The 70046-nt window shown below is 52.1% G+C and overlaps 4 protein-coding genes across 7 annotated transcripts in view; 1 reads left to right on the top strand and 3 right to left on the bottom strand.

Annotated features, from left to right (window-relative positions):
* The window catches only part of KCNA10 (potassium voltage-gated channel subfamily A member 10), a 15246-nt gene extending 12424 nt beyond the window's left edge, over nucleotides 1-2822 (bottom strand). Inside the window, exons 1-2 of the mRNA XM_042884072.1 lie at nucleotides 2758-2822; nucleotides 771-893 (exon numbers count right to left, since the gene is read on the bottom strand). The gene's annotated coding sequence lies outside the window, so the exon portion shown is untranslated. The remainder of the gene's footprint in view (nucleotides 1-770; nucleotides 894-2757) is intronic.
* An 11310-nt stretch (nucleotides 2823-14132) lies between these two features.
* On the bottom strand, nucleotides 14133-23761 carry LOC122186982 (potassium voltage-gated channel subfamily A member 2). Of its 4 annotated transcripts, none has more exons than XM_042884078.1 (2): nucleotides 23678-23761; nucleotides 14133-21759 (listed from the first exon to the last, which is right to left on the bottom strand). In XM_042884078.1, exon 2 carries the CDS (start codon nucleotides 20542-20544, stop codon nucleotides 19045-19047), a length of 1500 nt encoding a protein of 499 aa, XP_042740012.1. In that variant the 5' UTR covers nucleotides 20545-21759; nucleotides 23678-23761; the 3' UTR covers nucleotides 14133-19044. The 4 variants fall into 4 exon arrangements, with proteins under 4 accessions (XP_042740012.1, XP_042740009.1, XP_042740010.1 ...); XM_042884075.1 differs by lacking the exon at nucleotides 23678-23761 and adding an exon at nucleotides 22508-22547; XM_042884076.1 differs by lacking the exon at nucleotides 23678-23761 and adding an exon at nucleotides 22264-22291.
* A 17263-nt stretch (nucleotides 23762-41024) lies between these two features.
* LOC122186979 (potassium voltage-gated channel subfamily A member 3-like) lies at nucleotides 41025-42971 on the bottom strand. Its single transcript, XM_042884065.1, has one exon. It carries the CDS (start codon nucleotides 42851-42853, stop codon nucleotides 41111-41113), a length of 1743 nt encoding a protein of 580 aa, XP_042739999.1. The 5' UTR covers nucleotides 42854-42971; the 3' UTR covers nucleotides 41025-41110.
* A 25898-nt stretch (nucleotides 42972-68869) lies between these two features.
* The window catches only part of LOC122186973 (omega-hydroxyceramide transacylase-like), a 1584-nt gene continuing 407 nt past the window's right edge, over nucleotides 68870-70046 (top strand). The window contains exons 1-3 of the mRNA XM_042884048.1: nucleotides 68870-68898; nucleotides 69351-69574; nucleotides 69691-69756. Of these exons, the coding sequence (XP_042739982.1) occupies nucleotides 69356-69574; nucleotides 69691-69756 (285 nt within the window). The 5' untranslated portion in view covers nucleotides 68870-68898; nucleotides 69351-69355. The remainder of the gene's footprint in view (nucleotides 68899-69350; nucleotides 69575-69690; nucleotides 69757-70046) is intronic.

The raw sequence follows: 70046 nt of genomic DNA, 5'->3' as shown, positions 1-70046 counted from the left end.
GAAGAACCTTTCACTAGAGGATCGAGCTCCCCCAACACATCACTGTGCATTGCAGCCTTCCTGGTGGCAATACAAAGCCACGTTCCCTGGGTAAGGCGAGGATCTGGGCCACATCCATAGCAAATTCCATCCCCAGTCTGGGGTGAGGAGCATTCAGAGCAGAGCTGGGAGCAGAGCGCAGTCCCTGTCCCAGCTCCTCACCCCCAGGATGGCACCATCCAGCACTGAGCCCAATGCTGTCCCTTCTCTAATATTTCCTGATCGCTTTCTCTGCCCGCTCTGATCTCAGAGGCCATGCTATGCTATCCCTCTGCCTGGGCAGCATTTGGCAATCTGATCACCGCCTCCTCCTCACTAATCACCCCGCATCCCGCTCTGACCCCGATGATGTTCCACCCTCTGGTTCTTCATTGCCCAATTTGACACTGCTCCATCCACAGCCAAGCTCCTGTTCGCCGCCTGTTACCTTCCCCTTGTGTTTGCATAACCCCAACTCACGTCACAGCAGCTCCCAGCCACCAAAATCCAGCTATTCTGTATCAGTAATGGGAAACTCTCAGCACTGCCTTTGACCTGAGCACACATCTCTTCCTCCCTGGGGAGAGAGCATCTTCTCACTGCCACCCACGAAGGAGGAGGACATGGCAGCATCCATCTCCAGCCCTCAGCAAACCCCCACATCTCCCTTCCCCATGGAGGCACTGTTGCTGGACTGTTTTGTGCCGACCAAAGGCCAAGGAATCAGCAGCAAAGGGAGAAGTTTCACTTACTTTGTTTCTACTGCTGGACCAGAGCAGGGATGTTGATGTGATCGTCTCATCCATGGGAAATTTTGGAACCTCGTAAGCAAAGGAGAAGGAAGTAGTTTCTTTTCAGAAAATCAGGAGACCCAGCTGGAAAAATCAAAGGCAAAGGTGGTGAAAAGGGAGGTGGTAAAGCAATCGGTGGCCCTGCAAACAGAGGAGAGATGGAGGAGCATGGGGAAAAGTCTGGACTGGAGTTGCCTTGTGTAGCCTCAAAACACCATCCAAGGAAAACTTATAAATGGGGAAACTGAGCCACAGAGCTGCAAAATCAGCACTTTGCAAAGAGCAAGAGAGGTGCAGGCCTGCTCCCTCCATCCCTCTGCCAACACACAGACAGCAAACTGGGGGAGCTGTTCCCCACTGGGGTCACTGCTGCTACCATCAGTCAGCTCCCAGAAGCAGAAAAGGCAACAAATACATCCTACCACCTCCCAGTGCTGGAGAAGTGACATAAAAATATGCATTCATATCTGTATCTGTTTTGCAAGGGGAAAAGCAAGGAACTGCAGCAAAGCCCACCTTCAGACCCCAAAAGCCAAAGCAGCACAGGGGCTTGGGCATCGATGGGTCATTCATTGGAGATCTATACCTGCCAGGCTTGCCCTCTTCAGTTTGGATAGTTATCAGCTTTGCACTCTTTTTAGGGAAGGACTCACGCAGTGCTGAGTGCTGCTGGCACTTTGCATGGCTTTATCCCCCCCTTAAAGGGGAATTCGCGCCCCTCCTGGAGGAGCTTTAGCAAAAAGCAAAGAGAAACGGATCAATCTCTCTTACATCCAGAACGAAATCCAACAGTGCCCCTCTCTGGGGGATGGAAATACAGCAGCTTAGCTCAAAACGGTTCATTTTCACAGCGTTGCTTCTCTAAGGGAAAAGAGAACACATTTTCTCTACCTGCACATACATAGAGAGGTGAAAGGAAATGCAAACGCATGCATCTCCTATAGGTGAAAGCACAGAAGGACAGGTATTGAAGCTGTTTGCTATAGCTCACCACACAGCCTGAGAACTCCCTTATGTGCCAGGCTTGTTTCTTGCTTGTGAATGAGATGCTGAGGATGTGGGCTAAATGCAGAGCTCAGAACACAGCAGGCCATGCCATACACCTGGATCCTTGCCGTGGGGAGGAAGAGAAGGGTGGAAATACAGGAAAGGAGCCCTCCTCTACCAAACCTGTTGGATTCAAACCATCCAGGGAATCGAGCACCAGCTCTCATGAGAGCAGTTTCGTGTTCTGGACACCAAATCTGTATAATTCTACTGAAAATCATTCATCCTAATGGAGGGCAGCCAGGTGGTACCATACCTGTGGTGCTGCTGACACTGGGAAGCCCCATTCCCCTCTCCCAGCCCATCCCTCTCACCTGATGCAGAAGCACTCACGGAACTGCTGCCTTCAGAATGGAACAGGCTCAGCAGAGGGCTCCCACAGCCCAAAACCTGCTTACAAGACATCCACAAGATATCCTCCCCACAGCAGATGGACAGATGACCTGCCACACCATGCATCAGCTTCCTTCAGAGCCTCATGCAGCCAAGAAGTGATGGGAGAAGACCCATCAGGCAAAGCAACAGCATCTTTGCTCTCATTCATCTGATTCTCTGCCTCTTATCCTCTAAACTCGAATTTGAAAAGCTGCAGTGGATCAGCAGCAAGGATAAACCTCAGAGCAGGGGTGCTCCTGGAAGTTGAGAGGTGCAAGCGCCTTCTGCAAAACTCACTTTCCCTAGGGCTTAAAAGAAACTGCTACAAAACAACTCTGCAAAACTGGCTGCTGGGAAGCAGAACAAGCCCCAAACCCCCCACCTCCAACCCAGATAATTCAGCCCCTCTCTGCTGCCCTCACCACAGAGCACCTGGAGCTGTAACCACCAGCCCCAGAGCTGACCCCAAGCTGCTTTCCTTCTTCCCAAGTCTCTTTTCAAACCTCAGGCAGGTGGAGCTGCTCACCAGATTATTGGCCTCGTTTCTCGTGTGCCTGAATAACCCACAGCCTTCAAACCACGTGAAGCCCCTGTTTTCCTGCCGACTGGGATCAGATGCGCTGGCTAGGCTGAAAATCTGGGTGCAAATCTAGGAAATGGGCAGGGGATGGGGAGGAAAAAGTGTTAATGTGGAGCACCTGTGGTGCTGGGTGTTCTGTTAGAGCTCAGCTCTGATGCTGGTTGCAGCATCTTCCCTCCCCTTCCTCTACTAAGGGTGAAAGTGAGCAGTGATGGTAGCAGAGCATCACTGCTTTGTTCCCATCCCTGTGTTCTTCTATGGGCAGCCAAGGTTGGCAATGGGACCTGGGGCAGCTGAGCCCCATCAGGATGCAAGATGTGCTTCCCCTGTACACATCCCAGCTGGCAGTTGGCACCTGGCACACTGAGAGCCTAAGCAGGGGCTGATGTGGGGTTTCCAGAGCCTGGTCTGGGGGTGTTGGAGCCCATTGAAATCCCACGTTGGTTTGCAGCTGCCTCCAGTTTGGACACACGGGCAGGGATTGGCCTCAGTGCAGTGAGAAAGGCAAAGTAACAACTGCTGTTCTGGGCCCAGCAATGACTAATTCTCCTCAGGGAGCAAGGAGATAATTATGGGTCTTTCCCAAGGAAAGGATAGCCCTTAATTACGAGGCTGGGTAAGCCCTCAGTGTAACCTGAATTTCTCTCCTGCTCCCATCATCTCCTCATATCCCCAGCTGTTAAATAGGAACGGTCTCTCACTCACACCCCATGATCCTGCCCTCGCTGGGATAACTCTGTGAGATTCATTACATAAAATCACTTTAGCACTTTTCTGATTATGGCTGAATAACAGCATAGAGGATCCCTGGTGCTGGTATGTGGCCACTCATCCACAAGCAAGGAAGCACAGCCTTTCTCACCTGCAAAACCCTGAAGCTTCCTCTGTTTGCAGACTGATAACACAGAGCATCAGGCTGGGTGTGCAACTGCTGCTGCTCCAACACGGGGCACCCAAGGGTTCACTGCTCATTTCCCCCTGGGGAAAATGCAAGGAAACCCCCTCCCAGGAAAGGCTGAAAGCTACTGATGGCGATGAAGAGCAAGGCTGATCCCTAGAACACTGCAGAGTGGCTGTGGCAGACTTGGGGAAACTGAGGCACAGAGGCACTGCTGCTGAGCCCAGTGCCAAAAGGATGGGAACGCAGCAGATAGGAAGAATCCCATACTCTGCATCTCCTTGGCTGCCTGTTCCCCTCGTGCTGCTCTGCCAAAGGGCCTGGGGAGATGGAAGCTGTGGAACCCAAGTTTAATTTTGCTCTCACTGGGGATGCAGAAGGCAGCAGAGCCACAAATCAAACGGCCCAGAGGCAGCTGTGGAGCACTGCACTGCGAGCAGATAAAATGCAACAGCCTGGAAAGCCAGAGAGGGCTGCATCCTCCTGCAGTGCAAATCGGCATTGCCAAGAGCCAGGGATGTCCTGCCCTTTGCAAGCTGCTGCAGCCTGCATGGCTCACTGGCCAAGCATGCTCCTGCCTTGCTTGGTTATCAGCTTTGCAAATTATGATGTTTTGCAAATACAACTCCTTTCAGAGCAGACAAGGAGATTGGCATCGTCTGCCCCATTGCCATCTGTAGCCCTGAGCGGGTTATTCCCTTCTGGGAGGCATCCAGATCAAGTAGCTCTGGGTGTTGGGGGAAATCCTGCCAGGGACAGGCGGGCCAAAGGGGATTTTCCAACTGCATTTCACAATTGAGATTTTTCAGCTCTCTTATTTTTGCCTCAAATTAATCCTTTGAGCCCTCGGGAAAAGTGTCTTGCAGGAGGTTGAGTTTTGCTTTCTGTGAGTATCTTTGGGGCTGCACCACCCCAATAAATTACTCACGACAAACAACAAGAATACGGAGGGATTCTCAGTGTATCCCCCATTTGCTGGAAACCATGGATGTGTGGAAAAACACTGCCTTGCAAGCCATGCAGGCTGGGCTACACGATGGCCCAGTGCTAGGCATGCCCAAAGCAGTGGCAGCTCAGGTGAATCCCAAAGCAGTGACAGCTAATGGGGATGCAGAGCCTCCTAAATGTTCCTCCTTCCCCTAGGAAGAGGCTCAGTGCTGAGCCTGGAGCTGTGCCTTAAACCATACTTGGTGTCCTGCAGCACCAGTGCACCTGGAAAACTCCAACATGCCCACAGGAGCACCCAAATCCAGGGGCATTTGCTGCTGGCCAGCTGTGCCAAGCAAGACCTGTAAGAGGAAAGAAGCATCTTGCACCAATGCTGGCTCCCTCTCACCATGCCCCACGCATGGGCTCAACCCCAAGACCCCCTTTTCCCTCCCCACATCCTCCAGCACTTTGCTCAGCACATCCTCTTCCAACCGGAGGAATCCTCTCTGCAAAACCCGAAATGCGCCGGCCAAGATAAAAGCGAGGCTGTGAATAATTCATGCCTCAATCTTTTTTACCACCGTCTGCTGTAAATATTTAAATAGCACCAAGATGTCTAGAGCTGAACTTCGGGAGGGTGAAGGGGAGCCTGCAGAGCGCTGCTGCGTGGTTTGCCAGGAGGAGGTGGGAAGGGGACAGAGGGGACGTTTCCTTGGCTTGGTGTGCAGCAGGGACAAGGGAGCCCCAGGGGGAAAAGATGGATTTACATCAGATAGCAAATATCCAAGCCTTTCTGTGCAACAACAAAAGGGCAGTTTGGAAAAGATGATAGGAAATAGGGGATTTTTTTGGATAAACGTTCAGCTTTCAGCGCTTTCCCCCCTTCTTCTCCTCTGCTGCCCCCTGGCTCAAAACCTCCGAATTTTACATGAATTTATAATGGCCACAAAATCAACAAGCAAATCTCCTCTTGCAGCTTGCAGCTCCCTGCACTGCACCTGGAAAAACAAGAAAACAACCTCTGGCATTGAAATAACACACAGCCCTGTGCCATCTGCAGGCTTCCCATGCAGTGCTCAGCCTGGAAGTGAAGCAAAGCCTTCAGGGGGTATTTAGGGTGAGGGTCCACATGTCCACCTGGGAGCACTGCACGAAGTGGGGATGCTCTCAACAACCCAAACCCCACTCAGTTTATTTCATTTGCAGGGCAGTGGTTCCCTGGGAAGCCTCCATGTGCCCAAACACTTCTTCTTGCTTTGGTAATTTGCAGCTTTGCAAGGGTGGTTTTAAATGTCCTGGGTACCTTTCGTTCTTGCATGTCTCCCTGCACGTATGAGGATGTGCACTGCAAAGCTCTGATCTGGCCACAGATCCCCATCATCCTTCTTCTAAGACAACTTCAGGGCTGGAAACAGCTCTCCTCTCTTTGGGTGCAATTTGGGGGCTGTTTTAGAATCAGAGTTTGGGACAGCAGAAAAAATGCAATTTGGAGGTTGGAACAAGTGTTGCTCTGAGCCGAGTGGTTCCCTTCATTGCAGCCTTTTGTGAGACTTATCCTGACCAATTTAACATCTGGAGACTTTTTTTTTTTTTCCCTAGAAAAAGTGACATTTCATTTTACAAATTCCCGATGGGATGCTTAGAAAACTTCACGTCTTTTTCCTCATCCCCATTCCCAAGCCAAGATATTAATCAAAACGTCGTGTTTTCCACAACAACAAAAACAGAAAAGGAAAAAAGAAGAGGCATTCGGTAAATGAGTCATTGTTTTTCAGTGAGAGAAAAAAAAAAGCAAAGCCATTTCCCCAGGCTCCACGCTCAGGAATGGCTCTGATCTCTACACCATCCTCTGTGGCCACAGCAGCTGCCTGGTCCTGGCCTGATGCTGGGGCTGTCTGGGTGTAGGAGCACACGGATGTTATTAAGGTATGGTTTCCTCTTTCCTCTGAGGTTGGGATTCAGATCTGCAGTTTCTTGGCATCGCTGGCTTCATGTGTTTGGTTTATTCCAGCCATACCCACTGATTTTGGAGCCTGCGGAGGGCAAGGAGAACATGCAGATGAACTGACGGCCAGCCTTCAGGTCAGCTCTTGGTCATTTCCCCCTCCTCTGGAACTCAGGTGAGAGGTAGGTATCCCAAAACCTCAGGGCTGATGGGGGACACCACCAGGCTTGGGATAAGGGCATGAGATGGAGCAGGATGGGGCCCACAGGGTGCTGAGTGCTGCCAATGGGACGGTCCCAGGTGGCTTCAGAAAAAAGAGAAAAGGGGGCAAAAAGAAGGGCAGGATCCGGCCCTGATCAATTCGCTGCAGAAGGCCGCGGGAAGGCTGGCAGGTTCTCTCTGTACTGAGTGGTTTATAGATTTTCTCTAAATAGGAATCTGCAGCTGCACGGCAGCAAGGAGGGTGCAAACGTGGCCTGGGGGGGATGGGGGCAGCGGTGGGGGCTGCAGGCTGGGAGCTCTCCCTGCTTGTGAGCAGGTAGGGATTGATGGGAGCACAGCCCAGCACATCCCCTCTTACCACCTGCAATAGAATCCGATGGTGCATGGCCACAAAGCAGGGATCCACTGCAGGGTGATCCCCAGTGGGTCGTCCGCCCCACCACTGCCTCCTCTTCATCCCTCCCCAGGGATCTGCGTACACTATAAGAGACCCCATGGGGAAGCAAGATAAAACCCAGCCCTCTACCCAAGCTAGGAGGGGCAAAAGTTGAAGAGGAGGTTTTTCTGATGCTTAAACACTCGTCTTCATCCCATGGGGAGCTGCACGCTGGTCCTATCTTGAAGGCATGGGCAAGGATTCCATTTAAGCCAATAAATGGTTGAGGGTGAGAGGCCTGGAGTCGGAGGGAAGTGACTAATCAATCTGCTCATCATTTATTTATACACATGGCAGTTGCAAGCGTGAGCTGAAGCGCTGAAGGCAGCAGGCAGCTGCAGGCTTTGCAGGAAGGCTTTGGAGGAAAGATGGGCAACCGAGGCAACAGCCTTCAGAAGAAAGTCTTATTTGGAAGGTCTGATCAATAGGGAGAAGGACCGTGCGAGACTTCTTGTCTCTCCTGAGGCCACTGAAAATCTCCCCATCCTTCCCAATGCATTTATGAAATAAGCAGGAAGTCACTAAAAAGGAGTGGCTTTGCTCCAGGGTGGAAACATCCCCAGGACATGCTGAGAAGGACATTTCTTGCTCTGAGATGCTTGGCTTCAGCCTGATCTCCCTGCAGATGCCTCATCAACACCTAGGCAGTCTCTTTTGATCCACTGTTGGGCATGGAAATCCTCTTGCAGGCAGAAATGGTGGAGAGGACAAAGTATCTTGGCTTGGGTGTGTGTAGCCGTGAGGCCATGCCTATAAGAACAGCCTTCACCCAAAATTAGGGGAACTTCTATGAGACTCGAGCACCTTCAGCCACACCATCAGCAGCAAAACCTCACCTTCCACAAAGCCAGGAAAGCAGGACCAGGATGAGGGCCAGGATCTCCAGGCATTTTAAGGTCCATTAACTGGCAACGTAAGGTTTGAGCCTCATCAGGCATAAAATTGGAGTAAATCCAGGGACATGAGCTTGGTCAGGGCACTGGAACGGTGGCAGATGGGTGCCGTGGGCTGCAGGTACAGCTGGAGCAGCTGAGCAGCACAGGGAGCAACACAGCTCTGTTGGCCCCTGTGTGGCCATGGGACCCCAGGGATCCTCTCACATTGCCAGAAACCAGTGCTGCGAGGGAGAGGATGGCTCCTATCTGGTGGGGAGAGGTGGCACCTATGGGATCCTGCACCCCACCACCTTGTCTCCCGAGGGGATTTACGGGGTCATGTCCAGGAGGATCTCATGGGGTCTGGTTTCCAAGGGCACCACCATGTTCAGCAGAGAGGGCCTCCTCTCCAGCATTCCTTCAGGCCAGAAGAGGCATGCCTTACCTGAGCACGTTTCTCTGCATAAGTTAAAGCCATTCCATCCCATGCAACTCCTCACTGTCAGGTTTTACTGAGGGGAATTCAGGCACTGGTGCCCTGTAAATCCAAGCCCCGTCCCTTATATCAACAGCAGCTATCTGCATCCACCTCAGCTTGTTTCCCTGGCTCCTTTCATCACCAATGCAGAAAAATGGCTTCTTCTAAGGCATGCCTTTTCTGGCCCCGAGGCACATGGCTAAATTAAGCCGAATGAATCACGAGGAGTTGTTTCTTTTTCTCTCCGATGACCGTAACGGGGCTCCTGACACTGAGAGCAAACAGAGATGCCCTCCTGGGGATGCCTGCATAGGATGAGAGTGCTGGCAGGGAGCAGCACAGCGGGGCAGGGGCCGATGCCGGGATTCGTGGCTCCTGAGCCCCAACACGGTGACAAATCCCAGCTCCTGGTCATAGGATCACAGCCTCTGGTTGTCACAGAGTGAGGGTCATCCAAGCTGGTGGGAGGGAGGGAGCAGGATGAGGACAGGGATCGATAGGGCGGTCATGTTCCCGCGCATCAGCAGCCGCTCTCTATACATTTAATGCGCTAAAACACATTCCCCCAATTTTCTATTTATGGCAAATGAATGTCTAATCCTTGAGCTGCGATGCCGCAGCTTTGTGCTGAGCCGGCGGTTCTGCTGCTGCTGCTGCTGGGGAGGAGAGGACGGAGCAGTGGGAGCTGTGCCCACACAGCAGAGCCCCTCAGACCCACAGAAATCCAGGGAGGAGCCGGGCAGAAAACCCTCTTCCTCCAGCAGAGCATCCCAGTGCCACCCTGTTCATCCCACACGGCACCAAAGCAGTCAAAGATGCCTTTGCTTCTCTTCCTGGAGCTGCTGGGGGCCTCTTTTCTTCCAGGGACGGCTCCCACCATGGCCAGCATGGCAAAATCCCACCTGGGAGCCACTGGAACCTTTGGGTTGTTTTCTGCTGCAGCATCATCACTGAGGCTGAACCAAGGCAAGGAGGATGGGACGTGTTGGACGTGGTTTGCGCGTGGTTTTCCCATAGAGAGCATCCTTGCGTATGTCCAGTGATGGAGGAGCCCACAATAGAGGTCCACGCTTGCCAACAATCGTGGATGTTTCCCAGTGCTAAAGGAACCAAATGGCAAAAGGCAGCCTCCCATGGCCTGACCCCCCCACGCTGCAGGAGGCAGAAGAACGAGCTCCAAGTGCAGACAGCAGCACTGGCACTGAAGGAAATGCACAAATGGACAAAAAGCTTTGGGTTTCCCATCAGCCTGTTGCATTTATTGCAGGTGGAATGAGACTGCTGGGGGGTTCCCAGAGGAGTTATTTATGGAAAAGGATTCCAGCTCGGGGCTGTGCCGTGCAGGAAGGCTCCCAGAGGCTGAGCAATAAATAAATGCCATGAGGGTGGTTGGGAGCTGAGCAGAGATCCCTGCCCTGCAACCAGAACTGAGCTAAGAGCTTCTGCACGAGCCCAGGCTCCTCCACTGAAATCACTGCAGACAGTTTGAGACATCTGAATCTCTTCTTTCGCAAAGCACTTTAGAGCTACTAATGAAAAGCACTCTGTAAGAGCCACATAATGTCATCATCAGAATAAGAATAGTTGCTATCAATGCCTGCCTCTTGCCAGCCTTACTGGATGCCACGAAATGATGCTCTGCTGTACCAAACACCCGATGCTGCATTTCATCTCTGAGGTTGTCAGGGCATTTCAGTAACTGAAAACACACAAAAACATTTGTGAATAAAGTTCTTCGGGCTGCCTGGGGGTGAGCAGCCATTCCCTGCAGCATCCATGCGGGATAAGGAGACTTTGGGGACCTCAGCATCACCCCAAGGTCCTGCCCAGGGATGACTTAGGAATTAAGTCTGTCCATTTGGCTGATCCTTTTGTAAACTCAAGCCATATGGGGCTGGATCTGCTGTTGCCTCCTTCTAAACCTCAGAAGTTTATTATCCCCGGAGCCAAAGCTGTGAGATAAAAATGCTATTTCTGCCCAGGATTTCCGCAGCAGCCTCAGAGCATTCGCAGCCACTTTCTAGTTATTAACGCTCACATGTGAAGAAGTGTGTTCCTTCTGCAGAGATTTGCCTTTAATTAGCCAAGGATAAAAGGACAGTGGAAGATAACCCAGCGCCAGGTCGGGAAAGGCTACGCTTTCAAACAGTGCTCGGTTGGCAGTTTTTGCCAGGCAGGGAGCAGATGCCTGGCAGAAGATGTTTGTGCTGTTTCCTTTGCCTGCCCCCACCTCCGTCTCTCACTGGATAAAACGTGCCCTTGGGTCTGATCCTGCCCACAGAGGATCGTGGCATCACAGGGTGTGATGGCAGCAGATGTGGGGGCTGCAGGGCGCTGGCTGACCTTGGCTCTCCTGCTCCTCCAACCAGTTCTGCTCTGTCCAGGAGCTGTGTTAAAGCAGCAGCAAAGCAAACCCACCAAGCTGCTGCCGGCCCTGGGGTCTCACTGCAAACCATGCAGCTGTGCCTGGGGTCACAGAGCTCGGTAAGTCACAAACCAACAGCTGCCCAAAGACTCACAGCACAGCACTGTGTGATTGGGGCCCATCTCTCGTGCTCCTTGGGGCTGGGGAGAGCTCTTGTTCTGCTTTGCCCCAGTGGCAGCAATGCAGAGACCTGCTGCTGAGCCTTTAGTCCATCTCCCAAGAACCTCAGACCCTCCCTTCTCCCACCCTTAGACTTCAGGATTAAAAGCACAGCCACTTTCCCTACGGCTCTTTTTGCACCTCCCCAGCTCAGAGGGGTCCATGGCAATGTGACATCCTCAGCACCTTGGGCTCAGAACTGCAGCTGGGTGCTGCCTTCCCCGTGAAACCAAGGCATCCTAGGAGCAAGGGGCAAATATTCGGGCAGCTCTGGTTTCAGGTCTGTTGTTCCTTGCATCATTCCTCATTATCTTGTCTGTCCTCATGCACTGTAGACCCAGGGCCCCACCAGTCTCAGCTGTGATTGTGCAGAAGGGGAGATTTGTGGTTCTTTAGCACACCCAGATATTGCTCTCATGGAGACAGCAGCCCTGCAGGCACCGCCTGCAGCTCCCCTTCTCCTGCCCTGTACCTCGTGCTGGGGTGTGGATGAGCAGTGCTCCCAGGAATAGGCTTTTCAACACCCAGCACAAATGCAAAGGAGGGAGACGAAGGAACAAGAAAAAGTGGGAAGGAGAAAGAGGGACCTGGCCTGATTTCCAGAGCTGCAGGATAAATGTGCATCTCAAGCTCCAAACCTTTGCCTGGAGGTTAACTAAAGATAGGCTGCGGGGGCTCCTCTTCGCACACCCACACTTGCAGATTTTGCACCCAGCAGCTCAGCAAAGGTCACCCAGAACCCGAGGCACTGCAGCAGTGATGGTGTCATCCTGCACCAACTCGATGCACACCCAGCAATTCCTGGTGGGCATTGCCAGGAGGGTGCCACAGTCCCGTGTTCCCTTCCCCTCTTTCCAACTTCTCCCCATCTGTCAGTGTTTTGTTGATGGGTTTCTGCAGCCCCACTCCGGAAGCTGCTCTCAGGATCCCAGTGCCTGCTTGGCCAAATGGAAGTAGGTTTGGTAATAGAGCAGCTAAAAATCCCTGCTCGTCCCTGGGGTGCGTGCAATGGGCTTTAATGGGGTTTAGCAACCTGAGCTTCCCAGGGTAAGCAGCAGTGGAAGAGCTTCCTTGGCACCTGGGTCATTTCCTTCCTCGATGTCACTAAGCAGGATTTCAAGGGCTTGACACTCCAAAGGGGAGAAAGCAAACACGCACGGTGGGGTCCTCCCCAGGATGAAGAGCAACGCCGTGCTGCTGCCTCAAAGACCTCTTTAATTCAGAGCAGGTCCATGAGGTGGAGAAGCAATGCTCAGCAAAAGGAGTGCAAGAATGTAGGTCGGGTAGCACCAGGGGGATCGGTTCCACCGTACGTGTGGGTCTTCCACCCCACCCTTTGCTCTTTGGAAGGCTGTAAAAGCCCAAGCATGACAGTGCATGCCCTGACATCATCAGCATCCTCCATGCATGGGCACGGTGCTGCAGCATTGCTGGCAGAGCAGCAGTTTAAAATAATTGCTGCATCCGCCTCACCGCCTCCTCCTGCCATCCCTGCGGAGTGCTGCGCAGAGCAGACTCTGCTGCAACCCCCTCACACCAAAAAAGAGCTGTTTGGATATTTATGAGCCCAGAATCAGCTGGACTGAGATAGGAATGGAGGGCTGGGGTTTGTTGGGCTCGGAAATGGGGTTGAGGAGCGTGGAGTGGCCCAAATGGGGCAGCCACCAACACGACAGTGAGCACTGCAATGAGGATGCTGCCAATTTCGCTTATAAATTGTTGTCTCACCTTTTCACATTCCATTTTTTTTTCCTTTTAAATGCCCTCCTTTCCTACTTCAATGATCCAGCCACGGATTCCTCCTTCCAGTGATGCATTCCCTCTGCCCCAGCACTGAGCTGAGCTTTGCAATTTGCAGGTCCTGAGCTGTGTTATAGGTGGGGAAACTGAGGCACAGAGCAGGACAGGATGTCCCCTGTGTGGCAGAAAAGATTGCAGCTGTGAGCCCAGCTCTGTACCATCAGAATGGGGACCTGAGGGTCTTGGAGCCTGCAGGGAGCTGCCTCAGGAAGGCTGCAAGGGTTAAAAACAGCTCCAGTGCCACTGGTACGTGCGTCTGGCCAGCGTGGATAAATGTAAGCACTGCACCTGAGGTTGCCTTTGGGTTATTGCTCCTCTCTGGGTACATCCAAGACCACGGAAGCTGCTTGAGGTGGGAAGCAGCGTGGGAAAGCCAAAGTCCTGAGCTCCAACTTGTTGCTGGCTCCGCTGGGTTTGCTGCCAAATCCTTCTCAGCTCTCTGGTGAGCGATGCCACGAGCAGTGCTGATCCATGGCAGGGGCTCCAGCCGTGTCACTGACCTGAGTCACATCTCTGTGGAGAAGAAATTGGATTTTCTAGCTAAAAAAACAAGTCATGCTGTGGGTAGGATGCAGTTTAGAGACTGGGTTGTCACCATGGCAAGAAAAAAATACGTTTCCCCAATACGTAGAAGTGAAAAACAGCAAATCTCTGCTTGCAGATCCCACAGTGTCAGCAGTGGAGCTCAGAGAGTCCCAGTGAGATGTGAGAGGAGGGAGAGCACAGACCTGGAAGCAGGCTGGTTTGGGGCTGCATAGGAATGTCTGAGCCCAGCCTGGGGACCTGCCTACGAGAACTGATCCCAAACCCTTCAGGGAGAGAACCTGCAGGTTTGGGATGAAAGATTTGCATTGCAGTCCCCACTGCGGTCTCCCTTTGCTGGAGGTTTGCTAAAAGCCCAAAGCACAGCACCAACCCACAGCTCAGCCCCTTCCATGGGTCTTTATTCCATAGTGATTTTTCCATCACAGAATATCCCGAGTTGGAAGGGACCCATGAGGACCATCCTGTCCAACTCCTGGCTCCACACAGAAGGGAATTCCCTTCATTTCTCAAGGTTTAGATCCACACAATAACCCAGCCTACCCGAAATACATTTGCTTGTCTTTCCCCCCCCCACCACCCTCCACAGAACGGATACCAAAATAGCTCCTCAATAATATACATATTTATTTCCTCTTAATTAGTGTCGATATTTACAAAATCTGTGATGCTCTGTGAAGAATAAATTATATACACTCATGATAAACCAGACAGCAAACGCTCATTTGGGATATGTATGTACACAGATCTGTATACCTATATACAATGGTCGGCCCTATTGACGTGGGTGTCCCACCCCATGGATGTGCCCGACCCCAGGGACACCCCTGTGCCGTCAATGAGAGCAGGAACGTCTATACACACTGTGCAATTCAGATACAGCTGGTGTCTACGTTTTTGTCTAGCAAACGCATGGTTAAATGACTTGAAATTCCCACGAGTTCTCCTCTACCAGTTTATAGGCCTCTCTCCATTCCTGGTCCCGTTCCTCCCGTAACCATGGCAACACAAGGTTCGGCTCCAGCATCGGTAGGATGAGTCCTTCTTGGATTTCCTCTTCCTATCGATTCACTCGAGTGAGGCACCACGCACAGCTTTGATCCAATGCCTGTTTTTCCCTTGTGCTTCCAGCAACCATTAGTGGGTGACATTGGAGGACAAGAGTGCAATCTCAAGCAACGAGGGAGCAAGTGCAAATGGATAATTGCAGTCTTATACACGACAGAAGGATGATCAAATAAAACCAAAAACCAACCGACCCATGCCCAGAGCAACCAGGCAGGGTGTCTGACACACACATGGCCCCTGGGACAGGGCTGTGGTCAACTGATGTCCAGCAGCTCCTCCAAGCCAACCATCCCACCAACAAGGAATGAAGGTGAGGGGTTTTCCTCTCTCCGTGCACGGTGTGGACTAAGGGCAGCCAGATCCATCATTTCATGGAGAGACCAAGACCAAGGGGGTAGGGATGACTACAAGGACCCTCATTGCCAGACCCTGATGGCAGGGACAAGGCGATGTGCTGGGCGCTGCCATGGGCATGAAGAGGGAGCTGTGGACTTTTTTTTGGTTGCAAACCCAAGTGATTTGGAGCTGGATCCTCCTCTCTTCACCCCCAGCCCTGCAGCATGCTGGCCAAAGAAAACGCTGATTGCTGATCCACACAAACCACTGAGATTCCCCCATGAACACAAAACCCAAGAGAAGCACACCTCAGCCCTGGGACGAAAATCCCAGCGTGGTTCAAAGGAACCAAAACCCAACCATTACTGACAAACCCAGCAAAGCCACCCAGCACAGCCCAGCAAACCTCTTTGACTTCTGGTTGGCTTTGCCTGCACCACCACAAACACGCCAGCAATGGGCCCAAGGTGAGGATTTTGGGTTCCAGAGAAGAGATACTGAAAAGCTGCCGGAATGCATGCAGGGATGCTCAGAGCTGATGCCACCTCTGAGGCTGAATCCAGATCTCCTTCCCTTGGGCCCCTCCTTAGGGATGCTGTGAACCCAGAGAGTTCACAAGCTTTTGGCAGCAATTTCAACACTGACCCGGGAGTTATGTGATAACAAAGCAAGGCCATTCCTGAAATACCTCCTCCTCCTCTGTCTTTTTCTCTCCTTCTGTGTATTTATGCACAAATATGCCCGTATTTATACACCCACATGCTACAGTCACATAACACCAATCTAGAGATCCTTTTCTTGGTATAGCTCAGTATCCAGATTTATAGGACTTCGACACAACACGAAGATGCAGAGATTGGTTTTTCCTGACAAAAACTCATCAGCCCATATTGCTGATTTTCTCACATCATTCCTAAAGCACTCAGCTAAGACAAGAGCCTCCCCTCACTGCCCTAAGCAGATATTGCAGAGGATGCTCTGCAATGAAGGGTTGATTGGTTGCTCACAGAGTTAGACATGCACCGGCTGTTAGAAATCACCACTTCCCATCTCCAAAACCATGGCACAAAGGGCAAAACTTAGAATACAGGTCCTACCTCCTCTGGGTACCACCGTAGGACCAGACACAGAGTGGAGAGCTTTGGTTCTCCATCCCACCCATGGCCAATGGCTCCATGAGAGGAGGGAAGGGAGACCCAACCACTGTGTTATGGCATCCTCCATCTGAGCCACTTCACATCCCAATTTTGTACCCACTGAAGCTGAGCTTGGGATGCTCAGCATCTCCGTGGGGGGCTGGAGGCTCTCAAACCAAATTCCTCAAGAAAAAAAGAAAGAAAGAAAAAAAAAATCACAGTCTCCTCCTGAAAACTGGTTCAAGATCACATCAGTGAGTCAGAAGCAAAGCTCAAAATAGCACTAGAGCTCCGACCTGCAGGCACAAATCCCATTAAAAGCTATAGGGAAACCATTTCTCTGTATGCGGGAGAAAGCCAGATTTCTGCTTCATGCAGCCTGATGGGTGGCTTCTGACCCCCACAGACCTTTCCTGCCCTGAAAAACCTATCTGAGCACACATCTGGGTCCTTTCCGCTCTGCAAACAAGCTGCAAGGGCCACCATAGAAATGCCCTCCTTCCAGGGCTGGTTTTCCCCATTAGAATCTGCCTGAGTGAGCGCACAAGGTGTAGGATCCATCTATGGCCAGAGATGCCAGGAGGTGAATGGCCTGGAGCTCGCAGGATATGAGCAACCAGGCACTTTGCAAAGTCAGCATCCTCCCAAATCGCCCATAGCAGCCCACCCTGAGCACTGGTGCTTTCCTGCACAGCAAATTTGGGATCATCCCAGTGCTCAGGCACCTGTGGCAGGGCAGTCACATCCCCATAGACATGCAGCAAGCTGGATCAATGGAGGCTGAGCAGCTGCCACCTGGGAATCACACCTCTGCCATCCCATTCAAGCTTCAGAAAGAGATTTATTGCTTTCAGTTGCGTTGATTCTCGTTGTGTGTGTTGCAGGTGTTGGTGAGCTTCGGAGATGCCCATTCCAGAGCTGTAGCAGCAAAGAGGAGGAGAGGGTTCCCAATGCAACAAGATGCGATTTCGGGCAGGCACCCAACCCTGCGTGGTGCTCAGCACCTTGGGTGATTAGAGCCTGAATCAATCACTTATTAACGACGAGAGATCCCAGCTGGCTGAGCGGGGTCAACACGAGGGACGGATCCAGCCCCGAGCAGCATTTTGAACCATTGCTGTAGAATACGCTAGCACCGTTTGTTGTATTGTTGTGAATATTGTTTTCCCATGGGAGGCCAGGCTGACCTCACTCCCACAATCTGCCACGGGTTTCCCTCCCACACCTGCACTCAGCGGCAGCAAAGCGCTGATCGAGCCCAAATTCAGCCCCAATTCACCCCAACTGGAGGAGCTGCTAAATGCCTTCAGCTGGGGGCTTTGACCGTTGACCTCACAGGGGTCCCCTGGCCCGGCCCATTGTGGGCTTTGATAGCAATTTGGGAAAGAAGGAAATCCAAGTGGGATGGGCAAAGCAGATGAAACCCCAGAACAGACAGCTCCAACTCTCCCCAGATTACACCAGAAATGGAGAAGAAATGGGGATGATCCTGAGGTGTCTGCATCCCAACACTCAAATAGACCCTGGGAGAAGGCAAAGCAAAAGCAACGGCTTGGAAGCACGAGCTTGGATCCAGTCCACCATACAGGAAAAACCAACAGCCCTAGGGCTCGACATGACTGAAATCAGGATTTTCCAGCCCAAAACACACCCCAGGACAGCTCATGTCTGTGGCCCCTGAGCCAGGAGGCTCCAAGAGCTCACATTAGCTGCGAATTCGGCCCTATAGTCGTTCTCTAAATATCTATACACACACACAATAATCGTATGGGAAATGGCTGAAAACTGCTGACCAAACAAGTCCAGAGAGCCCATACCTGCCATTCCACCTGCTCCTCCAGCCCTGCCCGATCAGCTGTGCTTTCTGCTCCTGACACTGAGATTAATGACTAATTACTCGCCCCATAATGAGCGCAGGTGTTTAACTTTCAGCTCACCTTCCATGGAGCCAGCTCCTGGGGCTGGGTGCTGGGGCACTCAGGCTTTGCCTTGTTATCTATCAGGCTGTTCTCAGCACATGCCATCCCCATCCCATTTCTAAACACATTAGAGATATTTCAGCTCCCACAAATCTCCTCCGAGCCACTGGAGAATCTATAAACACTATAAACATAAATACTGTATAGTCTACTAAGAAAATATATATTTGTGTGTGTATTAAATATTCAGATTCATGCAACAGATACCCATGCAGCTGAACTGTATTACTGGTTAAATTTCACTGCAGTATAAATATATTGTAGGCCACAGCATAGTTGCTCCAGTTTTATATATAGATATATATATAAAAAAAAGATGGTTTTTTTCCCAACTCGTTTTCAATGTGTCAGTGGAGGTGTCTTTGGTGATCCTGGAAATAGTGGTGGATGGAAGAATCATCTGAATAAATCAATAAAATCCAAGCGTTTGATTTGTTGACTCGTCCCTCCCGGTGCCTAGCATAGAAAACTTAAGACTTAATAAATAATGTGCCGCCAGACTAATTATCCCTCCCCTGGGCCTCTCACTGGCATACTGCAGTGGCTCAAACTATTGCAGCATGCAGCATTTTCCGTTATGAAACGCGAGCCGGGGCGATGCGTTCAGCTCGGCACTGCCAAGGTGGAAACCTGAGCCCTCCAACAAGCCAACCAGCCCTGCCTGACCTTCCCCAGCCCCAGGCTGGTGGCCCGGCTCTGGGGATGGGGCCGTGCCAGTGAGCATCCCTGCATCCCTGCTACGGCACGGTGCTCGGACCGCTCCGCACCTTTGGGAACCAGCGAGCCTGGGATGGCAGAAGGGAAACAAAATGGTTCGGTTTTGTTTGCTTGCACGTTATTCAGTGTGGAAATCAAAGGTTAAAAGTCACTTACACAGCTATTGCTTCCCATGCAGAACCAAATATACACCGTAGAAAATACTGTGTTAACTACAATGCAGAGCAGCACTCAATATCTGCGATTGTTCCACTTCAGCTTTAAATACGGTACTAGGTTTTAGCGACTAGACATCGGTTAGCATTTTGGTGATATTCACATAGTTTGTGTTAGCTAGGGTGCAATTGGCTGTCTTCAAGTTCTCCTCCCTAAAATCCTCATTGCTATTGTTTACACCTTCCTGAATCTCCATATAATCAGACTTACTAATGGTTGAGGCACTTCTGCTTTTCTTTAGGTCGGGGGAAGAGGGGATCTTTGGGCAGCTGGTTACTTGCAAATATTGAGCCTGCTCCTCTCCCTCCGTCTCCCGGTGGTAGAAGTAGTTGAAGTTAGACACTATGACGGGCACGGGTAAGGCAATGGTTAATACGCCAGCGATGGCACACAGAGACCCCACGATTTTCCCCCCGATGGTGGTGGGGACCATGTCTCCATAGCCAACAGTCGTCATGGAAACCACGGCCCACCAGAAGGCGTCGGGGATGCTCGGGAACTGGGACTCGCTCTCGTCGGCCTCGGCGAAGTAGACGGCGCTGGAGAAGAGGATGACGCCGATGAAGAGGAAGAAGATGAGCAAGCCCAGCTCCCGCATGCTGGCCTTGAGGGTCTGCCCCAGGATCTGCAGCCCCTTGGAGTGCCGGGACAGCTTGAAGATCCGGAAGACCCGCACCAAGCGGATGACTCGGAGGATGGCCAAGGACATGGCTTGCTGGCCTTGCTGGCCGTCCTCCGGCTTCTCGGCCAGCTCTGTCCCTAAGGTGATGAAGTAGGGGATGATGGCTACAATGTCTATAATGTTCATGATGTTGGTAAAAAATCCAGCCTTGCTGGGACAGGCAAAAAACCTCACCAAGAACTCGAAGGAGAACCAAATGATGCAAAGGGTCTCCACGATGAAGAAGGGATCTGTGAAAGAGGTGGACTGCTGGTACCCCATGCTGCTGTTGGAGTAGGGAGGGTGGCTCAGCCCGCTGCCGTGCATGTCTTCATTCTCATCCCGAAAAATGGGCAACGTTTCCAGGCAAAAGCTCACGATGGAGATCAAAATCACCATGACAGAGACAATAGCTATAATCCTGGCAGGGCCCGAGCTCTCGGGGTACTCGAAGAGCAACCAGACCTGTCTCTGAAACTCATTCTCTGGCAGCGGTCTCTCTTCTTCTTTGATGTAGCCTTCGTCCTCCCGAAACATCTCCATGGCTTCTTCCCCCAGTTCATAGAAACGGATCTCCTCTGAGAAGATGTCCAAGGGCACATTAACCGGCCTCCGCAACCTCCCTCCGGATTGGTAATAGTACAAAATCGCATCGAAGCTGGGTCTGTTCCGATCAAAGAAATACTCATTCCGGAGAGGGTCGAAATATCTCATTCTCTTTTTAGGATCTCCTAGCAAAGTCTCTGGAAATTGAGCTAACGTCTTGAGCTGAGTCTCAAAGCGCAGCCCCGAGATGTTGATGACCACCCTCTCGCAGCATTCATGGTCGGTCTCGGGGTTGTACGTGTCCTGTGGGTGACCTGGAAGAGCTGCAGCTTCGTCTGCAGGATCTCCGGTAGCAACTGTCATATTGGGGTTGAAAGGAAATCCTTATGCTAAACTCTTCCGAGTGCCCGGTGGTGGGATCGGACTCAGGGCAAGGCTACTATCCTGCAGAAGGACAGGTACGTAGGTGTGGAAGTGTCTCATGAAAAGGCGAAGGGATGATAAAATAGGAGAAAACAAAAAAGGAAAGAAAATTGCCCCTGCTGAGAAAGAGAGAGATGAAGTAAAGTTGGGGGGAGGAGAGCGGCTCCCTGCGCTACCATTGCCTACCGCCGTCCTCTAGGGGTTAATCTGAGTTAATCAGAGTTCAAAACTCCCATCTAAACCCATTAGGCAGAAGGGAGAAAACACCTGAGGAACCCTCAGACCCTCATCTATTCACAACCGGCGTTGGCCAAACGGAACATTTTGGGTTTTACGGCTAAAAAGAAAAATTCCAGAGAGGGGGGAAAAAAACAGGAGGGGGAAGGGAAGAGAATGGAAGCAAAACCCGATCCAGCCCTACAGCGGGGAGGGGACCCGCGGGGCAGCGCGGGCTCGGCTCATTTCCAGGCATGCATTTAAGGGTTAACATTCAACCGTGCATAGATTATTCTACGGTTCTGCGGCAGGCAATCCGGCACGACCCTCCAGGTAACCCTAACGGCTCCGCTTTAACTTCGGCACCGTCCCCATCCTCCTGCCCCGGCCATAGGGCTGCGGGTGCTGCTCTGCCCGCCCCGAGCTGGGCTCTGCTGCCTGAATTTGGGTGCAAGCTGCCCGCGGACCACTGCAGTCCCCCTCCTCGACCGCTGGTGTCCCGGCTGCTCTCATTCTCTGCAAAGCGCCATGGCACACAGAAAACAAATCACATTACCTGGAGAAGCCAAATCTTAGTGTCTCTTAGTAAGACCGATTATCTGACCCTGGGGAAATCCTAGAGAGGAATACAGGCTTCCAAGATCCCCATAATTTCCTCTCTCTTCAAAGTTAAAAATAATGGTGAGTCATCGTAGAAAAGGAGAAGGGACATAAAAGGGGTGAGATTTCCAGATGGTGGAAGTCGGGTCTTGGAATGGTTTGGACTGGAGAGAAAGAGAGAGAGAAAGAGACAGAGGGACAGAAGTCCTCCCGGAGCTGTTGCAGGTCCGCACTTCAGGGCAGAGCAGCGTCTGTCTGATGCCTCCGGTACGGCGGGGGGGAGATGCTAAGCTCAGCAAAACCCGATGTCCCCGGTGTCCTCGGGAGGTGTGGCATCGCCTGGAAAAAACAGCGAGAAGGTAAAAAGCCGCCGGGGGGTTTGGAGGCAGCGTCCGCAAAGCCCCGCTTCCTCCGGGCAGCTCCGCTTCCTCCCCGCCGGCTGTTATCCCGACGCTTCGCTAACCTGCACCGCAACACGAGCCGAAGGGAGAGCGGAAAAAAACAGAACCGCGTCCCTCTCCGCTCCTCTCCGCTCCGGGCGATGGGGCCGGGCAGCCCGATGGCAGCGAGGGGAGGAGGCGGCGGGCGGAGGGGGAGCGCCGCAACCCCCGGCACAGCGATGCTCTGCGGCGCCGCGCCGAACGCCCCGGGGACGGCGGTCCCTACGGCACCGCGCTGCCTCCGCGGATGGCACGGGGGGCTCCGTTTTCATCGGTGAGACGAAGCTCTGGTCGGCGTCCCCTCCTCCCTTGAGCTCCCCCTTGAGCGTCCCCGGCCGTGAGACCCGCGCGACCCGCACCCACCCTCCCCATCCTCCCCAAAGCCAACCCCCGGCCGACCCACCCCCCCGTGGGAATTCCGCTCTGGTGGGGCTGCACTTCTCAGGGGGACGCTGGGGGGGCTCGGATCCCTGCATCAGCCTCTGCTCCTCCATCAGGTCGCCCCACTCCGCCCCACAGATGCTCGAACCGGAGCGGTCCATCCAAACTCTCCTTTTCCCCCCTTTCTTTTTTCTTTTTTTTTTTTTTTTTTTCTTTTTTGCCCTCCCGAAGGAAAAAATAATAATAATAATAATAATTCCTCTAACCTCCCTTCTTCGGCTGCAACTCGACTTGTCTACTTTGAGCCAGGATTACAGAACCGGGGAGGGGAGGCAGGTGGAAAATAACCCCGCGGTCTGAGCCTCCTCGGTAAAGATTTCAGCCTCCTGCAGGCCATATATGCCCGTTGGTTTCTCTCTTCATCACCTCGGGTGCGGATATTGCTGCAGATCCCTCTTTTCTTGGAAATTTCCCCTTCCCGTGCAACCCTCCTCTCCCTTCTCCTTATGCACTAGAAAAAATAGTACAACCCTGACAAGGCTTGCAGCATCCAACGGCTTCGCTTAACCCTTTTCTACCAGGCCCAGAGGAGAGGAGGTCGCATTTGTCCCAGTTTTTCTCCTTTTCCTGCATTTTCTCCCTGCAGCCCCGCTCCAGAGCTCTGCTGGGTTTAACCTTCTTTGGCTCCTGTGAGCATCACAGCAGAACACCACGACCACCAGCTATCTGCTGCAGCCACAACGCGAGCCCCCATTTCCCCCTAAATCAACCAACCTTGATGGTTTTTTCAAACATGCCTTTCTTCTCCTGACCCTAAACTCCCTCCTCCCCTCCCTGCCTGCCCCAAACACCCCACGTTTGCTCAGCAGTGCGGACATTTGCTCATTATTTAACACGCTGATTACCATTTAGCATGAAGTCTTGGCTCTTTGAGCCCAGACCAGAGCGGCGATGCTGGTGCTGATTTGAGATGGTTATGGCATCATCTGAGTTGACATCACAGATTCCAGCACTTGTTTGCTGCTACTTTCTCCCCACCGCACGCTGTCCTGCTCAGATGACCCCCTCCCACCCCCTTCCCATCTTTGGGTTCCGTTCATGCAAATCTGGGGGCTGCAGGGGCAGGAAGGAGGCGGAGGAGATCAGCCACAAGAGCCCGGTTTGTCGCTGCATGCACAAGGCAGGCTCGCTGCAGGCACGAGCCATGGCCGTCTGTCAGAGCGCTGAGATTTCGGGCAGCAGAGAGCCTCGAGGACAAGGTCGAGGCGTTTGCTTTCCCTTTCGCAACCGAAAAAACAAAGCACCAAAAAACAAAAACCAAAAAAAAACCCCACGCCAAGCCTCCATTTCACAGCTTGTGGCAAGCCGCTATTTCAGCAGAGACAGCGGGGAGGAAGCGGGGAGGGGGAAGGGGGGAGAAAAAGGCACCAACTTACAATTGGCTCTGCAGTCAGGCATGCAGCGAATGCACAAACAGCCGCGCTCCGCTCTGCTGGCAGCACCCTCACCTGCGCTGCTGGCCCCGAAACTCGCCCCGGGCTCCTGGGAGCAAAGCTCCGAAGGCAACAGAGCTTCTCAATGAATATTCATAAGATTAATATGAGCATCTCCCCCCCCTCCCCCCTTCCTCCTAAGCAAGAGACCTAGATTTCAACCACTGGGAAATAATCATATCCCTGGATGCGCGATGCTGCTGCTTTAGCGGGCGGCTCTGAGTGTAGCAGGTTTGTGTTGGAGCCTGGATCTGCATGGGGAGAAGTGGGGTTGCAGCAGCTCTGCATGGCTTTGGGGGAGGCAATGGGGCAGGATCAGGCTCCTGTGGGCCACCATGCCAATGGTTGAGGTGAGGATGCTGTGCTGCCCCATAGGCTCCAACCCAGCTGGACACAACGTGGGGTGAGCAATGCATCCACACCAGGAAAACTCATCCCTCTTCTCTTCTCCATCATGCCTAGAGCAGTCATTTTATATCAGCTGGCATTTGCAGATCTCCTCCCTGCATGTGGAGGCATCTCCTCATCCCAAAGGGGGGGCACACGACAAAGCTGGCACACAAGGCTTTGGCTCAGTCTTGGACTGCTCTGCTATGACCATCCAAGGAGTGCACGGGGGCAGCCATGAGGACTGCAGGGCACCCAGCATCCAACAAACACAAACACTGGAGGAGGTGATGGAAGCGTTTCAGCTCCCATATGCAGCAGTCAGACTGTGAGGTGCTGCTGCTGCTGGAGGTGATTGCGTGGCTCACCCTGGAAGCCCAATAAAATCAGTGCTGAGGGTGATGCCCTGGGAGGTGTGGGGGCATGGAGGGGTTAACCCGTATTTCCCTGAGCCTCAGCTGCATCCTAAAGCTGAACATGAATTTCCATGGCAAAGTGGGGCTCACACACGCGGGGGTTTCCTTATTGCATGCATTCCTGTGGGTGTGAGGCTACACGGGAAGAAAGGTTTTAATTTTTGCCCGTGTTCTTTCAGCCTTTTCTGAGACAGATCTGTCATAGCAGGGTGGGCAGAATCCAGACCACAAGATGCCCAAGGCTGATACTTATGCAATGTGTAGAAACTGAGGCTGGGTGATTCAAGTGCAGCCGAATTTCTAAGCTGCTCTTCCCACTGCTGCCTTGCCAAGGCTTTACACAACCAGTGGGGTTTTTCGCATCAGCAGCACCATCTCCTTACAAAGAGCTCCAATCCTGCCTGTAGCAAACGGAGGAAACCTCTCTGAATTGAGTGATGCTCTTTGATTTACTACCCTAATTGTGGAGCTATTATTACAATGTGTACGTCTGCACCCGCCTCCCTCTGCCACGCTGACAACTCGAGATGTAACTCAGCGCTTCGGAGGACGCAGCAAGTCAATACACTGCACCTACTTGTCTGATTTACATGTGTTTCAATGGCTGACACCTTTGCATTAATATTGTCATTAAAATATATACATGTTCCCACTGGATTCTTTCTGTTATCCAAACGGAATCGATACCTTTCTTAATTGGAAAACTTACCCCGTCCTTTCTTCTGAGCTGAACCGTTCCTGTGTTGGGTGTGGGGATGCCCAGTGATCTGGTGCTCAGTTCCCAGCAGAAACAGAGCTGCTCCGCGTTCAGACTACACTCTCAGACATAGGGGCTGGATTTTGGGTGTGGAGGCAGGAGTTGGACCTTTGTCCCCCCCCAATTTGGGATATTCTATGATGCTATGGTATACGAAGCAATAAAATATCCATACTCCACCAGCCCCCCCTCCAAAACCAGAAACACCATCAGCATGTTGCAGCGTGACAATGGCATTTCTCCATGGTGACCTTCCTGGGACGCCTCCTGCAAGGCCAGTGGGGCTCTGAGGGATGCCTGCAGTCATGCAATGAGGAAGAATCAAGACCATGGCTTGGATGCATGCATGAGCATTGCTGCACTCCCAGGATCCTGAGCAAACTGTGCTCCTGCCTCCATCCGAGCCTCCATTGGGAGGAACCTGTGACATTTTAGGAGCTGTGACAACAACAAGTGGCCTCCCCGGGCTGTGAGTCACCCTCCAGAGAAAGCATCCCACCTCCTGCCTGCTGCATGCATCAACAGAGGGTGCAAGCACGGCTGCATGGCCGAGCATTGGTGTGCAGTGGCAAAAGGACACACTGAGAGATGGTGGTGACCATCACTGGTCTGAAAATGGAGGCAGCCAGAGAACAAGGTGACTTTTGCTCTTGGCATACCTTGTGCTGCTGGTGAATCCCAAAATACAACAGTGACATGGTGACACGGGAAAGGAGGAGCAGATCTTATGGTCATGGGGCCATGTCCTGGGGCAGCTGGGTCCATGGGAAGGTCTCCTGATCCTGCAAAGAGCTCCTGATCCTTGGGAAGATCCATTGGCCCTTGGCAAAGCAACGTAGCTGATATTACCTACCTGCAAAGATAAAATTACATACATTCTCCCTCTGTGATGTTTCCCATATTAAAAACATGTGATTAGTTAAAGAAAATAACTCCGGGTTCCACCCTGAATGTTTGTTTGATGAAGGCTGTTGCGTCGCAGCATCGCTGCGTCCCAAATGCTCGCTCAGCCCGGAGCGGAACCAGCAAACATCTCATTGCCTGGGAGCTGTTCATTGAAAACAAAAAGTCATTTCGCCCAACCGAAACACGGTGTAGAACTTCAGTTCTTGAGGTCTTTGGAGCCCATTGAGGTTGTGAATATTTCATGGCAGTCTGCTGCAGGATTGCTAATGGAGCCGCGGCGTGGGGCGAGCGGCAGCTCCGGCCGCTCCAACTAAAAGGCTCTCACAGCATCTTTCTTTGACTTGCACAAACAAAAAGGACAGGACAAGCCAAATTAGTGAGCAGAAAGGAAATCAATAGCCTCCTTCGAGCCAGGCGCGAGTGCTTTCAGCTCTGGGAAGGAATCTGTCCTGCTCCCAAGCCTGCTTTGTGCTCCCCACACTTGTCTGTGTATAACCCCCAAGTCCCTCCCCAGGTCTGGGCCCTTACCAAGGCATCAGCTGAGCCACTGCATCCCCCTGAGCTGGCCGAGGGGACACAGCTGCGTCCCTGCATCCTTAAGTCCTTCCAAACACGAGACTGAGCTGCTGCAGGGCTCCAAAAGTGCTTTTCTGCGATGCCGATGGAAAGCTGGATTTGCTGAGCACCAGAGCTCCCCGTGTGACTCCAGGGGAGATGCAAGAGAAGTGATGAGCTTTCCCACATGCTTCATTTTCCTCCAATGATTTGGTTTCCTCGGGTCTGAACCAGACCTTTCCCATGTGCTCACTGGAGCATCGCTTCTCCTCCAGCTCTAGGAAGGGCGATGCTCATCAAAACAGCAGGGACATAGAACTAACGTTGAAAACTTCTGAGCTTAGGGATGAGAACAGTAAGGGGAGATGGGAGATGCCTGCAGTGGAGATAGCAAAAACCTGCAGGCAGGTTGCCTCTGCCTTGGGGCAGTGGGTGGACCACCTCAGGATCTCATCTCCTGGACTCTATGTTCTTTGTGGTCTCTTCTAACTTGGAACATTCCATTCCATTCCATTCCATTCCATTCCATTCCATTCCATTCCATTCCATTCCATTCCTTCCATTCCATTCCATTCCATTCCATTCCATTCCATTCCATTCCATTCTTCTTCTTTCCTCATCCCATCCCATCCACAAGTGCTGTATAACATCTGTGTACCTCCCTGTCTATCTGTCCCTGCTGCATGGTGGGTGCTTGGAGACCCAGTTGTGATGTTTTCTACCGGCACAGCCACAAACAATGCTCCATGGGAAGGAAAAAACAAGGCAGGAGGAAAAGGGCTCTGCAGGGACCATTTCCATCCTCTTGTCCTCCCACACATGAATGCTGCAGGGAGAGATGCAGGCTGGGGCTGCTGAGCTGAGGAGCGCCTTCCACCTTGGTTCCTTCATCTTCCAGCCAGGCCAATGCCACCAGTGTAGCTCCATCACTACAAAGTCCCTCCTGGACATGGCTTTGCTAGGGTGGAAAATTCCTACAAGACGCTGTGGGATGAGGTAGGAATTCATTGTGTTATCACTTCCCAGGGGGGTTCTCCATCACTGTGACCTTGCAAGATCATCCCTGGTCCAGGTCCTGGTGGCGTGGGGAGGCGGCAGGCAATGATGCTGGGCAGGACACGAGGTGCCGTGCCCACAGTGGGTGGTGGCAGAGCTCTGCCTGCTGCCCTGCAGCATCCTCTCTGTCACCTCATTGCTGTATTTACTATTTCTTCCTCTCCCACCCCCTCTTTTGGGACGAGACAGACTTCCCTGTTTCTATGGTAACCCTCCCCCTCTCCTCTCATTTCTTCAAAGAGGTTTTCATCTGCTTCTTTAGAAAGCTGCTATTTTTAGCCTTGGCATCCCCTGCTCCCCCTCCCCACCCTCTGCTCTCAGCACAAGCTTTCCTGAATGAGCAGAACCCACCCAGGCTGTCCCCAAGCTCCCATGACGGCTGCATGGCTGGAGCAGGAGCTGTTCAGAACCGCGGTCCAAATCGCGGCACCTCCCTTCATTTGTGCTTAATTCCTTTGGGGAGTGTGAGGAAATAGAGGGAAAGCTTTTGTTCTGCAGAAAGACCCCAGGAACATCTGCAGTCCCCATCGCTCTGAGCTGAAGCACGAGCAGAAGGAATCCAAGAGTCAATCGAATAACAGGGCCAGGTGGTGTTTAGTAAATGATAACCTTAGCAATCCCATGGGTATGGGCAGTGCTTCTGACAGGAGGAAACCCCATCTCACCATGTGGAAGAGAATCCTTCCAGTTCCCAGCATCTGTTTGAAAGATGAGAACTGACGCGTTAAATCTGAGGTCTCCTTAGGAAGGGGTGGTTTGGGGAGAGGGGAAATTCCCTACGGAAGTCTGCAGCATTCTGGAGAAGTCACAGATGGGAAGGCTGGAGAGGAAGAGCAGGAGGGACCCATGGGTCTGAGTCCTGTCGTGGGTTTGGTGTGAGCACATCACCCCCTGCCCATCAGGGATCTTGTGCTGCTTTTCATGCGAGAGCATGTTTGGGCTGATGTCATCCGTGCCACCTTCTGCATCTCAGCCTTCGAGACATCCTGTTTTTCAAGGTTGCTGAAGTACCAGACCAGTTAACCACACAGCAACCGAAACTGACAGCTGGGAGCACTGCAGCCTTCAGGGGAACCGATGCAGAAAGGAACAAAACGAGGTCAGGGCAGCCAGGGCCACCAAACCGGCCACCAGAGCTCTGAGCATCCCACGTGGGATCTCCTCCTGCTGCTGGCTCTGGCCAGGATCTGGTTTGCTCCCTGAGCAGCCACTGGGAGACAATTAGGAAACAGAGACACTGAAGATGGTGCAAAGGGATTTTGCTCACCAGCTCCGCTCATCCCCCACTGTGCACCAGCAGCCTCGGTGCTGGCAGCAAACCGAGAGAGAGAAAAAAGCCAAAACAGCACAAAAGCAAGAAGCTGAATGCTGCTTTCCCAGGAACCTGCCCAAATGCAGACATCAGAGGCAGGGGCAGAGCTCAGGCCCCCAAGGAGAGCCCTGTGCTGCTCCGTGCACACAGAGAGGCCAGTGGGGTCAGAGCAGATGATTTGTAGAACTCAAGGCTTCAAGTTTCTCTGTCATTGCTAAATTCCCAGTCTGAGCCTACCAGGAGCAGGCATGGGCCACTGCTCTGCTGCCAGCCTCGGCCCTCAGAGTCTTGCACAGGGCTTGGGGATGCATTCTCAGGAATAGGATTTGCAAATCCACCCAGCTCAAGAGCTCGGTCTGCGGTGCAGTAAAACAATACCTCACTTGCAGGGGCCGTTGGGTCATGGGATGCAATAGAACAGCACTTTTGCAATGCAATGTGAGCCACCCCAGCAATGGGTGCCCCTCCAGCAACAGATGCTGTGCCAAACCCAGCCTTCCCCACATTGCCTTGGCTTACATCACCCATCTTAAACTCTGGGTTTCAGCTGCGCCACGGCTCTGCTCACTTTATGGCCCCCAGCTGTGTTCCCCAGAGCAGGAATGTGCAGGTGATTGAAAAGCAAAAGAAACCAGGAAATCCTGCAGGTCTGCACTGCTCTCCAATTGCTCTCAGGCTGCCCAAGTGCAGACCGGTCCCAGCTGCTGCAGATTAAATGCAGCTTGTACAGTCGTCATTTATTTTTCCATTCTCTCTCACTCTTCAATATTTTTTAGACAAGCCATAACCTAAAAAAGCTCTGAGATTATTTGGCCAAGCTTGCTTTTGGGTGAAGCCCAAAGATGTGGTACAAAGCCAAGGGCGAGGTTTTCAAATGAACTTCAAGCCTCGTTTCTCAAGCTCTCCGCCTGCAATGAGGACGAATGGTTCAGTGCCTCCACTTACATTGGCTTTGCCAAAGTATCACTGGTGACATTCCTTCTTGTGACGCTCACAATGAGAATTTCTAGGCTTTGCTCAGAGCGACTTTGGTCTAAAAAGTGAGTGCAGCTCTCCAGGTTGGTGGGGTGGATGGAAATGTGCAAATTTTACCCCATGATTTTGCTGCTCAGTTTTGTTCCTGAGAAATGCATCACATTCCACGTTCTTTCACACTGAAAAATGAGCAGTGAGTTCGTAGAATCATAGGATGGCCTGGGTTGCAAAGGCTCACAACGCTCATCCAGTTCCAACCCCCTGCTGTGTGCAGGTCACCAACCAGCAGCCCAGGCTGCCCAGAGCCACATCCAGCCTGGCCTTGAATGCCTGCAGGGATGGAGCATCCACAGCCTCCTTGGGCAACCTGTGCCAGAGGTATCTCGTACCCCATCCTTGTTACATCCTTGGACCCCCAGCATCCCTCCTCTCCCATCTCACCGCCCACCCCCATCACTGTGGCACCACCAGAGATGTGTTTCAGCCGTTTTATTGAACTTTGCGTATGAAAGAACAGTTTTGAGTCCTAATGAAAAAAACAAACCAAACCAAAACAAAAAAACATTAAAAAAAAATAAGTTTGACATCAGGTAAAAAAAATCCACGCAACCAGAAAATAAAAACCCAGAAACCCACCCGTGTGGAGCTGAATATGCAGCCCACAGCTCAGTGGGTCTCCAGGACAACAGGATGTTTGTTCGAGCATCAGATCAGCACCGATGGAATAAATTGAAACGTGGGCCACGCAGTTCACTGGGCAAACCAAAACGAAAAGGAAAGCAGAGCAACGAGGCTGAGCTTTGCATCTCCAGCCACAAATGGTGTCGTTTCTGCAAAGCCTGGCTGCTCTGGGTTTGGCCTTCGTGCAGAGAAAGCCACTGGGTTGTCAGGGGGGTGTGTTGGGTTTCAGGAGGCAGGATGTCACTGCTGGAATATCTCCGTGTGTGTTGATGCTGAGATAGTCCTAAGGACTCCTCATCACCAGCCAAAGCGCTGCCTGATGACATGGAAAGCAACGTCAACATTATACCCAGCCAGGAAGGAATCATGGAAACGAATTGCATAGTAAATGATGGGGAATGAAGAAATCAAGACCTCCTGTGTGAGAGGTGGGTGCTTGGTCAGGTTCCCCTCTTGCAAAGCTTTGGGACCTCAGGTCCTATAGGAAGAGCCTATTCTCCATGGGAGGAGCTCAGTTTGGCCATGGGAACGCTCCTCCCTCTACAACAACAGTTCTCCTCCATACACACCAGGTCGGGTGCGACTTTCAGACATCACTCTGTTGGCACCCAAACGAATGACTAAATCCCATTTCTCATACACCAGTGGCAGGTGGATGGTAGCAAACACCATTTTGACTAAAACTGCCCCATTTCAGGTACTGGGCCACAACTCCACGCCATTGCTACTTCTCCTCTTAATAGCACAAAGGCTCAGATGTGTCAACAGCTTTTCTAGAGCCAGGAAAGTCATCCTGCTCCCAAACATTCTCTGAAATGGCTCTGCTGCTGGCCTGGCCTCGCTGTCATCAGAGACAAAGATCTGGAAAACAGCAGAGAAGGACAGCAGATCTCAGCCCATTCCTTTGGAAGATGCACTGACGATGTCATGCTTGAAAAGAGAAAGAAATCAACGCAGGGTGATTTCCCCGTGTCAGAGGTGAGCAAAGGCACTGCATTACAGAGCAGTGCAACAGGAGAAGCAAGAGGAGGAGCCATGCAGACTTCCAAGGCTGTACAGAGGAGAAAGACCCTGTTCTTCAATTTTAGAAGAATTCAGTGGTGACAGCAGCACTTAAACACCTTCTGGATAACATCTGTGCCTCTTCCAGCTGTTATCCATGAACGTCACCCCAGTGCCTACAGCACCCTGGGGCTCTGCCCTACAAATCCACCAGGAGGGGGCCTGTGGCAAAGCTCCCTTGCCATCGAGCACACTGACATGGGAAGAGAGAAGGGCTGCAGACAGCAGGAGGAGCTCAGACGTGTTTGGCGTCTCAAGCGCCGCACAAGCGTGGCTTTGAAGGGCTATGAATAAAGATGAGCGGCCTGCAGTCGGATGATTATGGGAATAAATACATGCTATTTTTTGGGGGGCCTTCTCTTGCTGTCAGCCATCATTAAATCTCTCCCTTTTTTTTTTTTTTTTTTTTTTTAAATACATTTTTAATTTCTCTTCCCTTGCCAAATCTGGCTCTGCCTTCAAAACGACATTTCTGCATGGCTGTCCTGCTATGGTGGTTGTCTATAGAACACACAGGGTTATCTTTGGAGTCATGACAATGCAGACAATACACCGGACCAACAATTAAAGACTATCAAACTCTCGCTTATTTGGAGAAAGCACATTAACAATTAGCCAGGTCAGCAATCAAGCAAAAGAAATCCAACAGCATGGAGAACACGTGGGCTGAAGGGCAGTTTTGTTGCCGGAGCTGATACGTACAACACTGAGCACGGGTTGAAATTTGGTGATTTCCAGATTTGGAGATGTCACAGAGTCACGGAATTGAGTTGGAAGGGAGCCTTAAAGGCCATCTGGTCCAACTGCCTGCAGTGGATGGGGACACTCAGGGCGTCCATGGGGAAGGTGAGGTGTGGGGAGCAGAGCTGCTGGCACCCATTGGGGCGTCACTGCTTCAAAGCCCAGCAGGAGGGCTCTGCTCTTCCCATCCCATCCAACCCCAAGCAGAGAGATGCTTTAACACAGAGCTCATTGAAAACGGACGAGGCACAACCACGGTGCGCACACACACAGCTCGTAAAAAAACCTCTGGGTAACACACCAGTGAGAAAGAAAAAATAACTTCTGTACTGATACATTCCATCCCCACTTTTAAGGGCTACTGTTTAATGTTCCAAAAGAAACTAAATTCAACACCTCTGGGACCAGGGCTTCCTGAGAGGAAATCAGCTCTCCTCCTGCCCACAGGGTCCCATCTCATGGGGTGCTGGGCTGTCTGCAGCCCCAACCCCCCCCACAGGCTGCTCTCCCCTATGGGATCACTGCAGATTTGTTCGTTTGATCCCTTTTGCACCCTCAGGACCAGGCTAGGTGCTGCAGGACGGCTGCAAACCCATCGTTTCACAGCTGTTTTGCAGGGCTGGATGTGACGCAGGGCCCTCCCATCCATCACAATGGAAAGAGAGCACCGCTGGGTTATTTGGGGCTCACAGGGATGGAAACGAGCTCAGCCCTCGCCCCCAGACACTGGACAGCTTTTGGCATTCATTCCAGTGCTGGGGAGCTGCAGCTGGACACGGCTCCCATCGCAGGAGGCAGGGAGGGATGCCTTTGGTGCAGCACGTACCTATTTATAAGGAGCACATACAGGAAAGCCAGAAAAAATAGAACAGAGCTTGTTCACTTCCTATGGCCAAAACCAGCCTGTGTCACTGGGAGCACAGAGAGCAACCCACGTGCCCCCATTCTGCTCCCACCCCAAGCAGAACACTTGCACAGCCCACCGGTGGCTCTGCTCAGCATTTCCCTTCCGATTGCTCAACCTTCCAAGAGTTTTTTTGTTCTGCTTTTTTTTTTATAACAAGAAAGAAAAAAAAAAACAAAAAAACAAGACCAAACACAAAATCCCAAACCCTGCAATAACATCCAACCCATTTCCACCACCGTCTTTCTTTGTTTTTGTTTTTCTCTTTCCTGGCTTGGCGCCGTCTCATCACATTGCATAAAGGATCTCCCATCCGTAATGCACTTGTGAGTCGAGGTGAGGAGCAGGTCGGGGCGGGGAGCTCCATCCATCAGTGAGCACCATCTCCTGCAAAGGTGTCTCATCCCCAGGCACGGTCCTGAAGCTCTCACACTGAAGCTTTTCTGCTCTCTGTTGGGCAAAGAAAAAGCAGCGTTGGTGCACAGCCTGGCTTTGAAAAGGAGCAGCACGTTGTTGTGGTTTCAGCGCAGAGCGGGGTGGATGGCACACATTGGTCCCCTCGGACGACTTCAATCCCCGTTCCCCAGAAATGAAAAGCAAAATTTTGCTAATTAAAATCGTTTAACGGACTGAATGCAACGCAGCTGAAAGAGAGCTAAAGCTAGGAAAAGATTCATTAAGCGCATTCTGGCTCTTAACTATTCGCTCACGTTAACGGCAAGTTGCAAATCCAATCCAAAATAATTACCACGAAGTGAGTCTTCCTCATCACATTTTTCTCTTAATCAAGCTGAGCTCCTGAAGACCTGATATGGTATTAAGCAACTGGCTGAGCTGATAGCTGAGAGCAGGGGCTGATTGCTGAGACCCAGCCTGAGATCCAACCTCTGTCCCACCACCTCCATCACTCCCATTTCCTCCAAAAATGAACACCTCCCTCCATCCCACAGCTGGGAAATGGAGCGCTGCTCTGCCCACCCCCAGTGGGGCTCAGCCCTGAGCTGGGGGGACGTGGCACTGAGCGCTGAATGGATCCCAAGCGCTGGCCCCTTGGTGCTGATGTTTGAGAATTAGTAATGCTTCTGATGGAGAGGTTCGTTAACTATATTAAAACCAGCCTGATGAGTGCTAATGAGTGCTGCCAGCAGATCGGGTGATGAGAGCCGGGTGCTTCGTTAGCGGGAAGGATCTGTGTTAACAAACTATGTACTAACGAACCTGGATCCACTTCTCCCAGCCTGGCCATGAAGCCCTACCCTACAATAAGCTAATTTTCCCCACATGAGCCTGTTTTACCCAAATGGCTGAGCCTGGAGCCATCCCATACACCCGGATGGGAACCTCAGCACAGCATGGGCTTAACGGATGCAGAGCAATGGGCAGAAATGCAGACACAGTTCAGGTTTCCCAGCTCTTCTGGGTACCCCAATGCCTCCCCAGGACGTATCCCTGTCCTCGTAGACAGAACCTCCAAACCCTCAATCTAATGATGTCATTATTCCACTGAATTCAGCCAGAACAGTAGTGGGAGTGAGGTCAGAAGCATGCAGGAGATGTTGCTGCTCCGGCTCCTGAAGGGATGCAGATGTATTCCCAGCACACAGGAATGATGAAATCCTCCCCCCCTCCAACAGAAGCAGAGGATGTGAAGCAGAAGCTACAGAAATCAGAGGCTGTTCAGTTGGTGGAGCCAAAGGATTTGAGGCCAAGAGGTGGGAGTTGGCGGAGCGGCTCGAAAGACTGCGTGCACCGCATCTTCCTTGAGCCCTGGACCCGGGGGAAATCTGGGACTGGAAAACAGCTCCTGCTGAGCCAAATCCTTAAGGGATAAACAAAAAGGATGGGTCTGTCCACCTTCCTCTCATCCCAGAAAATACGTTGGAATGGCTGAGATTTTGAATACAGAATGAAAGTGCGGGTTATAATTGATGACAAACAATGCAGCTCTGGGGGAAATTGGTTTTATCACATTAACTTGATGAGCTCTTCTTACTGAGCTCCAGGTATGGCTGACAGAGGTGTGTGCTGTTGTAATGCACTCCTGCAAACAAGCTGCACGGCACCTTGGTTATGAAAACGGAGCAACAAATGCACAGAGATCTCAGGAGAAATGAGGCATGAGGGTGGAAATGCAAGTGCAAAGATGCACATCCCCCATGTCTGCAGCACAGGGAATCCCATTTCATGGACTGCAACCTGCACAGCATCCCCAGCCACACCGCAGTGCTCTCAGCTCCTTTTTTTGCTACCACAGGGGCAAACAGCAAAACACATCCTTTCTGCAGACACAAAAATGCTTTGCAATGCGTGCATTCATCTTTTCCATGCTTCACTGCAGCCTTTGGGTTCTCATAAGAGCAAAACCCAGAGCAAAGGCGCTGCTGCAGGAGCCCCACTGCACCCCAGCCACCACTGATCAAACCATGACACAACCCAAAAGGATTTTCCATATCTGCTATGCAAGAGGCGAGCAAACAGCTGGTGCTGGTCAGCATCAACACAACTCCGAGTGCACTTTGCTGCCTGGAGAGCAAGAGCAGAGATAGCCAGTGGCTGATGCAGTCATGCACATCCGCACCAAGTCTTCCCACACACTACGTGTAAGGATGCTAAAAATGAAGTGCAACAAATGTGGAAGAGCAACAGACGTGACGGAGCTTCAGAAAAGCATCCGAATTACGAGTGGTGAGGAAATGAATCACTGCAGAACCAACACAGCACCGCTGATCCGGGGGGCTTGGTGTACAGAGATGGTTCCCTCTGCGCAGAGGTGAAGAGCAGCCAGAGGGAAGTATTTGAGCAGAGTGACAAGCTGAATGAGATAGGAGACAGGTTTTAATTTACTGGAGCATGTCCTGCTTCATAAGAAGGAGAAAAGTGATGGTGCCCTGTGGGCACATCCGTGTGTGAAGGTTTCCCCTGTCCTCCTGCAGAGCATCCTCAGCGCTCTGCCAGTAATGAGACACGGATGGGCCCCTGAAATATGGGGATCTCAAGAAGCAGCTCCTCGTTCACAGAGGAAAGGCAAGCAGGGGCTCGTGGGGGATTTTCTCAGAGCATTTTTGGCTATTTTGAATAGCCAAAAATTCTCCAGCTGAAAGGGCAGCGTGGGACCCCGCTCCCATCCCTCTTCCGCACGGAGAACGGTTCTCATGAGCAAAAAATGCTGTTTGCTCTCTGCTGCTGACAAACAGCAGGAGCACAGCAGCCCTGACGCCTTCCAGCACAGAGCAGCAAACACGCGTCCCGTCAGGAGGGATGAATATCGCACTGACGGAGGCACCATTACTCATTTTCCTGCTCAGAAGGCCAAGTTTGGGAGAAAAAGCTCTCGGCTGTGCCTGGGGCTCTGTCCTACGAGCTGCAGAGCCCTCACTGGGGCTGCTCTGCTGGGCTCCCCCCAGGAGCAAACGCTCCCCATGCAATGCAAGGGCAGGGCAGTTCCATGCCGTACCCTAAGAAAATCCTCCATCAGTGCCCACCCAAATGCTGTTGACCCCCCACTACCACAGGAGGGATTCCCAGCACAGTGAGACGCACAGATGTCCCCAGATCCACAACACCCAAATGTTCCCAGCTGCACATCGCTGCCCAAAGCCATGAACTGGGGGAAGACCCAGAGCAGAGAAAGGTGAGGATGGGCAGCACCAGCTCCGTGGCAGTGAAGGAACGCACAGGATTCGCTCTCCCCATGGCATCCCACGATGTCCTCAAAACACCCATTTCCCTGCACCCGTTGCCCACACTCATGTCTTTGGCACAGGGGTGCCATTGCTGAGCTTTCCTTCCCCTACGCAAAGTGCATGAGACTGAAAGGCAGAGAGCTGCCAGGTGCGATCCTACACCCTATTGCTTGCACCCTATTGCTTTGCACCACAGGTTTGCAGCCTGTTAAAGCATTCAGATATGGAGAAAGGCACTGCCTTGCGTCGGGCTGCGCTGGGCTTGCACATAGATATGCATATTTTAAAAGCTTGGCAGGAAGAGGGCTCCAAACTACACAATTGAACAGATTTCATGCAGAATGCCCTCCACACACACAAACCACCACCAGCACCCCACGCTCTGCTCTTCCCCTTGGCAATGGGTGAGGGCTCCTTCCCTTCTGCTGGGGAAGCCGCTGATCTGCCCTTTGTCCCCACTAAACTGTTCCTAAATTGGGGATGAAAAACAACCAGCAGCTTCCTTTGTCCCTTTGTCAAGGGACAGAACGGCAACAATTGCCCAAAGAAATCCGACCCTGCAGGAGGAAAGGGACACCCCAGCCCTGCTCTGTGACCCCGGAGTGGGACAGATCCCATCCACCTGAAGGGCATCTGCTGTGCTGGGAAGCAGTGAACCTTATTGGAGGATTCCAGGCCACAAAAGTGTAAATAAGCAGGAGAAAAAAGTGAGAAAAGCATCAAGCAGAAAGGCCAGGATGGGAGGGGGGGGGGGTTCCTATACCAAAGCTGATGCACCCATAGGGAGGCAGAGACCCTATGGTCCCCTAAACGCCACCAGCAGCCCAGGGTAACACCTGTTTTGAAGCAAGCTTCACAGCCCAGTGTGCTCTGCTGTGCCTGGAGCAACGGTTGCAGCAGCACTAACACACAGCGGATGCACGCAGAGAGGCAGCAAGGGCGCATGAAATGGATGCACGCTGCAAGGCAGCAAAGGAACACACGCGGATGGAAGCTGCAAGGCAGCACAGGGCTCTCCATCCCCACAGGCTGCCACGGAGCAGTCTGGCAGCACTTTGCAGCTCCTGGCAGGACGCACTCGGTGGAGCTGTCAGACCGCGCGCACCGAATGGCACCCAGCAAGACTGACAGCACGGAGGGAAGGAGCAGACAGAAATGGGGCAGAGCACAGCAGGGATATCCCCGTTTTGCTGCTTGCTGCTCCCTCTCCCATTTCTGTGCGTGCTTTCAGCGCTTTGACGTTTTTCAGCAGTGCCATTCAAGTGCTTGAAAAACTACGGCGGATGATCCGGCTTCCTTAGCGCCTCTGTGATAAACCTCTTTTTGCTGACAGTAAAATGTGTTTGAAGCTGTTCTGCCCTCACTGAATGAGGCAGGGAGCAGCCAGGAAAGCAAACTAACGACCGGTGAGGTTTCTGCTTATTTAAGTGGCACGGAAACTGAGAACTGCGTGTTGCTGTTTCCAGGCACACATGCGGTTTCCGTGCCGGTGCCATCCGTGCAACTGCCACAGCAAAAATATCACAATGAAACTCAGCGAGGAGGGGGGAGAGCTCCCACTGCCCTGAGCTCCAACCTCCTTTTAGGACGGGGCACGCAGAAAAGCTTTGATAGCCATCAGAAGGGAAAGCTCGCAGCTGGCTGTGACAGCTCAGCCTGCTGGCAAAGGTGCCTGGGGGTTCCCTGCTGCCCTGTGCCCTGGGATGCTGTCAGGGTGAGGGCTGTCAGCTCTGTGTGGCTGCAGAGCATCGCCCTCGCCGTGGTCACAGCAGATCCTCTGCTGGGGAAACTGCTGCAGCTCCAATAAAGCCATCAGATGCCATTAGTGAAGAAGCTGCTCGGATGTTTCCCGTTGGTGCTGAGGGTTTTACTCACTGGTTGGGGTGCTGGGGCTGAGGGGCAGTGTGAGGTGGTGCAAACCATCCCAAATGCTCTTAAAGTCTGGAGGAACTCCCAGCAAAATTTCCAGTTTCAACAAGGTGAAAATCCTCCCTTCCATCCCCTCAGGAAACTCATGGCTCAGCCAGGTTGGGCTCCAGGTGTCTTTTGTCTTTGCTGGCGTTCCTGTGCACTCTCCACCTGATAAACCTCTTTGTTCTTACCCCAAAACCAATTGGGACAGAGCAGGGCCCCACCAGCCCCACCTGCAACCAACCCAGAGCACCAAAACACTGCCACAACTCTTCTCTTTTTGCACAGTTTTGGACAGATCCCTGCACAGAGCAGCACAGCTTTCCCCCAGCATTGCTCACCCAGAGCTCAGTGTTCAACACCAGAAAGCAAAGTGAGAAGCACACAGAACTGGAGGAACCTTAGGATGCTGCCATCCCATTACACCCAAAGTGCACGAAGACACACGAGGGCAGCAGGGGAAGCTGGAAACCAACACCACGCAGAAGGAAACACGAGGTTTGTTCCGAAAAGCAATGATGCAAACAAAAACCTCTCCCCCCTTGCAAAGCTCACCTGATCCCATCAGATGTCCTGCAGCCCCTGATGTGCATGGAAGGATGAAGGAGGCACATTTTCCCTGGCGGCTTTGGGCTTACATTGCAATCTTGCTCTTTCTAGCTCTGCATTTGTCCCCCTGGTTTCCGAAGGCTGCCGAGCTTTCCCTGCTGAGCTTTCATTTCTGCCCTTGGAGGACAATTTGGGGTTTTGCTCCAGGGTGAGGTGAGCGCGGTCCTTTCTCCACTCGTGTCTGCAGGCTCCCAAATCTCATTGCCAAGGTTTGAACTCCTTTGAGAGGGAGAGGAGGACCTGGGGAGTGCTTATTGCCTACGAGCGGGTGTTGGGGTGCAGGGATGGGCTGTAGGATGGGGTGCGGATGGGGGTGCAGGATGGGATCCCAGTGCAGTGCAGAGCCATGGGATGGTGGGGCTGGAACCATCTGGAAGGGCTTTGGAGGGAAGGGTGAGGGCCGAGGGGGGGGGATGGGAGAAGGGATGCCATGACAACCTTTTGGGGTTTCCCAGGAAACCAGGGTCGCCATAGCAACTGCATCACTCCGGTCCGAATTAGTGACTTCCGCTGGAAGGCGTGCTCACCACTTTAATCTCCTCGCCATAAGCAGCTGCATCTCTCCCAGACGCGGTGCAAAAGGTGGAAACATCCCTTTGTTTGCAGCTCGGCAGCTCAGCCCTCGTGCATCCACCCCATCCCGCTCCTCCCGCCGCAGCACACGGACCCACGGATCGTGAGCTGGGTGAAATCACGCCCAGAGCTCCAGGGGAAGGGAATTAAGGGTAGAAAATAAGGGGGTCGGTTTTTAGTCTGAACCGATTGCGTTCGGTTTGTGATCGGATGAGAATGTCATAAACGATCTATCGGGGGAAAAAAGGGGATCCGCGGCGCGTCCCTAAGGGCGCACCGCCTCCCAGCATTAAGCACCGTTTAACAACCTGCTAACGGAGACCGTGCGAAATTAAAGGCTTGTTTCCTCCCAGCCCCCTTCCAGAGCTCGGCAACACGTTTTCCTCGTCTCCCCACCCAATCCGGGGCCGCTAATCCAACAAGTGAGCTTATGTGATGGAAGGGAAATGGGCTCCGCACCGCCTGCGGGGAAGGGGGAGCAAACCAGGAGCAAAGCGAGACGTCCCCAAAAGCCAGGAAACAAAGGCAGCCCTGCAACACGTTGCAGAACAGACACCCGCTCCAGCGGTGCCATTTGTCTTCATTCTCCTTCTCCGGACCCATCGGCCGTCCTCTTTTCTTTGGAGAATTTTAAATCCTTTTCGGATCTTTAGAAAGGAAAAAAAAACGGCAACAAAAATCCTACAAAAATAAACGTATAAAACCAAGGGCGCACACAGACGGACGATGGTGCATGTTCCACACAACACCAAGTACACACGGTCACTTTTGCATCGTTATTGTTATTCATTATTATTATTATTATTATTTTTACCACATCCTCGGGTTTTGCTGCCGCTCTGTGTTTATTAAACATCCGTAAAGATCTTTTTGATGTTCACACAGTTGGGATTGTTTGTGGTTGTGCAGTTGCCTGTCTTAAAGGCGGCCTGTTTGAATGCACTGTGGTTGATTCCCCCCTCCTCTATCACCATGTACTCGGATTTGCTGAGGGTGGAATTGCTGCGTGCCTTCCTCATCTCTTCGGTAGATGAGAGGTGCTGGCAGCTTCCAACGTGCATGTACTGGGCTTGCTCCTCACCTTCTGTTTCCCGGTGGTAGAAATAGTTGAAATTGGAGACTATGACAGGCACGGGCAGGGCGATGGTCAGCACCCCCGCGATGGCACACAGAGAGCCCACGATCTTGCCCCCGATGGTGATGGGGTGCATGTCCCCATAGCCAACAGTCGTCATGGTCACCACGGCCCACCAGAAGGCGTCAGGGATGCTGCTGAAACCTGAACTGGGGTCATCGGCCTCGGCGAAGTAGACGGCGCTGGAGAAGAGGATGACGCCGATGAAGAGGAAGAAGATGAGCAAGCCCAGCTCCCGCATGCTGGCCTTGAGGGTCTGCCCCAGGATCTGCAGCCCCTTGGAGTGCCGGGACAGCTTGAAGATCCGGAAGACCCGCACCAAGCGGATGACTCGGAGGATGGCCAAGGACATGGCTTGCTGGCCATTGCCTTGCCTCTCTGCCAGCTCGGTGCCCAGTGTGATGAAGTAAGGAATGATGGCCACAATGTCAATGATGTTCATGATGTTCTTGGAGAAGGTGGCCTTGCTGGGGCAGGCAAAGAAGCGCACCAGCAGCTCAAAGGAGAACCAGATGATGCACAAAGTCTCCACCACAAAGAAAGGGTCGGTGAAGGACGACACCATGGAAACGGCCGAGGATGAGGAATTGGTGAAGACATCGGGTGGGAGAGGGCCACCACCCGTCCCAAATGTCCCCCCGGTTCCCTCGTAGTCGTGGTCATCCCTGAACTCAGGCAGGGTCTCCAGGCAGAAGATGACAATAGAGATGAGGATGACCAGGACGGAGACGATGGCGATGCCTCGGGCCGGCCCGGAGCTCTCAGGGTACTCAAAGAGCAGCCAGACCTGGCGCTGGAACTCCTTCTCGGGGAGCGGCCGCTGCTCCTCCCGAATGAAACCCTCGTCCTCCCGGAACTTCTCCATGGCCTCCTCCCCCAGCTGGTAGAAACGAATCTCCTCGGAGAAGATATCAATGGGGACGTTGACGGGTCGTCGGATGCGCCCGCCCGACTGGTAGTAATAGAGGATGGCGTCGAAGCTGGGCCGGTTCCGGTCGAAGAAATACTCGTTGCGCAGGGGGTCGAAGTAACGCATCCTTTTACGGGGGTCCCCCAGCAGCGTCTCGGGGAACTGTGCCAACGTTTTCAGCTGAGTCTCGAAGCGCAGCCCCGAGATGTTGATCACCACCCGCTCGCAGCACTCGTGCTCTCCGCTGACCTCCGCGGGATGCCCTGCGGGGCCGGCGGCGGGCGGCGCGGGGTGCTCGTAGCGTTCCCCTCCCAGCAACGGGTGCGGATGCTGCGGTTCCTCCGGCAAAGGGTCCCCGGCGCCCCCCACCACCGTCATGCTGCCTTCCTCCGCCTCCTCGCCCTCTTCTTCCTCGTGGCCGGGGGGCGGCTGCGGGGCGCCGGGGGGAGGCTGTTCGGTGTAGCCCAGGTTGTGGTGGCTGCTGTTGGGGGGCCGGCCGGCGGAGGAGGCGGCCGGAGAGTGCAGCAAGCTCCGGCGCTCGTCCATAAAGGTGTGGGGAGGAAGGGGGAAAGGGCGAGAGGAACGGCGAGGCGGCGGTCGGAGCCTCTTCTTCCTCTTCTTCCTCCTCCTCGGGGCGGAGAGGGAGAAGCAGCCGCCCCGCTCTCGGCTGCCGCGGCTCTGAGCGGCGCCGGGCTGCGCTCAAAAAGTCCGCCCCCAGCGCTGGCACCGCCTCGCCCCGCCGCTCCCCGAACCCCCCCGGCACCGCCCGGTTCGGGGACCCCCGGAGCCCCGCGGAGCGGCTCGCACCGTGCCCGGGGTGCGGTGGGGCTGTGGCGGGGAACTGCCGGAGGATTTGGGGGCTGGGAGCAGCGGGGGGAGTCCTGAACGGCAGGGCGTGTGTGTGTGTGTGTGTGTGTGAGCATGTATCCGTGTGTGTGCCTGTGTATGTGCACGTATGTAGGTGGGTGTGCATGCCTATGTGTGTGCATGTGTGCATGTGTGTCTGCGTGTATGTGTGTGTGCCCGCGTCTGTGCACATGTATGTGTATATGTGTGCATGCAGGCGTGCATGTGTGGATGCTTGTGTGCATGCATGTGCATACATGTTCACATGGGTGTGTGCATGAATGCCCATGCGTGTGTGAGTGCATGTGTGTGCATGTGTGTGCATGCGTGCACACGTTCATGTGTGTGTCCGAGTGTGCATGTGCAACCCCACAGCAAACTCAATGCAGAAGTGAAGCTGGCTCAGCCCTCCGTAAAGGCAGTTGCAGTCTTTCCTGCAAGGAAGCTGGAAGGCTTTTCTCAATCAATCTTTTCAGACAAATAGTTCACTTTTGGTCAAATGGGATTTTTTTTTTCCTGCAGAAAGCCTTTCCTGCAGAATCCCAGTGCTGGCAAACGCTCCATCCCCACAAGGCTTACACAGAAGGGTAACTCGAGGCCAACCCCCCCACGGGTCCCTGTGCTCCCAAACCCCATTGATCGCCCTCCAGGAGCGCTCCTATCCTCAGCTCTGTGCCAAGAGAGGCTCTGGGAATTCAGAGGGTTCCTGGCTGGGGAAGGAGCCTGACCACATGGGTCAGGGATGTGTTAAGGGCATCCCAATCCCATCCCACCCCAACAGCCCCACTGCAAAGAACGTGAAATCCTCACCACCAGCCCAGCTGCAGCTCCTTGCTGCTGTTATTTTTAACCAGCACAGCCTCCAGAAGGTAGGGAGAAAAAAAAACCCACAGATGAAAAGATCAAACTTATTTATACTTTAAATTAGAAACAAGCTGTACAAAATATACAAACCCATGGGGGAAAACAGCAATAAATATTGCTGTAGGAGCCGAGCCCAAAGCGTAAATGCGAACAGATCTGAGCAAACCCAGCTTCCCTTCCTCATCTTGCTGATAGATCTGACAGGGGGCAAAATAACCCCAAACCTTCTGCTCCAAAAAGTGGTGGAGGTGCCCCAGGAGGAGGCGTCCAGCTGGGAACTGCTCTGGGCTGTGGCCTCAGCCCCAGCTGCACTCATTGCTGCAGCAGCAATAAGGGACACTCATGTCCAGGCCACGGCACCTTGCCCTGCGTGGATTTGGGTTCTTATGGTCTCCTCCATCCTTGGCTTCATGTCCTGCTCATGGCTGCACATCACCCAGAATGAGGGCATTGGGGCAACAGGCATCCAGCCTTACTCGTTCATCATTCCTATGGCAGCTAACAGCAGGAGAACCCAACACACAGCATCTCCCACCCATCCCAACCTGGACAGAGTGAAAACCAAGCATCTTTCACCCTAGGGTTGCTCATAAGCTGCAAAAACATTCCTGCAAACAATGTTCACATCCAAAATCTGAGCTCTGCTCTCTGCAGGTTTCATGATCGTGTAACAGCCATCATCTGCTCCCTCCATACGTGTGCGTAGCATTTACTTAAGGACTTGTCTGGCTCATCTCTTTCCACTGCTAGGATTTCTGCCAGCAAATCACTGTCATCTGGTCGAAGGCAAACAAACAAGGCTGCTTCATACCGTAAACATTTATTGATGACAAAAGGCTCGAGGCAACAAGGCGGAACTTCCGTAATTGCAACAGTTTACTCGGGCTCCCAGTCGGGGGGTAAACCCACTGCAAATCAGCACAGCTCTGCAGAGAGCCGCGTACCTTTGGGATGCATTGAGGAAAATCCCTTCCCTTGCAACCAGGATCGAGCTGTCCCCATCAGCTCAGCACAGCAGCTGGAATTAACCCCTCAGCTGCCGCCTGCTTGAAAGCAGCCTGAAGGATTGCAGCTCCAGCCCAGCAGCCCCAGGCACGGCGTGGCCTCCTGGCCCTGTTTTCCCCTCCGCTGCTTCCACCTAATCCCATCAAATCTAATTAAGCTCTGCCAGGCCAGCAGCTCGCTGCAGGCAGAGCGGCTGCGGGGCCATTGCTGCCGGCCCCAGCTGGTCAAGCAGGCCGGGTTGTGCCCCGAATCAGCAGGCATGAACACGATCACAGGGGGAGATTGAGCACGGTGACACCAGTGCTGATAGGAGCCCATGGGAAGGGACACCTCTGCAGTGCCCCCAGCATTTTCCTGCAAAGCACAGCACCAAATGTGCTCCTCCAGGCTGTGGCTTTTCTGTTTAATGCAGGCTGTCCACCTCTCCACCTCCTCCCCCTGCGAGATCCTCTCTGCTTATCCGTCCAATTCTAATCTTGAATCTGGACTCGACAAATTCAATTTAATTCCTAACAGTCATTTAGGAAACTCCCCTGTGCAATGATCTACAGGCTGACCCGCAGCATCAACTGCAGCTTCCACAAAGCAGCAGAGCCAGCACTGCTCCTTTCTTCCTTTAGTGGCCTTCTTGGGGCAGATAACAAGCAGAGGGGGCACACAGCTTCACCTCTCCCACACCCATAGGGGAATCCTCCCATACGTGGAACCTTCATTCCAACCCCCTGCTGCTCCCAGGCTTTGGTTCCCTGCCTTGAAGCCTTGCCCATCTCAAGCATCCTCTTGTGCTTGCCCTGCCCCATTCAGAGCTGTGCATCCTGCAGCCTCGCTGCCCGCACGTGTTGGAGCCCTGCCCTCCCTCATGTCTGAATGGGAACCCTGCCTCCATTGATAAATCTGGGACAAATCTGCTACTCTTTATTTCTGAGGATCAGAAACCTTTCAGCGCTAACGCTGTTACAATAATACCTTAATGCACCATAAATGTATTGTCTCTCCTCTCACAGCAGGGAACACACAAAGCTCCAGCTGCTCCATGGGGACACGATTAACTCACTCGTGTGGCTCCTCCTGTCGTTCCGGAACCACGAGCTCACCTTGCCCTACCTTTGCTTCTCACATCCATAGGAACCCTATTTCCCTGCCAACATTAGAGGCTGAGAGTGCCATTCGGGTCACTCCCCACTGCTGGGGCAGAGCTGAAACTTGTAAATAGGGCTTCAGCATCAACCCAGCTTCTCGTGATTAAGTCCCAGTAACACAAAGCCACAGCAAACAAATGGGCAGCTGGCACTCTGCTCCTCTCTCTGCAGCCACGTTTAGTCGCTTGCTCTCCCCGTAACCTTCAGCTGGTTCTTCCCTGCAAGCTCAGCTCCGATTTAATTACGGTTATTGGCTCTGCAATTAGGGATGAAGCAGCACAAAGCTGCCTTTGGTCCAGGAGTGACCACCCTGCAGCCTTCGGGCTCACAGCCACCCCACAGAGAAGCACCGCAGCCCTGAGATGCGCCCACAGCCGTCTGGCTGCGTAGGAGCAGAGCCTCGAGTCTCTCCGTGCCTCAGTTTCTCCTCTGTACATTAGGAGGACGCTTCTCGCCTCCCACCTGCAGTCTATTTAAATCCCTCGCCAGCCTTTCGCCCAGCTCGTGGTTGCAAAAAATGAGAAACAGAAACTCGAGATAGGAAATAAAATTCAGCGCTTTCTGACTGCTGAGGTTTGCTTCGCAGTCAGCACACGGGCAGAGCTCACTGCTGCAAGCTCCGTGGGGATGGCAAACCTTTAACAGGGCACTGAGCACAAACACAACAGGCAGCAGGCACATGGGGACGTCTCTGTTGCAGTAGAGTGAGTGGAGGTGGTCTCCATAGAGAGGTCATTGCTCTCAATAGGTGGGGGAAGTGAAAATCGAATCGCTGACCCCATGTAGCCGTGCATGGATAGGAGCTGTGGATGTAGCAAGAGAAGTAGGCAACTCTGCCATCAGTGGGGAAGATCTGGGGGGTAGAAGATCCCCCAAATTCCTCTTTGTTGCTTGCTGACTTCACACAGGGGCTCCATTGGCTGTGATGGATCTGCTGGAGCTCAATCCCATCCAAGCCTCTGGGGACCAAGGGGTTACAACTCAGGCTAGAGTCAGGCCTATTTTAATATCCTAAAAATGTGATTACAGGGCGGGATTATGTTGGCCAAACAATGTTAATGCAAATTCCCCCTTTAATGGGGATCACATTCCAAGGCCTTCACAATGACAGCAAAATGATATCCAGAGGCTTCTTACGCAGCTCCTGTTGCACGCCATTATTTGGTCATTAGGCGATAAGATTACATCCACAAAGCAACTTAACCACAAATCCATGGAGACGGCGTGGCAGCGGCGCTGCCTTTTCATTACGGATGGGCAGATGTCCATGGGATGCGGGGTGGGTGCTGGAGGGATGTGGGATGAGCATCGTTGCCCAGTTGGATGAGAGCTCAGCAGCCCCCGTTTGGGGCAGTAGAAGTCACTCCTTGCGCTTCACTGAATAATTTATTCCAGGAATGTCACTTCTGCTTGGCTTTGGTGGCACTCGTCCCCATCCGAGTTGGCACACGGCAGCATTTCAGCCTACTTATGCCAAGCGAAGCCAACAGCTGCAAAAATTCTGCTAGCAGCCCCTCTGACAGCCAAGCCCAACCACTGCCCTCCATCCAAACACAGCTGGAGCAATCTGCCCTAAAATACGGGATGGGCCTCTTCACAACAATATTTCAAGTGGATTTTTCAAGGGGAAACTCAGGATATTTGGGTGAATTGGTGCCCAGCCCCGCTCAGCTGCACAAACAGTTCTGTTCTTAAATAGCTCCACTTGGTTTGCACAGAAACACTGGAGAATCTACAAGTCACTGCTGCACCACAAAGCGCCCTTGTAAAGGCTCAAGTGTTTATTTTCAGAACGTGTGCTCTTCACCTTTCTCCCATTGCTCAGCCAGTCGTGCTCAGAAAAATAAATTGTGTCATGGAAATTGCCTGGTTTTCCTTGGTATGTGTGCTGGGGAGCTGGGATGGGAGGGATGGGATGGGTGGAAGGGATGGGAGGGATGGAAGGGATTGGAGCAATGGAAGGGGTGGGAGCAATGGGAGGGGTGGAAGGGATGGGAAGGATAGGAGGGGTGGGAGGGATAGGAGCAATGGAAGGGATGGGAAGGGTGGGAGGGGTGGAAGGGATGAGAGGGATGGTAGGGATGGGAGCCCACCCCGTCCCTCCAGCCTCAACTCTGAGCTTGTTGGAATGCCATCATCACAGCCCAGGAGCAATTAACAGGGAATGATGTGTTGTGTTATGTTCAGAGGAGTGGGATTTATGTCAAACGTCTTGAATGAAGAGCAACAGTTGAGGAAAATTGGTGTTAGGATGGAGGCTGCTTGAGGAGCTCAGCTCCATGCTAGCACAGCTCTGGGAGAACCATGGCCTCCCAGTCCCTACACCCAGCAGGACTTGGGAGCCTGGATCCAACCAGACCCAGCTAACTGATAATATTATCATTGTTCCTGGGGAAATTCACTTCTGCCCTAAGGCTGTTCTGCATTTCCAGCACGGAAACCCAAACCAACAGAAATTTGGGCCAGAGGAGCCTGTGCAGGATCATGGAAAAGCTGAAGGAGGGCTCGATGACCCAAGCTCTGGTGCTGAGCCCTGCACTTTATTTCTATATGATTCCTGTTTTGTAGCTGCACGAGCCTGGGATCCCCCTTCTTGCAGAGCCCATCTCTGAGAAATTCTTGCAACTCACCCTGAAATTTCCTCTGCATCACGGGGTGTTTGCAATGAGGAAGACAGCAGAAATAGGGGTGCTGATGAGTGACTGTGTATAAACTGGGAGCAAAATGAGCAAAACCCCTCACTGGGGTCCAGCGGTGTGATGCTGGGTGATGGGGTGACACTGCAGGGCAATGGGGTGACACCATCCTGCCCCCATGGGTGCTGTAGTGACCCTCCTTGTGTTGGCCAATGACCATTTGGACAAGGCATGAGCAGATGGAGAAAAAACGAAAGGGAGCTGCTGGCAATAAACACACGAATTCTCCGAAATCATCCCCCTCCAAAGCAAAAGCAAAAGCGATTGCTTCTTCTTTCCCCATTTCTAAACCCCAAATGACAAAACAGCCACAGTGGTGGGGGGGGGGGGGGGGGGAGAGAGAGAAGGAGTTCCTTTGCAAAAGGGCTTTTTCAGAGTTTTGCCACTTCCTTTCATTTCTTTGGTGCATTGGGGAAGCCGGGGCCGCGCTCAGCCTGGGGACAGCAGCAGGGCTGATCGCTGCCACCTGCGCCAGTAACCCCAGCAACAGCTCCGTGCCGACACAGGCAGCAGAGGATGCTGACTCACTGCCCGCCTCGACTTCGCAGCTCACCCTTAATGAAAAGCATCGCCGGAAGACTCTTGCTATTCCTTTCCACTCTGCATCCCCCCCAACCCCCCCCCCCCCCCCCATACAAACGGAAGAAACCACAATTATAAATGAACACGTGAAAAAAATAATAAAAGAAATACCCGTGCGCACCAGGGTGAGTTTAATTGCACGAATGAACTCGTTCCAGTTCAAAAAGCAGCACCCTCTGTTCATTCGCTGAGGTCATTGCAAAGAGAAACGAGTCCCGAGATGGAAGGTTTTGCTGCAAATATAAAGCGCTGAATTATTAACGGCCTGGGTCTGCGGAGAAAGGAGGGGGGAGTTTGAGAAGACCATCTTAAAGGAGGAATTCACCCAGAAATGACTGCAAACCTCTCGCTTCTCTCCTTGCCTTTGACCTCACTGCTTTGTCTGCCACTCGCTTTGCTTTTTAATGCAAATCTCGCTCTTTGCTGCTTTGTTCCCCTTTTTCTTATGGGGAAGTGTGAAATGAGATCCAGAACAGCCAGGAGAGAGGAAGTCTGAGCTGAGGTCGTTTCTCGTGGCTTTTCCTCCCAGTGGAGACATTTTGGACAGAGAGCAACGGGAGCTCAGCACATCCCAGGTGAGATGTCAAAGCTCAGAGACGCCCTTTGAGGCCCATCCCACATCGTGGTGACGGGTTTGGAACGGGCAGCATTCATTTCTGCTTTGGTTTCATCCACTCAGTCTGCCACGAGGAGTTTGTCGAGCTGTTCCCAACACGTGGGAGCTTCCTGCGTGCTCCTGTGCTCATGGCCTCCCCTGTAGTGATGACCATAGGATTAACACCCATAGGATCCCCTGTGGAACACCAGCTGTCCCACACTCACAGACACCCATTCTTTCTCCCCATCTCTCCATCAGCTACAGGCAAACATCCATAGGATCTTCCCTTCCTTGGGAGCAGCACCTCCTGCCCTGAGCACACAGATGGGCTGAAGGCACACGCTGGCCCTCCCCACACCCTGTGCAGTGGGGCTCCAGGCTGTACCTGTGCACATCTATTGTCTGCCACCTGCCTGACACGGGAGCTTTTAATAGCTCCATTATGACAGCGAAGACAGTGCGAGGCCTCTCTGCAAAGCTGAATTGTAACTGCTTTTTAATGAGGATGATTCATGGCAGCTCCTGGTTCTGCTGCCAGCGCTTGTGCTGGTGGCTCATCATGAGGGAGCTGGGAAGGAAAGCTGACGGCTCCCCAGCACGGAGGGGAGGCTGAGCAATGCTTCGAGTTGCACCTGAAGCTCTTCTAAATCTCCAAAGCCATCAAGCGAATGAGTTTGGGAGCTCTGGAGTTTGTAAGAGTGCCCCAAAAGGTGATGTGCAGCCATCCCCTCCACCAGTTAACATTAAACAAGGAGATATCCACAGAGCAGAGGCAGGAGGAGTGCCCAGACCTGTGCTTTGGAGGCTGCTTTGACACTTATAGGGACCTAAACCCCAAATGATTGCCTGTGCTCTGCTCCCAGGGTCAGGGAAAAGCTGCAGGGCTCAACCAAGTACAAACATCTGGACTGGGCTCAGTCCATTGAACACAAGACTTCAGGACTATTCCCAAAGGTGATATGCAAAACCTCTGGAAATAAGGACTAAACCCCCATCGTTCCCTTCTCTCCCTGCCACCGAGGGGCTGCAGGGACTTGGGCAAGTGGTGCCTCAGTCTCTCCATCCATAAAATGGGCTGCAGGTACAGACAGAACTTTGTGGAGTGCCCTGAAACCCAGGGAAGGATTCTGACATCCCCTCATCTTCCCCCTTCTTTCCCCTAACACGACCCACATGGAATGGGGCACCCCTTTGGTCGTTAGGGTTCAGCTCTCTGGGCTGTGCCCCCAGCCCCTCACTGGCACAAGCAGCAGAAAAATCCTTGCCTCTGTGAGCACTGCTCAGCAGTGACCAAAACACGGCTCTATTATCACCACTACTTTCATCTGAAATCCAAACGACTGCACCATACGAACCTCCACACAGAAAATCAGCTCCATCCCAGAGGATACCAGGACACCACAAGCACCCTGACTTTGCTTCAGATCCCATCTTGTGAATGGATGGATTTCAATACCTATTAGTAACGTGAAAAGCTGTAGGATGCAGGGTGCAGTGCCCTGCACTCCTGTGTGAGGAAGCTGAGAATAGCAATGCTTATCATAATAATAATAATAGTAATAATAAATAAAGGGGTGGGTGCTTGAAGCCCCCAAGTGCCTCTGACAGATTTGGTGTGTGTGTGAAGCTCTCAAAACACAAGTGACTGCAGCAACCGAGGCTTTTGTTGGAGTGAGAGTGCTAGCAATAATTAAATCACTGCCTCGTTACGTGCAGACCAATTTAGCCCCTCCTGATGCATTTGGCAAATAGCATAACAAATCCATCTGAAACAGCACCTGAGACTGAAGTAACTCACAATGAAGCTCCATATTGAGAGTAGGAAGGCGAGATGGAGAGGCAGCCTGCTATGGGTGAGCTGGGGGGCAGAGGACGGTGCAAACTTCAGTGCTTCTACCTTTACCTCCTGCATGGCCTTGGGGGGCAGTGGGATCCTTCTGGAGCTCCAGAGCTTGGGACCCTGCACCCAAATGGCACAGGTGGCATCTGTGATCCAGGAGGTACCTCATGTCCAGCTCTGAGGTCGGCCTGCAGTCCCTGCTTGTGGTTCTGCCTGCACTGCATCTCCTTCTCTCTTGCTATTGAAGAAACAGCCCCAGTTCTAACCCAGTTTCTTCTCTTGCAGGGGAGGAACCAGCAGCACGCTCGCCAAGTGGCCGCCCATGAAGGCTTTACCTCCCTGCATTTTAGGAACTGTACAGCCACAATTAAAAACTACTCCCATCCCTTCATATTTAAATATAGGTTTTCAGGCTAACAGCAAAAATAAAATAAAATAAAGGCAGAGACAAGGCTTTGCTCAACAAGAGCTGAATAACTCAGGATGACTAATATGATGTACTGTGGGAATGTGCTCAAGAGGCTCCTGCCAGGATGCAGGCTCTTGCTGATCAAGCTTACTGCATCCCCAGGATACATCACTGGGGATTTCTGGGGTGCTGCAGTTTCCAGCTTTCAGCCTTTCCTGTTTCTCAGTCTCCAAACAGGCAGCTTCACCTTATAAATTGAGGGTAAATCATCCAGTTGTTGAGGCTGGAAAAGACCTCTGAAATCACTGAGTCCAATCCTTAGCCCATCCCCACCAGCAATTCCCAGTGACATAGGGCTGCTGTTAGAGGACAAGGAAGGGAAGTTAGCTGCTAGGCTACTGAAAGGCTGGCACAGCCCTTTGCCCCTCTATCACAGTGTAAACCACACTTGGAAAAATATCTCATGTTCCTACTGCTCCTGAAGCTGACATAGTGCTACCCAAACAGACAGCAGAAGCACACAGGAGCAGCACCAATGCTCTTCTGTTGCACTGTGCACACAAACCAAATGAGGTTTAAGGCAGCAGCATCGTTTGGATGGGGGTAATTGGGGTTGAAATCCATCTCTGGAGGGATGTGCAGGAGCACCAGTGCATGGGAACTCAGAGCAGTTGAGCGTTGTGCAAAAAATACTTATGGAAAGTTGTGGTGTGTTGTAAGCAATCGAGTTGCTACTTTCGCCTTAAGGACATCTTTACATATGTATATTGTTAATTAATGCTTCAGCCCTTAGAGGTTCAGAATTTATCCTACAAAGGACAGGGATAAGGCAAAATTAAGGTTCCTGTTTGCTCTTATCTCCCACTGGGTCAGGTGAATCCATAGAGGTCCGTGCTTTAAACGTGCAAAATGCACAAGCACAGCTCACAGGAGATCTCCAGCACATCTCTGGGAGGGTGGGGGAGTTTGGCTGGAAAGCTGTGAGCTGGGTTAGCCAAGGCAGAGAGGGAGCCTTGTGTGCATAGTGTGCCCACAGAGCACCAAACCCTCCCTGGTAAATGGGGCAAGAAAGAGCAAGAGAGTAATAAATGCACTCCAGTGGCATTTCTCCATCAGGATTTTGCTGCTCTCTGGAGCTCTGCCTTCTCCAGCACCAAGCACTGGGTGCCATGAGGTGACACCGGTCAGAGGCCATCCCATGCAGAGGATGGGTGCTCCTGAGCTCATCCTGAAGCTGCCACGTCCCCTCCTGCCACGCTGTGCCTATGTAGGACATGCAGCCCCCAGGGGCTCCCCTGCTGACGCAGCGTTCCTATGGCAGAGGGCACCATGTTGGTGGGCAGATGGGTTATCTGGGCCAAACCCAACACGCAGGGACACCCAGCCTGTCTCTCACTGGCTTCATTAAGCCTCCTGTCCCAGGTGTCCCCAGCCAGCTGTCCTGACACAACCACCTCTATGGGATGTGCCTCTCAGCAGCTGGGAAAGGCAGGAGGGGAAGGACGGATTGCAGCGCTGCACACCAGCTCCCCAAAATGCAGGTTGTTTGGCTTTTCTTTTAATTCACTGGATGATCAGGACAGATTTTGTCTCTTGCATTTACCCTGAATTATTCCCGGATCCCAAATGCTGGGAGAAGTCAGGTCAGAGCTGCACACGTGAGAGCAATAATTACCAACACTTCTCAGCACCTTCCCACCCCCATCACAGCACGATCGATGCGCTCTGCCATTGCTGACCTGGTTTCCAACTGTCCCCCTCTGGAGCAACGCGGGGAGGTGACACTGTTTGGAGACCCAGCTGTGGCACAGAGCCATACTGGGATCCAGGAGGGGTGAAAATGACAGCACCAACCACTGCAGTGAGCTCTCCTAAAACACTGACTCACTATTAAAGCATCCCCAGAGAGCTTTGCCTTGCTAACGATTCCTGGCCCTGGGAAAGGATTGCTCTGCAATGCCAAGAGTTTCAGTGCAGCCGTTTCTTGGGAAACATCCCCCAGGCTGCATCCCCAGAGCTCAGGCTGAATCCATTCTTATGTGACAATGATTTTAAGGGACCGAGCTGGGCTTTCCCACATCTGGTTTGATGTTAGGGCAGAACAGATTTCATTCCAGCAGGACGGCTTCTTGCATCTCTCCATGTCCAACTTGGCCTGTAGTTCCCAAATCAGTCCTGACTCGTGGAGGAGAGCTGGGGATTAACAGCACAGCACATCTCAGTGCAAAACTTCCCCTGTTTTTCCCATTTCCTCCTTATCCCACAGATGAATCCCCACATTCCATAGTGGCATCCTACAGGCATAGGGAGCTCCTTAATGGCTGCAGAGCACAGGTTTTGAGTTGTGGACCCTAAGGTTCCAGCTCGGACCTTCACAGAAATGGAGCCATCATTTAAAAGAAGAAAAGAGGAGGGACATCTCTCTGCCATGTATCATAGGGTGAGCCCACCAGACACAGCCTCAGGCACACAGCTTAGCCCAGCTTCGCATTCATTCTTCTCCAGGTGCAGAGTTTGAATGGAAGACGAAATTTTGCTGAGGAGGAAAACTGTGCAAGATGCAACAAAGCCATGACACAACAGCATGAGCCTGAGTTTGCTTCTTGTCCTATTTTAGCACCAGCTGGAAACATAGAACCAATGCAGCTGGCCAAAGCTACTGATTTAATTTCTGCACTATTGCTTTTGAAACGTCCCATGAAGATGCAGCACAGCTCTTGCCAGGAAGTGCTTCCGTGCATTGCAGAAGCAGAGCAAGCTCAGCAGTGTTCAAATCCTCTCTGGTTCTGGCATTAATCCCCGCTCTCTCCATTTTACCTAATAATCTCTGTGTTGCTCCATTTATCCTGCTCTGCTGACCTCCAGCTACACAGGCACTCCTATACTCCCCATCTAGGAAAGCCAGGGATTAGGCTTGTAAATTGTTCAACCATGTGAGCATACACCCAGGTGATGCGTTACAAATTTGGCTTTAGACTCACAATCTCATCTGCTCCTTTTTCCCTCCCTGTATTCCCAGACACCGAGGGCTTGGGGCACCTCCTCAGCCCTCCCCACTCACACCAGCCCTCATTCCCAGCCCATCCATCACAGAGGGCATCCCCAGCCTTCCCCGACTCCTCCAGCTCCCACGAAGGCTCCTCCAGAGCCTTACACCTTAAATTCAGATGCAAATCTCCCCACCACGGAAACATCCAACTGATACAAGCCTTTGTTATATCCCAGGCATAACTGCAATTTAAGGAATGCTTTTCTTTAAGAGAAATGCCTGTTTAACCTCTGTGCTATCTGGAGGTGGTCGAACCCCAAGTGTCCATCTGCAGCAGCTGATAGGGAAGCACTGAAGGAAGCAGATAGAATCTTTCATTTCTCATCAGTAACCCCACGGCCAGCCTGCTGCCAGCCTGCTCATTTTCCACTGTGCAAGTTGCCAGCTGCATCCTTCCAAGCCCTAACAGCTCCTTTTCATCTATTCCGAGTCTGTCATTTCTCCCAGCATCATTAATGAGAAGATTCGGGACAAAATGTTTTGCACCTTGCTTCTTGTTCGTTTTTGAGTCACAGCTGGGAGAAGGCAGCTTGTTTTTCACTTTGCAAAGGAAGCTGCTGGAGAATGACAAGCTTTTGTTCTACATGGGATGCTCAGAGAATAGGCACTTCCAGCATTCAAGTCCTTAGGAGGCTGTTCAGACACAAGGCTGTTAGAAAATGAATTACAAATTCCATTCAGCAAGTCAAGATGAAGCGAAGCTGGCACTGCTGACTGCCAGCCCCAGTGCCCTCGAGCTCCCAGAGCCTGGGAAAGCCGAGCACTGGCTTGGAGAGACATCACTTCTGCAAAGATCAGCAGCCCAGATGGAGAGCCCCAACTCAGAAGCCTGGGACGGAGCCTTAAGTCCAGCGCTGCATCACCAGCAATACCCAACAGGGCAGCTAAAAGCATTTCTTCGCCTTTCCACAGTCCTGCAAGCAATGGGACAATGTCCTCTCGTGTGGGGTGCTGCTGGTGGCCCCACCACAGCAAGAGTGGAGTGCACCCACCCTCACCCAGTACCAAAAGCCCTCTGCCATGCTCTGCCACGCACTGTGTCAATCTTGCCTACACACAACTGAAACACCATCTTTGTTCTGGAAAGCCACAGTCAACAGCAATCACCCTATTCTAGAGAGAGGAAACTGGGGCACAAGCTTTCCTCCCACAGCTTCATCTGCAGAACAACCAGCAGATCTCTTGCCTTGCACCCCAGCATCCCTGCCACCAAAACTCAGGCAGCTCCAGGCCTGGTGAGGCACACACAGCTCCTCGTTTTGTTGCCTTTGCCCAAGGATGGCTGAATCCTGCCCATTTCCACCAGTTGTGCTGCAGCAGAATCTGCTCCCACCCCAGCCTCCTGGCCACCAGCATCTCCCCAGGAGGGATGTGATGGGGGATGTGTGACACACCAGCACACCTCTATTTTCAGGTGCTGCTGTGTGACAGTTGCAGAGGTGTTTTTGTTGTCCCAAAAACCTTCAGCATCAGGAGAAGGTGGAGGAGACAGCCAACTCTTCAGAGCACAGCCAGGTGCTCAGCTGCTTCTTTAACTCCTATCCTGGAGATCACTGCCTTCAGCCTCTTCTATCCTGGGGAGATCAGCCCCAAGGGTTGGATCCTGCACTGGCGATGCTGCAACCCCAGGTGCACACACAGCATGGGGGATGTGAGCCACACAGAGAGGGAGCTGTGATCCTTGTGATCCTTTCCAACTCGAGATGTTCCATGATTGTACGAACCCAAACTGCAGGAGCAGCTCTCAGTGCCCAGCTCTGAGGTGTCCCCCACCCCATTCCAGACCCATCAGTTTTCTTCCTGCCCACCCCAATTCACACCCAGCACAGGGCTGAGCTCACAGCCCACCAGCCCTGCACTGAGAAGGTTCATTGTGCTGAGCTTCCTCCTGCCCAGCAGTTATTTGTCTACAGGAATTTGGAAAGGTTGGTAAAGCAGAAGCAAAAATAAGCAGACAATAAACCCACAGTGCTACAGTCACAGCACATGTTGGTTCAGGAAACTTAGAAATCCTTCTTCCCAACCATCCTGGGACTTCAGCCCAGTCTCGGTTAAGCCTGCTCTGTTTAACATGGGTTGTGTTTACTTTAATATTAATTCTTCCATTAAATTTGCACTGACTGGGGGCTGAGAAAGCAGGAAAGTTAAAAAAGGGGACATTGAACCTTGGAGCCCAGGCAGGGAGCTCTGCTGTTTTCCTTCTCCCGATCAACATAATCCCAGACACAAGGAGAAGCTTGTCTCCCCAGCATCCTGCCCTTTCATTTGCAGGGTGATCCACAAACCCTCTTGCAGACCCAGTACAGCTAAGGAGAAAGCCCTGTATGCTGCATCTGATAATGAAGTAAAAGCACATTTATGGGTTTAGCTCAGCTAATCCCTGGTAAATGCAGTTTTGTTGCACCGTGCTTGGATTCAGAAAACAACCAGGCATAAAAAACAGGACAAAAACTGGAGGTGCAGATACAGGGAGAAGCCAGGAGAGGTGGTGGTAATAAACACTAAGATCTGGCATCCAACTCAAAATTGAGAGGTAGATGGAGGCAGCTTTCAGGGTTGCATTACACCCAGTCATGTGTCTAACGCTCTGCAATCATAAAACAAGAGAAATGGGTTGGAGGGCTTCACTTGCAGTTCACTGGCCCCATAGGCCACCAGAAATGTGTTCAGGTGGGGCTGCAGCACAGACACAGCCAACGAGGCACTTCCCCAAAACTACACGGCACGTTTCAATGGGGAACAACAGCAATGCCCAGAGCTCCTGGTGTGGCAGGGAGCTGATGGACGACGCCAGGGACGTCCCTGATCCCCACAATGGGCTCCAGCACACCCTGCTCTCTGCTGTACCCCATCCTGTGCCACCCCTAATTAAAGCCATAGCCAGAAACACCCCTTCTCCATCCCAGCACTGGGGCTCTCAAAGCTCTGTGAGCCCTGTGTGACTGTGGCCACACCACCAATACAAATCCCCTCTACAGGCATGGCTGGCTGCATTTCAAAGCCCAGACAGCGCTTTCCATTCAAGCCTTGAGCAAATGATTCTCTCACTTTAACGTGACTTGACGTGATTTTTTCCCAGGTACACTGTCTGTCTGCTCCTCTCTCTTTCCTGCTCCTTGAGTGCTGCCAAGCTGTCAGCCTCATCCCGCGCCGCAGTAGGGCCATCACAACTCCTTGCAGAGGTCAGCGATGCACAGGGGCACGCAGGGAGGATGTGAGAGGAAGATCTATAAGATGCCCTTTTCCTTCTCTTTAATTGCAATTGGAGGGTTGGCACCTGATCCCATCCTGTCTCTGAGGACACTGACCACAAATGCCAGTTCCACCTCCCATCCCCTTCACCATGCCCCCTCTCAGCAATAAGCCCAGGCTCGGTGTGCCAGATGGAGACCTCCAGGCAAGTCAGCACGGTTAGGTTTAATGCACTGAGCAATCCCACAGAAATCCTGGACCCAGATCCTCCATCTGCTCTGGTAGCCCACTGGCATCTGCAGCCAGCCTCCGCAGGGCTCCCTGCACGCAGGGAATCCCAGTGTGACACCAACACCCGGATGGTGAGGGAAAAAGAGGGCTTGGGCAAGGAAATCCCACTATTCCCAGAAAAGCACCCCGAGGACGTGCTGTGGCAGCTGAGTCAGTGACACCTGGGGCCACCAGCCAGCACCACGGCCATACCAGAGGGCTGGGCTGCTCTCCTCCAGCAAAGGCTGCATCCAGCACTGGGATACACAGCTGGACAGGGATGTCACAGTACTGTTCTCTACAGCAGAGAGCTGCAGAGCCCAAACCATACCTGCAGCACGGGCTGCCACCTCTACCTGCAATGGAATGCTCTGTGTATACGTTTTCTAGTACACTGCAGCAGGGCACAGCAGTCCCAGGCTGGCCACGTCTGCTGCCCTCCCAGCGCGCCCAGAGCCGTCACGGATGGAGGGAGATGGAGATGTTGTGGATGCCGAGTGTGGAGACATCCTTGATGTGAGCCCCAGCGTGCTATCTTTAGAAGGAACACATGCTATGCTCAATTCCTTCTGCTCTATTTCCTCTGTGAAACACTTTCCCATGCACGCTTGCAGGGGCGCGGATGGAGGAAGGAGGTCCCAAGGTCCCACACCAGTGCTCACAAGACCAGTCAACGAGCACCAAGCATCCTGGTGAGTGAAAACCACCATGCATCTCCTCCCACTGAGGATTTTATTGTTGCTGCACCACAAGCCATGGGGACACGTGGCTCCAGCAAGGCACAGGGCAGAGTCACCCTCTATACAGCCACTCCATGCTCAGGAGGGCTGATGTAAGTGCAAGGTGCAAGGATTACATAGGATCCGCCTCCAGACTCACCATCCAGCATCCAAATTCACCAGCAGTCTGGGAGCTAGTGGCTTCTATCTCTTTATCCACTCACCAATGCCAACCTTTCAGTAGCAGCTATACAAGCATGCCCTATCGAAATCCATAGGGCCAGCAGGATGAAAGAATCAAGTAGGAAACCATGTCATCTCCTTCAGCAGAGTGCTGTTATGTGGGGCAAGCTTCTACATCCTCAGTAGAGATTAATATCAAAGCCCTTGGCTAGGGAAAAGGCCTGCACCCCAATCTCTGTTTCCCAGCAGGGGATTTGCATTCTAGAAATGTATACTGCCCATCTTGCAGTCAAAAAAAGTGCTGATGGTTTCTGTGGGATTTGGGTGCAACCTCAGCCTTCCAGCTCATGACCTCCCAGTCATACAGTGCCACAGCCTGCAAACCTCAAAGAGTTCAATACACTGGAGAAGCTCTGAGCTCCAAGCAACCAAGGCAGTTTCCCCATTTCCCCTGGATTTTTAAGGCTATCAGGGTTCATGAGAATCTGACCCCAAACCCAACATCAGGAGTAAGTGGCAAGCATTTTCACCACCTGTAGTGGGGTCAGGAGAAGAAAATCCCCATCAGGAGGACAAATGATACCCATGTGCTGACACAAAAGCGAGAGGAGACACACAAACCAACCAGACCCACATACTCCCACTTCCTGCAGTGTTCTGTCTGCCCCCACCTCTGGGGGCTACAATCCAGTCAAACTGCATGGAGTAGAAAGAAAACATTTGGAAAGGAGACAGAGGCCGCTGTTCTGGGCTGCCAAAGTCCATCAGAGCTGCCCACAGGCAGAGCAGGGCTCTGCCATCCTGCTGCAGGTGGCACACAGCCACCCACCAGCCCCACCACTGCTCTGTGTGCTGCCAGCCCAGGCAAGGATCTGAGCCCAAATGGCCCCAAAATGGGGTTTTAAACACAAAAGTATTTTCTCTGTTAAAAAAAAAAAAAAAACACTAAGTAGAAAAATGGCTCATTTACTGTCTGTGCATTTAAGCACGACCGATACCACGCTGGTGTGTGATTTATCAGAGGGGTGACAAGGCTGTCACCCATGATAACCCTGCCTGCTGTGTGTGACAGCCACCCAAGGCGAGCATGCAGCCCTGCAGAGGCGGACAGGAGGCAGCTCCGGTGATTTCTGAGCTGCAGCATCAGCAGAGGGCTGTGAGCACACACAGGCTGCAGGCAGAGCTGCTCAGCAGGCTTCAAATCCCCCTTCTGCAAGGTGCTGCTCCTGTTCATCGGCAGGGGTTAAGAGAAGGGGAAAGAGGGAATCCCGCAAAGGGATCCCAGGTATGGGGCGGGAGCGGCATCCATCCTCAGCTGTGGCCAAGGGGGAATTGGCCTCCTCGTTTTATTTGCACATGAAATGGATGCAAAGGACTCAGCAGTTCACATTAAAGCATCTGAAGTACGAGTCTGACACGTGCCATGTTTCACTGACCCCAGGAGAGATGGGGAAGAACACGAGGTGCCTTGCAGATATTTATTTCTCTTTTTTAATAGGAACAGAAAACAAAACAAAGTCCCTGCAGTTTTCTGCAGCAAGCAGCACAGCAGACCTGCTGGCCAGGCAAGCAATTAACACATTGTCAAGGAAGCAGGAGAACAGCCTTAATGACTGCAACTGCAGAGCAGCCTCCGGTTTCTCCCCTTCTGCTTCGGAGCCAAAGGAAAACAGAGGCAGGAGCTGCTCACCCCTCTGGCCATGGATCCCAGCGAGGTGGTGGCACACACAGAACAAGCAGCCTGATGTGCTCTGAACATCAAGCAGATGTGGATGCCAGGTGGCTGTGGCCAGGCAGCCAGAGCCTTGCTGACAAGCTCTCCTCCGCTAGGGAGGAAATATTACAAAGGCCATTTGGTCATTCCAAGGTGTTCTGCTACCCCGTCCAGCCAAGCTGGGCTGCCCTGGCTTTTCTTGCAGCTTTTTCCACACACCAGCAGAACTCCAAAGAGATAAAGGCTGGAAGTAGAGGCAAGGAATTGTTTCGTGAGGCATTGCAGCTGAAAATGACTGAGGGAGTTCAGGTTTGAGGTCCCTCCATCACTGAGGAAACAGCCCACAGACCTGTTGCGGGGGTTACCCAGTGTCAGCTGAAGCCAGCATTGCTGGCTTTAATGCTGAGGTGTTGCCCCATCTGATCCAGGATCCACGCTGGGAGCAGGATTTCAGATTCATGTCCATCTCTGGAGGAGTAAAGAGGCCCTGGACAGCCTCAGGGGCCAGCAGCAGTGCGTGCAGACAGAGCAGCTGCCCTCTGGCAGAGGAGAGGCAGCACCCAGCCCCAAAGTCCTTTCTGCCTCCATGAACCACAGGAACAAAAGCAAAGGAATGATGGAACCACCGAGGTTCCATCCTCAGAGGGAAGATTGCAATGCAGCAACGCTTTTGGTTCCTTCTACCTAGAAATGCTCATGAACTCAAGAAGAAACACAGGTATATTTGAGTGACTTTCCCTGTTTAACCCTCAAAACCACATCCAAAGAACGAGGCACAAGCCTCATCACTACAGACAGCAATGCTCAGGACACCACAGTGCCATAGAAATCGAGACTGCACAAATGAACACAGCAAGAACACTCACTGATTTCACACAGGTTCTGCTTAGGAGGACCTGGAATGGATGGAGCCCAAATTCTTCACTTCCAGCAAAACCTCTGCTTGAGAGCACGCGATGTTACAGAGAGCCAAGAGCAACTCTTCTAATCCTGCATTAACAAACATGACTCACCCATTTATTTTCACTGGTATGTTCACGGTTATTTTAAGCTTTGTCTAAAGAATGCCAGCTACTGTATAATAACTGGAATGAAAGATGGCACTGTTTTTATTTTGCTTTACAACTAAAGATTTATTTTTAGTTCCTTTATAAAAAAAAAAAAAAGAAAAGAAAGCTGAAAAGTGAAACTAGCCTGAATGTTATTGTAAATGCTCTGGCACTGATTTGCTAAAACAGAAGCAGATGAGTATGTCCCATCTCCAGACTAGAAAACTGGAAGGGAAAATTGGAGGCCCAGCTGCCATCAGCCCCAGCTCTGGCTTTGCATCCCCCTGGGAGTCAGCCTGGCTGCCAGCACACCCAGGAAAACCCCATCTCATAAATAGGGCTTCCAAGAGCAGGCTTTGTCTTGCAGGATACGTAGCTGCCACCTGGCCCTACAACACAGAACCTGCTGGTTACACCAAAGAACATTGACTGCATGGAGACTTCTGGGTTTTAATACCATGCAAGGAATCAAAACCACCCTGTGCAAGCTATCCTTTTTTCTCCAGAGCCAACCCAAGCTACAAAACCCATCTTCGCACAAGCCCTCCTGCTGCAGCACAGATGATGCTGAGCCCAAGCCCAGCTGATGCACCCACCCCTTCTCCAACATCCCACAATCTCAATCAAATGCCCTTCCATCTCCTTCCACAGCTTCATTTCTCCTTCTCCTCCCTCCTCGACTTATATCTAGAATAAATCCCCACTTGTGTGAGGATGGATCCCAGTGTTCTTCCCAGGAAATAGAAAAACGAGTGCAGCACTTCCTCTGCTCCTACAAAACAAACAACCTTCCATACTGGAATGCCCACAGGACTGCTGCTCGTTTTTGCTCCCTGCTGCATACTTACACCAGCTCTCCTAGCAAATCCATACTGCGCCTCAAAGCAGACCAAAAAGTCCCCAAGAGTTTCCCATCGAAGTCACTGTCAGGCTCCCAGAGCTGCACACATTTCTGCAGCTGTTTTCTGCCCTCTTGTGAAGGTCTGCAGAAATCCAGGCCTAGAGCAGAACTTGCAGCTCCTGCAAACCCACGCTGGCTTGTTTGCAGGGCAGAGATCCGAGTCTGGCTCTGTCCCTAACCCACATCTGTCAACACTTTCTGAGCACGAGGCTTCAAGGACCAACATCCCTCCTAAAAAAGAGAGACCAGATTCCCTGCAACAGCCTGCACTGGGCTCAACCCTATTTTATCCCACCAATGATCACTTTTTAAAGCCCCAAGCCAGAAGATTAATTCCCCCTTGCACTGCTGGCCTTGGTGGGACAAATTCTTATCCTCTCCATCCAGCCTAGCCCAGAACCTTTTGAGTTGGAAGGGACCCTTAAAGGTTGTCTAGTCCAACTCCCCTGCAGCAAACAGACCTAGTAACACACCTAGCATTGCATTGCCCTTGGTGGGGCTGCCTATCTCTTGGCTCAGGCAGTTATCTTTGACACATGCCAGCAGCCTTTTGGAACACCTACAGCTTTCTAGGCTCGCTGGCTGGCACACTGTGGGGTTCTCCCCTTCCTCCCCTATTTGTGGCCCTATTTTGGGTATCACCTCCACGGGGCTCTAATATTTGGCGGTTTAACTCCAGGTTTAACCTGAGAAACAAAGATGCAGTAAGCAGCTTGGGCTCTGCAGATTCCTGCTTGCTGAAGACAAAACACTTCTTTGTCCAGAAGGAGCAGGGAAACATTGGCTCTAATCCACCATTTGTGCCAGGATGGGCCACACCAGCAGGGCCATATTTCCACTTCAAACCCTTATCTCTCCCATTGGCAGCATTTATGAACAGAAGGGACATGACTCATCCAGGAATCGAGACAGACTACGGAGAGAAGCAGGGGCCTGCTGCCCTGCTGCTCACACTAAGCACACCCCCTTCCATCCACCCAAAAACCCCACCGCCCCACCATCTGATCTGCAAGTCATTTTCCTGGTCAGAGAAAAATGCTTTCTTGCACCAACCCAGTGTAAACCTGAATCCGCAGCTCCTCCCATGCCTGCAGCCTGCACTGTCCCTGCTTTACAACAAGGGAAACTGAGGCACAGAAAGGGCTGTGACTCAAAAATACCCACCCCCATTACAGACCACAACATTTATCCACACACTCTGGCTATGAAAGCCACTCTGAGGCAAACAGCAGAGCAATTTGTATTCTCCTCCTTCCCAAATGTGTCAGTGACAGATGCCAACAGCTCCCCGGGGCTCCTTTCATCTTCCCGAGACATTTAATGTTCTCATAGACTGTTACCGGTCCCATCAATTACTTGACTTTGGCACAATGACGCAATATATGACACGGCACAACCCATTGGCTTTTAAATGCCACAGATGTAAAAGGAACAAACTATTTGGTCTCCTCCAGTTATTTGTCACAGCCACAATGTTCCTTCAGACGTAGTTTAATTCTGGACTGTGCGATTGCACCACGCAAGTCTTCCTCCTCCCAGGAGCCATACTTCATTGGTTGGGCTCTGAACCACAGGTGCTGCTCATATCGATGCCGGCTTCATCCCAAAAGATGAGGATCAGTGCAATTCAGTGCAGCCAGAGCCATGAGCCAGATGGCACTGCCACCCTGCTCCGCTCCCAGACAAACACTCAGCTCCTCACAGCCCAACCCACTCCAATAAGGCAAGGCAGGAGGAAGGTCAAACCATCTGCTTGCTCTGAGCTCGATGCCATATTTAAGTGCAAAGCATTTAAACAATGGAAAGCTGATCTTAGGCTTCCCTATTATGTAATTGCTTTAGTCTTGCTTCTTCCCAGACAGTCACTGTGAGTGAGCAGCTTTGGCTGGAGAGCCAAAACTGAAATAGGAAAGCACCAAACGCCCACAAGCATCAGCAGGGCTGCTGTCCTTCCTGCGCTGCTACTTTAAGGCACCATGCTACAAGACACAGCCAGAACAGCCTGGAACAGGCAAAATGCTTGGTTTTTATTATTTAGGTTTCTGAGGACCATATTGCTAAAATATTTTGAGTTCTCCCTACTGCTTCCATCCCCTCCCCGTGTAAAGCAGCTGCTGCCTCTCCTCACAGCTGTTATGCCATAACACCTCGATTGCTGCCAAGTGTTTGGGGGAGACCTGAGACACACGGGCCCACTGACTGATGTTTATCAACCCCTTCTGCCAAGCAAGCTTTCTTTCAAAAGCCCAGCTTCCCCACACAGCCAAATCCCATCTCAAGCCCCTCGGCTGCCAGAGAACAACTGGACACTGCCTCCCAACCTCCCTCCCAACAACCTGGGTTTTCTTCCCATAGGAATAACCCTGAAAACCTGATTTAGGCCTGCAAGCCTACCCTACTCTCATGGACAACCACCACCACACACAGAAAGCAGCCACGCACAGAGCAGCAAACCCTTCCCCCACCCCCCCAGCACACCTGGGAGCCCCGAGTCCAAACTGACCCCCCCAAATCGCAGCAGGCCGTTTTACTTCCCCCGTTTCCACATCAGAAGGCCAGATTCTGATTCATCTGCAACACGTACAGGCACAAAGCCGCGGAAGCGCTACATTTAACGCGTAGCATAAAGCGCAAACACAACATAATTCCACCCACCCACGCCGCGCAGCACACTGAGCGCTCGCTTCCTGCCCGGCTCTTTTATAGCTTCCGGGGGTGGGCGTGGCCATGTGCCCTCACTTTTGCCCTTTTCAAACGTGGCGGCACAAGGACAAGCCATCTCTGCGCATGCGCATGTCGGGCAGAGGGGAGGGCGGGAAAACGGAAAGAGAGAGGGGGGTGGGCGAGTGACGTCATCACGAGGCGGGGCGTGAGAATATGGCGGCTTCCGGTCCGCCTGGGCCCGGGGTGCGGCCTGGTCTGTGCTGGGCCTGTCCCGCCCGCAGCGCCGAGCGGTGGCTTTCCTCCTCAGTGCCGTTGTGCTGCCGGCTCATGCGCTGTGGGTCTTGGCCACGCTGGGGTCCTCATCCCTTAGGCCTGGCTCTGAGGTGCCCTCAGGGCTGTGGGCCACAGTGAGAGGCCAGGTTTTGGTCACTTGGATCACAGGGAGCTGCGGTGTCCACGACTTTTGGCTTCTTCAGTCGTAAAATAACACCGTATGCCCCAGTAAGATGAAAGCACCTGCGCAGGGGAGGCCTTGCCACAACAGAAGTCTGTTGCCTGCGTGCACTGTGCCCTTTGCCCGCTGTGGGGCACGTGGAAAGGCTGTGGCTTTCAGTACTGTGGTTCACCTGGCCCAGCTGGTGACGTCATACATGGTGACGTCATACATGGTGACATCATGCCACGTGCCTGGATGAGTGCTCGTCACATGAGCAGGGCAAGGGTTTCTGTGGCTGATGCTAAATACAGCACAGGCTGCGATTTTGTGCGTCGTGTTCCTGTTATAAGAAAAAGAAAAATAGTGTGACATGGCACCTTCAGGGAGCTGCTGAAGTCACAGGAATTGCAATTTGTGAGGCGAGGTTCTAGGGTGGGTTATGAATCTCTTTTATTCCTTTCTGCTGGCTGAATGTAAGCCAGCAGTGTGCCCAGGCAGCCAAGAAAGCCAAGGCGTCCTGGTTGTATCAGCAGAATTGCACCCAGCAGCAGCAGGAGGTGATCATCCCTCTGTACTCAGCCCTGGTGAGGCCACACGTGGAGTGCTGCGTTCATTTTGCGCCCCTCACTACGAGAAAGACACAGAGGACCTGAAGCATGTCCAGACACGGAGCTGCAAGGGTCTGTGAAGGGTGGTTGTGTGCTGATGAAACACGAGCTGACTGAGAGGCAGACAAGGTGCATGAGGTGAGCATGGCACATATCACCACAGTGGGAGAAACTGCCTTTCCCCCACACAAGCAGGCACAGACCACCATCCCTACTTTTCAACTCTAAGCACTGTTTACTTCTTTCTACAAGACTGGATGAGAGGCTGAAACAAATGGATTTACAAACTTCCTCAGTAATGCAGAAATGCAATTGAGCAAAAGATGGCCTGGGGTAGCCTGATCTGTGCTTTTGGTTTGTGATTGGAGCAGTGTATGGAAAGTAGTGCAGTAATAGGGCTGAACCCTATGCTTGAAGCAATAGCAGTTTTGTTGCTTCTGCAAAACAAGAGTTATTTTTCCCCTTTGTCCTAGAGTTACAAATCACTTTTTCTTAATCTCAGGAGCTTTCTTCATGTGGTTGACCAGTGGATTGCAAACTCTAAATCCCTCTTCCATCTAGTAAACAGCAGCATCTGGAATAGACTCTTCTTATTGCAGTTAACTTGTAGGGCAACACTTAAAGGTAGATGGAAAATTATTTCCCTTGTATCTGTTCTCTTGACTATTCCAGGAATGTGTGTATTCCTATCATCCCAAGTTTTCCATTTTTCCTTGCTCTTTCCTCTTTGCAACTCAACAATATGATCTGAAGCTCACGCAAGGTGTGTGCAAGGTGCTTAGTGGCTTGGCTGCTGGGTGGAGCTGGTCGGTGATGCTGCTCCCATGTAAGCTTGGGGCTGGATTAGGAGTGTGAGTGGTGCTCAGACAGGAGTTCAGGGCTTAGTGGAGACAGCAGCCTTTAGCACCACATGTGCAGCACAGCTGCCATGCTGACATGAGAGTACTTTGCAGCCCCTTTGTGTAGATCCAGACCCCCAAACTCACCTGGTTTTGTGAGCAAACTCAAAACCCTGAAATTGTGAAACCGAGTGAACAACTTGGATTTTGATTTCTTCAATAGTCCAAATACCTTCTGCAGGTTCTCCACTCCCTAGGTCAGGGTTTGGTAACCTCTGACAAATGAGACAAACCAGTTGTAAACAGCATCTTGCAGGACACTGGTGTACCAGGGAGAATTGCTGCTTCTTACCTTCCAATGGTCTGGAAAGAAGTGGAACCCTGTGGTAGTGCTCACGCTGTTCATCAGCTCAGGGAAGCAACTTTTCTCTCTGTTGTAATAGGGGCTGCTCCCCCAATATCAGTGAGACATGCAGCCCTCCACACAGCCTGGGGCTTTCACCCAGCTGCTAAGTGCACACCTTAGGAACGCATTGCAGTGTAGTCCATTTGTTTTCACAAGTAGCCTGAGGTATTAAAAGGATCACACATCACATGCTCCTGCCATTGCTTTATTTTCATTGGACATTTGGGTTTGAGATCTGTGTCAAACAGAGAGATAAAATGCAGTGAGAGAGGCTACAAACAGGAGCAGATTGGGAACAGCTACGTGTTGCCTTGCTTTAGAAGAGACCTCCAAACCTGTCCTGTGCAGCTCCTTTCTTGTGCTTTGAGCTCTTGGTTTTAGCAGAAGTTATGAACATAAAGGGAGATGAGCGACCTTTCTCTTTAATGTTCAGAGGCTGCAGTTTCCTGCAGGTATATGAAGCTGGAGTGGTAAAGGCTTTGCAGGACTTGGCACCTGAGATACTGAAATCTGCATCCAAGATCTACGGGATATCTTCAGGATCGATTGTGGCTGCATTTGCAGCATGTGAGTGTGATATAGGTAAGGGTGTTCTGTGCATGGAAAGATCAAGCTTCTAGGGGTGCCAGAGCTGCAAAAGATCTTTTTAAACTGTTGCCCTTAATCAGTGGTTAATTCCTCTGAATTTTATTTTGTTGACTTCTTTAAGAGTGGAAAATGTGGATAAATTAACTGTACAGGTGTAGTTATGGAATAAGTCTCCATGTCTTATCAATTTAAATTAATGTATCTCTACCTAATGTAAGAAACAGAATTGCCTTAGGAGACATTTTGGGGTTTTTATAGATTCCTAAAGCATGTAGGAAATAAAATACTGAATACAGTCATTGAGAATCTAGATCTGCCCTTGAGAGTTTCAGCCCTGCTGAAAATGGTGGCTCTTTACCAGCCTTTACCTGCTAAAACGTCCCTGTACCAGACAGAAATGCAGCTAAGAAAGTACATAACTAATAATTGCTTTGCCTTGCCTTTAGGTGAGATGCAGCAGTACCTCCATAGTGCTGGGAAACTCTTTTTCACCACGCTCCTTACAGCTCGGGGGAAAGTCCTGCTTGTTGTAAAGGAAGCCTTAAGTAAATTTCTGCCTGCCAATGCCCACCAGCTGGCATCTGGGAAGCAGCACATCATCCTCACCCGCCTGCGTGACTGGAATTGCGTGACAGTTTCAGAGTTTGCTTCAAAGGAGGACATCATCCAGGTGAGAGCCTTCCAGCTGTGGGTCCCACCTCAGCAGCCACAGATGAGTCAGCACTCACAAGGGCAAGAGATTTTTTGCAACTTTGCCCTCCAGGTCATTTGCTGTCTTTCCCACAGGCCGTGTTATGCAGCTGCTTCATCCCTCTGTGTTTTGGCTTTATCCCTCCTCTGTACCATGGGGTGGTGAGTATTCCTGTGGTCAGGAGAGCACACTGTGGCTCAGGGTAAGGGCTCATCTCAGTGGCACTAGGTGTTTTTGTACCCCAGGTTGCTTGTGCTGTGTGGCACAGTGTCTGCAGAGGGAGGAACTGAACCTAGGTGCCCCACAGCCACAATGGGGAGGGAGGAGTTGGTGGGTGTAGACCTTGACTGCATGGGGCGCTGCTCAGGGCTGCTGCCTGAAAGATTTCCCCAGCCCCAACCCTTCAGGCCCATTTGGGACTGAGCTGGGAGGAAATTCCATATGCATGCAT

Source organism: Lagopus leucura, unplaced genomic scaffold, assembly GCF_019238085.1.
Source record: "Lagopus leucura isolate 7727_CA_CO unplaced genomic scaffold, USGS_WTPT01 Super-Scaffold_100043, whole genome shotgun sequence".
Lineage (NCBI taxonomy): Eukaryota > Metazoa > Chordata > Aves > Galliformes > Phasianidae > Lagopus > Lagopus leucura.
Note: the sequence above shows the minus strand (reverse complement) of the source record. Positions and strands in the feature narration are given on the sequence as shown.

Excerpts from the sequence above, each read along its gene's own strand:
- LOC122186982 (XM_042884078.1), bottom strand. The coding sequence starts at position 20,544 with ATGACAGTTGCTACCGGAGATCCTGCAGACGAAGCTGCAGCTCTTCCA.
- LOC122186979 (XM_042884065.1), bottom strand. The coding sequence starts at position 42,853 with ATGGACGAGCGCCGGAGCTTGCTGCACTCTCCGGCCGCCTCCTCCGCC.